The sequence below is a fragment of the Chenopodium album genome, chromosome 24, assembly GCF_948465745.1.
Source record: "Chenopodium album chromosome 24, dcCheAlbu1.1, whole genome shotgun sequence".
NCBI lineage: Eukaryota > Viridiplantae > Streptophyta > Magnoliopsida > Caryophyllales > Amaranthaceae > Chenopodium > Chenopodium album.
Window position 1 is genome coordinate 12,045,755 of NC_137857.1, and position 72,089 is coordinate 12,117,843.

General features: G+C 37.2%; 3 protein-coding genes, 1 long non-coding RNA gene and 1 pseudogene across 8 annotated transcripts; 1 reads left to right on the forward strand and 4 right to left on the reverse strand.

Moving 5' to 3' along the window:
- Window positions 1-5,685: 5,685 nt before the first annotated feature.
- LOC145610557 (receptor-like protein 14) lies at window positions 5,686-22,401 on the reverse strand. Its single transcript, XM_081665873.1, has 6 exons — window positions 22,059-22,401; window positions 21,529-21,678; window positions 21,363-21,437; window positions 20,556-20,705; window positions 20,370-20,444; window positions 5,686-7,862 (listed from the first exon to the last, which is right to left on the reverse strand). The coding sequence occupies exons 1-6, from the start codon at window positions 22,399-22,401 to the stop codon at window positions 5,686-5,688; spliced, it is 2,970 nt and encodes a 989-aa protein (XP_081521999.1).
- A 3,369-nt stretch (window positions 22,402-25,770) lies between these two features.
- Window positions 25,771-27,180, forward strand: LOC145610559 (uncharacterized). Its single transcript, XM_081665874.1, has 3 exons — window positions 25,771-26,181; window positions 26,301-26,822; window positions 27,163-27,180. Exons 1-3 carry the CDS (start codon window positions 25,771-25,773, stop codon window positions 27,178-27,180), a joined length of 951 nt encoding a protein of 316 aa, XP_081522000.1.
- Window positions 27,181-27,434: 254 nt separating this feature from the next.
- On the reverse strand, window positions 27,435-30,903 carry LOC145612632 (uncharacterized). Its single transcript, XR_014106664.1, has 4 exons — window positions 30,723-30,903; window positions 28,772-28,861; window positions 28,265-28,429; window positions 27,435-28,148 (listed from the first exon to the last, which is right to left on the reverse strand). It is a non-coding gene; the product is annotated as an uncharacterized LOC145612632 (long non-coding RNA).
- A 6,920-nt stretch (window positions 30,904-37,823) lies between these two features.
- LOC145610560 (cuscuta receptor 1 pseudogene) lies at window positions 37,824-38,459 on the reverse strand (annotated as a pseudogene).
- A 12,103-nt stretch (window positions 38,460-50,562) lies between these two features.
- LOC145611085 (phototropic-responsive NPH3 family protein NPY2-like) lies at window positions 50,563-58,068 on the reverse strand. Of its 5 annotated transcripts, none has more exons than XM_081666323.1 (5): window positions 58,011-58,068; window positions 56,859-56,893; window positions 54,578-54,647; window positions 52,727-53,905; window positions 50,563-51,407 (listed from the first exon to the last, which is right to left on the reverse strand). In XM_081666323.1, exons 4-5 carry the CDS (start codon window positions 53,765-53,767, stop codon window positions 50,850-50,852), a joined length of 1,599 nt encoding a protein of 532 aa, XP_081522449.1. In that variant the 5' UTR covers window positions 53,768-53,905; window positions 54,578-54,647; window positions 56,859-56,893; window positions 58,011-58,068; the 3' UTR covers window positions 50,563-50,849. The 5 variants fall into 5 exon arrangements, with proteins under 5 accessions (XP_081522449.1, XP_081522447.1, XP_081522448.1 ...); XM_081666321.1 differs by having other exon boundaries at window positions 56,052-56,893; XM_081666322.1 differs by lacking the exon at window positions 58,011-58,068 and adding an exon at window positions 57,584-57,660 and having other exon boundaries at window positions 56,052-56,893.
- Between the last annotated feature and the right edge of the window lie 14,021 nt (window positions 58,069-72,089).

Consider the following 72,089-nt stretch of genomic DNA (forward strand, 5'->3'; position numbering starts at 1 on the left):
CAATACAAGTTAGGAAGATGATAACATATTGCATCAAAAACATTGCAATATATACGTACCTTCTTTCTTTTTTTTTTTTTTTTTTTTTTTTATTTATTTATTATGGCTATGGTGCTGATAACGTATTAAATATGGAAGAGAAAATATAGACAGAAGATTGTTACGTTGTATTTCATATTCCATCTAGTACGAGATATATATAGATGTACATTGCCTAGGGTTCCATCAACGGATAAGATCAAATACCCAACTCTAGAGTATTCTAGATAGTACATGGGATAATAGTCATCCACAATAGATATTTTCATAACAATATATATATATATATATATATATATATATATATATATATATATATATATATATATATAATTTAATGTTCTTTAGTATGCTAATAGATGTTCTTTTTTATGCTAATAGATGTTCTTTAGTATGCTAATGGATGTTCTTTTTTATGTTAATAGATGTTCTTTAGTATGCTAATAGATGTTCTTTAGTATGCTATCAGTTACAATGTCCTCAAATATCATCATTATCTAGATCATAATTAACGAATCTTGAATCTGAATCATGGCGAAATTCGTATTGGTAGGACATTATATTGCTAAATTCTCTATAATTTGGATTGTTAATATAATTCTTTGTAAAATTCTTTATGAACTTCTCTCTAAATTCAAATTTAAAAATTGGTGGAAATTAACAAAAAATTCTCTATCTAAATTTAAAATTGAAAATCTAGTGCAATTAAAATTTGGAAGTTACAGCAAAAAGGAGCTAATCACGCCTACCATGAATTGTGGAGGTTTTTTTTTTTTTTTTTTTTTTTTTTTTTTTTTTTTTTTTTTATATATATACGTGTAAAACTGCAGAATAAATATTAATTTAATGAAAAATCCAACGTTTAAAACAGGGTGTACCATGAGCATTGTACACCCTGGTGTATTATGTAAATTTCAGTTCCTTTTTCAAATTAGTAATATGTTATCATCTTCCTAACTTGTATTGATTTTTTTTATGAGTAAATATATTGATACAATTTGCCTAACTTCGTATGAGACAAATAATAAGTTCGTTCCATGTCAATTATTCTCTCTAATCTTCTACTTGTATAGTAATATTTATGATATCGTAGATGTTTGATCATCGCAATTTTACTATTATTATCTTATGTATAGCTATGTATTATTTTAGCTTGACTATATTTTACGAATGCGTAAAAGATAAATGTTGCGAGTATAGGAGTACATGTATAATGTTGTTAATTTGGCTAATAACGTTTAATATATACTTTTGGATGCTATTTATATATACTTATCTTTTAATATTATTTTGTATAGTGAAAAATGTCGAACCTTGCGAAGCTTGAATTTGTGGCCCTTGATATTACCGGAAAAAATTATTTATCATGGGTGTTAGATGCTGAAATACACCTAGATGCTAAAGGGCTTGGTGAAACAATCAAAGAGGCTAATGAGACAACACCTCAAGATAAGGCTAAGGCCATGATATTCCTTCGCCATCACCTCCATGAAGGACTTAAAAATGAATATTTAACTGTGAAAGACCCACAAATCCTTTGGAGTAATCTAAAGGAAAGGTATGACCACCAAGGATAAGATGGTGGACCCTAAGGGATGCAAAAGCTAAGGTTTTTACAGAAAAGGTAATTGAAGAAGCGGATTGGGATGGAGAGGTGGATCCGGACATGACTTGGGTACGAATGAAGAACTGTTTCCTAAGAGTGGCCAAAGAGGTCTTAGGGGAAGTAAGGGGAAGAACTTCGGTACAGAGAGATACTTCGTGGTGGAATGAAGAGGTGAAAGCAGTAATTAAGCAAAAAAGGGAATGCTATCAAGCCTTAGGAAAATGTAGGAGTGATGAAACCTTTGCAGCGTATAAGGAGGCTAAGAGTAAGGCAAAGGCAGCTGTTCGCCAAGCAAAAGAAAAGGCATATCAGGAGGTTTATGAAAAGCTTGATTCCAAGGAGGGAGAAAGGATCATTTATAAGATGGCAAAGAGAAGACAAGAGGCAAGGAAGGATATTGGCATGGTGAAGTGTGTCAAAGATAAGAACCAAATGGTCCTAGTGCAAGAGGAGGGCATCAAGGACAGGTGGAAGGGGTACTTCGATGAATTATTTAATGGAAGTAATGGAGTTGTGATAGGAGATACCTCTATGAGTGATGAAGAAATCAACATGGAGTATGTGCGAAGGATTAGGAGAGTAGAGGTGGAGATTGCACTGAGGAAGATGAAACCTAAGAAGGCGGTTGGCCCTGATGGGGTACCGATAGAGGTGTGGAGGTGTTTGGGTAAGATTGGTATTGATTGGTTAACAAACCTTTTCAACAAGATATGGACGGCTACAAGGATCCCACAAGATTGGAGGAAGAGCACCTTGGTCCCGGTTTATAAAAACAAAGGAGACGCTCAAGATTGTTCTAACTATCGAGGAATTAAGCTTATGAGCCATACTATGAAGTTGTGGGAAAGGGTGATTGAACAAAGGTTGAGGGCATGCACAAGCATTTCAGATAACCAATTTGGTTTTATGCCTGGGAGATCTACTATGGAGGCAATCCATTTGATAAGACAAATGATGGAGTTTTATAGGGTAAAGAAGAAAGATCTTCATATGGTCTTTATTGATTTAGAGAAGGCATATGACAAGGTGCCAAGAGAGATACTTTGGTGGGCAATGTTGAAGAAAGGTATCCCACGAAGGTATGTAGACCTAGTTAAGGATATGTATCGGGATGTGTCAACAAATGTGAGGACATGCGGAGGGTTGACAAAAGATTTCCCTATTACAATCGGATTGCATCAAGGGTCTGCATTAAGCCCTTTTCTTTTTGCAACGGTTCTAGATGAATTAACTAGACCAATTCAAGATGAGGTTCCATGGTGTATGCTGTTCGCAGATGATATCGTTTTGGTGGATGAGACTAAGGATGGGGTTAATGCCAAGTTGGAGCAATGGAGGCAAAGGTTGGAATCTAGAGGGTTTAAGCTAAGTCGGAGTAAGACTGAATATTTGGTATGTCGTTTTGGCACTCAGAGGGGGACAAGCAATGAAGTGGTGAGTTTGGATGGAAAGGATTTGACCATGAGTGAATGTTTTAAGTACCTAGGGTCGATCATCCAGAAGAATGGTGACATTGATCAAGACGTGACCCACAGGATTAAGTCAGGGTGGCTTAAATGGAGAGCGGCCACGGGAGTGTTATGCGACCGCAGCATTCCCTTAAAGTTGAAGGGAAAATTCTACAGGACTGCCATAAGACCAGTGTTGCTCTATGGTACAGAATGTTGGGCTTCTAAGAAAGAGCATATTAAAAAGATGGAGGTTACGGAAATGCGCATGTTAAGGTGGATGTGTGGAAACACTTTAAGAGATAGAATCAGAAATGAGGTTATTCGCAAGAAAGTAGGTGTGGCGGGCATTGTAGATAAATTAAGGGAAAATCGTCTGCGTTGGTTTGGACATGTAAGACGGAGACCCGAGGGTGCACCGGTGCGAAGAGTGGAAGAGTGGGACCATGGAGGGATTAAACGAGGAAGAGGGAGACCAAAGATGACTTGGTTGGAAGGAGTGAGGAAGGATATGAAGTGCATGGATTTACGTGAGGATGAAGTTTTGGATCGTAAGGGATGGAGGAGAAAGATTTATGTTGATGACTACACGGAATAATCAAATTTGGTTCATGTTAGCCGACCCCACTTTTGGGATTAAGGCTTTGATTGATTGATTGATTGATTGACTTAATATTGTACAGAGTATTTCCTCAAAAAAAAGGGGAATTCCATGTTAATCTTTATGATTGACAAACTTTGTCAATCTAAGGTCATTTATGGTATTTCAACCTATTAAGTTGAGGATATGATTGTCAAATTGCCCTGTTGAGTTGGATTACTACCCTTGACTAAGCATCCACGTATGAATAGGCTTGCATAGTTGGACTTCACGGACTATACCACACGTTCAATGCCGTTAGTCAACAAACTTTCAATGCCACAACTTGATTTTATTAATGGGCACACACATGGCATAATTTGGTTTGGGAAAAGTGAGGCATAATTTGATTTGGTAAAAATGAGTTGAGGCATCTGATTTTCAAAAACCTTGGATTTTTAGTACTCTAGTATTGCTAAAGCCACTCTACTGTTGCTAATTACAAAGGAGTGTTTCATGTTAATTTTTTTATTTTTTATTTTCTATTATATAATTGCTGCATTTTTTTTCTTTATGCCACGTTTATTTGTTTTACTTTTTTTTTTTTGTTTTTTTCTTTTACTTTTCTTATAAATTGTTATATAATATTTTAAATAATAAAATATTATCAAGCTACTCACGAGCTTATTGAGTCGAGTTATAACTTGCTTGACTCGTGCTTGTTAAGGTTTCGAGTCGAGTCGAATTCGAGTCAAGCCAAATCGAGTCGAGTTTTGAGCGACTGGATATTGAGTTTCTCGCGAGTTGCTCAACTCAATTAGCACCCCTATGCTTAGCCCCTGCTCACTGAGTCACTAACGACACCGATATAGAATAAGTGCTAGGCATTCAGTTAGAGGTCCAATGACAAAGTGTATGATTTTATATACTAATAATAAACGGGAACATGAGGTGGCGAGTGTCGTCGTCAGGTAGAGTGTGCTTGTATCCACGTAATACACGTGAAATGACAAAGGAGTCCTTACTATTGGTGGGCAAAATACCGAGAATGGGTCTAGATTAACGTTTTTCGTAAATCAAATAGATGAACATGAAATTTCCGAAAAGGATGAGTGTTCAAGGTTAAACCAATGAAACATTCTTACACCAGAGCCTTAAGCACATATCTAAGCATACGGAGGAAGTAAGTTACTTAAAGGTCATGTTAAACAGAGCCTTTAGCACATATCTTAATTTACCTTTGTTCACTCCCTAAAGGACATAAAATGGGTGCTAGTACTATGTTGTATACAAGTTTTTAAAGAATAAATTTTTTGTTGATTTTTCAGCTAAACTTTTAATTCTTTCCTCTCTCTCAAAAACCAATTCAAGTTGGTGTATGAATAAATGAGTTGTTGTGAGTACTTCAATCATATACTTGGTACTTCACTCAATCTTATCGTTTAGATAGAGAACTAATGGCGTTTGAACTTTAAAGAGATCTCACTGTTCTATTGAGATTGTTGTTTGATAGGGAGTAATTGGTCAGAATCAGCACTCCTAAGCTAGGAAAAAGCATGTCATCTCTCATCTGCAATATTTCTAAGGAATTTGTTTTGTTTCTGATGTAGACACCTCATGAAAGAGAAGCTAGAAAAAAAGGAAGGAAGTTGTATTTAAAAGATGTCCTCAGGCCTATTAAAAAAAATGATTAGCTTATAAACATAATAATTTCCATCGAGAGTTTAGATTTGGCGGGTATGCTTCATTGAGTGAGTGAGTTTTTTATTGAAGGATTTGCGGCTAATATACAACAATACAAGAACAATGCATTGATGTCTTCTAAAAATCATAAGCCTCTAGGCAAGGTGGACTTTAGTTCTTGTGACTTGATTTTATTAAGGAAATAATACTTACTTTTCATAGAGAGGTCATATAAATTATACATAGTCACCAAATACAACAAGCGAGGCACCATACATTATCACATTCACAAGTGACGAAGAAACCTTCATACACGAACCTCATGATCATCAAACACGCCTTGCTCTCCTCAGTTTTCTTATGCTGTCCTCGAAGAAGTAGTAGCAGGAAAGGATGCACGCTTTAGCAAGATAAAACCATGCATTCAACCAATGAGGATTAATCAACATAATTATTACAACCGCAAGAAACATAGTCACACCAGATCCCGCGAAGGTGATATAAAAGGCTTCCATGTCAATCCAGCCACTGTCTTCATCTTGGGATTCACTTGTACTCGTGGAGGGCGTATCATCTGTAGTGCAGTTGATGAGTAAAGGAAGTCCACAAAGGGATGGATTGCCTATGTAACTGGTGTCATCAAAGGTTAATGAGTGACCTTGAAATGGGATCCTTCCTGATAAGTTGTTGTAGCTGACATTGAAGACCCCAAGAGTATCCAAATTTGTAACTTCAGCTGGAATCCTTCCATTCAAGTGATTGTAGGATAAATCCAAACTCTCGATGTTCTTCAAGTTTGAAAAAGCCGATGGAATGACACCCCACAATTGGTTATGAGATAAATTCAATGTCTGGATGTTGCTCAAATTACCAAGCTCATGTGGTATTTGGCCTGTTAATTTGTTGCAAGACAAATCTATTCCAGACATGTAACTAAGGATGTTGCCTTTGTAAGTGTGTTCCATGTTCTTTGTCACAAAATCTACCTTGCTGTAAATAATATTGTGGGCTGAATCTAATTTCATCGAAATCAATTCTCCCACTATGCCATCATTTATTAACTCAAAGTCCATACCAATCTCAATATTAAGACCACCATAGCCGTACCCACTAATAAATAATTGAGATAGGCAGGTGGGAATAGGGCCATATAAATTATTGGAGGAAAGATCCAACAATCGCAACTCAACTAAGCACAATTGAAAGGGAATTTGACCGATAAACTGATTACCACTCAAGAGTAGAACTTGTAATCCAGTGAGATTACTGATTGCAGCAGGAATTCGACCTCTCAAGTCATTATTTCTGAGATCCAAGAGTAACAACATAGTTAAATTGTTACAAAATGCATCTGTCACATGACCACTCAATTTATTATTGTTTAACATGAGATTACTGATATGGGAGCTGAAATTTTTTGGCAAAAGTCCATTCAATCTGTTATATGATAGGTCCAAGATCCATAGTTGGGAAGAATTGTATATGTCATTAGGAACAGGACCTTCTAGTGAATTATTACTTAGATTGATAACTAATAAGCTTGGACCAAACTTGTTCTTTTGGAGGCCACTTGAATATTTATTACCTTGTAAATTTAAGAACTGCAAGGACAATAAGCCATTGAAAAACGGAAGCTTGCCTTCAAAAGCATTATTTGATAGATCAAGAGATTCCAAGGTATTGGTTAGGTCATGTATCTCTCCTGATAAAAGGTTGTTCGACAAATATAAACCTTTTAGAGAATGTAAATCAATAAGGGTTATGGGAATGTTTCCCTTCAATCCGTTGTAGGACAAGTCCAATTCAACAAGATTGGGAAATATCACGCCTATGTTTGCTGGAATATGTCCTTGTATCTTATTTTTGGCAACCCATACTCGGCTTACATAGGCATGCGCGACAGAAGGCAATTGGAGTGATCCAATGAAAGAGTTATTGCTAAGGAAAAGTGTATCCAACTTAAGGTTGTTCTCGAGAAGCCATGTCGGGAATTCCCCTTGAAGTGAATTGTCAGAGAGATCAACAAACCTCAAGTGTCGTTGATGGGGAAGGAAGGGGGGGTATGTAAAGAGTGCACAGTCTGACAAACTAAGTGCTTGAAGATGTAATCCTAGAGGGAATGGAGGTTGGGTATCATGTTTGGAGAACTCATGGACAACTTGGTTGGAGTCTCCAAAAAAGTACTTTAAGTTGGTATGGTTTGAAAACGACTGGAATGAGTCAGGAATTAGCAAATGATTGTACGATAGTATGAGATATTTGAGAGAGAGGAGATGAACTAGAGGAGATGACCCAATATTTCCTATCAATTGATTATAACTGAGATCCAACGTTTCCAAACTTTTCAAGTTTCGCAACCATACCGGAATTTCCCCAGCAAGTTGATTATAACTGAGATCCAACGTTTCCAAACTTTTCAAGTTTCGCAACCATACCGGAATTTCCCCAGCAAGTTGATTTTCACTGAGATCCAACTCTTGAAGTGAGGTTAGGCCACCAAATGAAGCTGACAATAAGATACATCAAATTTTATCATGAAAGTGAATACAATCTCTTTCTACCAACAAGGAGTACTCCATAATAAGTAATTAAGTATAATACTTTGTTATTTGTCACAAAAAAAAAAAAAAAAAAAAAAAAAAAAAAAAAGTATAGTACTCGTATTTAATAATGTTTTTTAATATTCATGAACAAATACTGTACTTGTTTATGTATGTTGATAAAATATGTGCTACATGATAGTATCTTAGTGTGACACCTCTCATTCAAGTATAATGAAAATCTAATATACATATTTAAAGGGGAGTTTTTTCCCGAGATTTTAGAGCGCCACCTGGGATTTTTATTTTTTTAAAATTGTTAGAGCGCCATGTAGGATTGATATTTTTAAAGCGCTACAATTGAATCATGACACGTAATATTATCATCTTTAAAGTGCTACGTAAGATTATAATAAAAAAAACCGCCACGTAATATTAGTATTTTTAAAATGCTACAATGGGATTACGCCACATAAGATTAATTTTTTTAAAAGTCACTGCTTAAGATTATAATATAAAATAAAAAACTATCTTTTCATAAAACTGAATGAATAAAAATGAATGATTTATTTAGGTGATTAATGGTGTTTGGGGTGTTTTCGACCCTCGTGAGAGTTACAACTCGAAGACTGATCCGGTGCGGCCTGTACCTGCAAAACAAACGGAGACACCGGTTGGGTGGTGCTCCGCCTCCAAGGATCAAGTTAGTAACTTGAAGGGAGAGAAAAAGGTGCGGAAATTTAGGTGGGTACCTGCTCGGATTCCTAGCTTAGATGTCTCTATCAAAGGGACAGTTGTAATAAATGGTAAAACGTGCCCACTAAAAGGGGAATCTCCCTATTTATAGAGTCCTTGGGATTTGTGCCCCCTGTTTAGGTCAAAAAACCCTAATCATTGGTGGGCTGCGCCGCATTGCGGCTTTCTCGGGATTTGGGCCTGAAGGCCGCCTTTTTCCCCCATGTTTTCGGAGTGACACGTGTCAAGCAGGGATAGATCCTCTTTGGGACACGTGTCATCCTCTGGTTGGACCACGTGGCGGGGTAAAATTACCCTAAACATTTGCCCCTCACAGATGTGACGTGGCACGCCACGTGGCATCTGTGACACGCGTCACGCTCCGGTTGGTGTTAATTTTACCGCCAAAAAGTAACTGTTCACCTTCTGAATAAATTACAGGAATGCCCCCGAATTTACCCTCTATGTATAGCCATTTACCCCTCATAATTTTGTACGTTTACAAAAATTTTCGACAGAGAAAACTTTGAGAGAGCAGAAGTCATCCGTCTGAGTCAAGCGCAAGCCAGAAAGCTCGTTCTCGTCAACACAGCCGGTTCCATCTACCTTCAGATATCAAATGCAAAGGTACCGTCTTTGTCTCTCTCAACTCTTTTCATTTTTCACCGCTTGTACATATTTCTTCCAATAAATGGATGCATCACCAACACACATGGCACAGCTTAGGTTAGAATCAAACCGGTCACTAGAAACGGTTGAGTCTAGGACTGGGAGTGCCGTCTCAGGGTGTTGGGACCACCTTTTTGCTTGGATTCCGACCATTTACGTGTCTGTGCAGGACACAATGGCTTGGACAATGCAGACGACCCTCGATCCAGATTACAGAAGCAATGGCTCAGGCGGCCAAACGTCTGAGGGAGAAGCACCTGGTCAGGGAAACCAGACGGTTCTGGAGAGATCCCCTCCGCGTGCCCCTTCATCTTCCGCAGATTCCTTCTTGGAGGAATGCGACCAAGGCATCGATGAAGCCGTCTCAGCACCCTTCTCACAAAATGAGGAGGAGTCGGGGAGTGACAGCTCCGCCTCCACTTCTGAGAGCAATGACGACCTGTCACCGCTTGTAGACAGTGAGGAGGAAGAGAGGAAGAAGTGGAATGAGAAGGACGACCCCTTCAAAATCCACGTCTCAGCCAAGGACAAGGGGCACATGGAGGACAACTTGGAGAAGTTTAAACTCATACACCCGTTAGGAGACGGGTACAAAATCTGAGTGCCGCCTAAGGACGGCACCATCGCCTGGGAAGACGATCAACAGAATGTCAACGGCTACTTCGGCTGTTACAAGGCAGCGTTCAAGGCAGGTCTCCGCTTTAACCTTCACAAGGCGGTGAAGGCAATCTTGAGAGGCTACGGCCTCGGAGTCTGGCAACTTACCCCCAATTCTTGGGCAAGCGTTTTGGGGTACGTTGCTGCCTGCAAATTTCAGGGGCTCCATCCCGGCTGGGATGCTTTTGCTAAGATGCATTATCTTAGCCGCAACCTAGGCGGCTGGAGGGCGTGGTACACTTTAACCACGTATCCCCAATATATGATGACCTAGGACAAGGTCTCCAAATTTGACGGCTGGAAGCACAGGTTCTACCTCTGACGGCTCCTAGCAGGCGGGAGAACTATGAGCTCCGCTAACACAGTAAGAAGCCCGAGTTGATGGGCCAGAAGTGCTGTCTTCCTCGGATCCCGGATGTGGACTTCGATAAAATAATTGAGGCAGACTTTTTTGGCCTCACAGACGCAACTTTGTCAATAGGGGAGACAATAAAATTCCCAAGAACTGGATCCCTGAGAGCGCCTGGCTCAAGGATGAGTGTTTCTTAGCCTCATGCGGGCTAGGATACATATTTACCAAACGTATGCGCCTGTGTTCACATCCGTTTGTAGTGCTTTTGTATCAAAATTGTTTAATGATGTACTGATCAACTTTTTCCTTTTTGTAGAAGAATCTTTAAACATGTTGCCTGATGAGATGACACCCAGGCGGTCCTCTGCAACTATCCGCAAGGAGTTGGCGGAGAAACAGGCAGCCGAGCTCAGGGCCAAGGTAGAAAACGTCTGACTCTCTCTTAAGTTGACTTCGAAGTTTACTTTCCCCGAATGCTAACTTTAACTTTGTTATTTTCACTGGGAGGTGAAGTGGGAATGACGTTTGAGAAAAAGCTCAAACGGGCAAGGGAAGAGTCCGCCTCCACCCCTATCAAGACCAAAAAACCCAGCTCTACAATGACTCCTGGCGCCCCATTCAGGAAACATCAGATGCGGATAGGGGGGAGAAACGAGAGGGTAGGCGGCAGTCTGGGCCTCAACCTCGCCGACCCCCTATCAGCGACCAGGGGGTTCACCACGCCTGCAAGCGGCTCTCGCTTAGCCAGCTCTGAAGGTAAGAACCCATTTAAATCCCCGCCTGAGCTGGGGTGGCCTTTGCGAGTGAAATCCCACTTCCAACAGACGTCATCCTCAGACGGTCGGCAACAGATAGATGCCGCCTTAATTATTTTCGCACTCATCACCTGTTGATAACGGTGCAGCTCAATCTCCTCTCTGGCCAGACGTCTAGAGGCATGCCAGGGCCATGTAAGAGGCGGTGAGCAAGAAGGACAAGGATGCTATCCTTGGATAGAGACGTTCAACCTGGAACGAATCCTATCCCTTCTAGCTGAGGTAAGATACTCGAATAATTTTTGTAAGTGTTTTACTCTGCCTACAGTACTAACTTGATTTGCTTTTGTAGGCTCTGTTGCGGGTAGACGGGCTCAAGCGTCCTTACACCCGCAAACAGGAAAAGGTAAAAAGGGCCAAGAAGTCCGCCTCAGACGCTGATATTGTTGCTTTATACTCCACTATCATAAATGACCTTGAAACTAAAGCAACCACCATGACACAGGCGTCGAAAATCCAGAAGCTGGAGGCAGATCTGAAGACGGCCAACCACCCAGCGAGTGACGCGGAGGCGGCTCAAAAGAAGGCGGAGGAGGACCTTAAGAAGGATGAGGATGCACTCAAAAAGGCCCAGGCGGACCTTAGCAAACTCCAGGGTGTTTTTGAAGAGAACACTGATTTGAAGGCCAAGGTTCAGAAGCTTGAAGATGAGGCGGCCAAGGCTCAGACGAACTTCTTAGCAACCCTAGAGGCGGAGCAAAATCGGCTGTTTGCTGAAAGTGACGTTGAAAACGACGCCAGGATGAGGATCGCCTGGGCTGCCTTGTACCTAGACAAGGATTATGGCGTCTGGGCACTGGCTCACAAGTACGCCGAAGAAGTGGTGTATTTGAGAGAGAAGCACGAGCAAGAGCTTAAGTGCTTTTCCGTCTGGGCTAATACTGAACTTCCCGAGCGAGAGCAACCCGGTCCTGGTCAAGCACATGTAATTCTCTCAGATGATGAGGAAGAATGGCAGAAGGACTAGGAGGAGCCATCTCTTTTTATTTTTTTTTATCTGCGGTAGTATGCCAAAAAACTTGCCTTTCCGGCCTAAGTGTGGAGTATTCTTGTATTTACCGGCTGAGGAGCCGGGTTAATCAGCAATTTATCTCTCTTCTCCCGGACGGGGTCCGGTTAACATTTGCTCCACTACAACCATTTTGTTGGGTGGACTTTTAATAAATGCACCTACTGAGTCGGTTTTAATCATCTTGCGTTTGTGTTTGGATTTCAATTTTTGCATTTTCAATTTTGCGTATATGCTTGATTTTTGTCTAACTTATCAAAAGCATGCGGTGATTTCAATCCGGTTGTCCTTGCCCCTGGACGGCTGTGTAATTGATTTCAACTAGAGTTGGTTGATTGACTTGGAAACATCTGATGTTGCAAAGAGTATGATACGTTTGTAAGTCAATCAATCACAGTAGTGATTGCCCCAAACCAAGTGCACACCCGTACACAAACAGGCATTTCAGTCACTAACCAGACGGTGCTTGACCATCTAGGTAGAGATTGCATAGCCATTGCACAACTCTTTTCCCCAAACGGGAGAATGTGTGCAACTTAAAAACGAAAAAATGCTAAGTAAGAACTTCAGTCGGTCACTGACCGATGTCGCAGGAAATCTGGGTTCCGAGACTTAGTCGTTCCTTAAACTGTTCAGGTCAGACGGCTATGGATGGGCCGATATGGCCGTCTGCATTGGTACGTAGAGTAAGCAGGTTGGCTTCTCTCTACGACGATCGCACCCGGAGGGGTGTCGTCGGACGCCTTTGTCCATGTTGGGACAAACGAATTTGTGAAAAAGAAGCCATCCGGCCATTGACCTCTGGTCTACGTTGAGACCGGCTTTATAGCCACTAAGCGGTTTTGTGCTTAGCTTAATTATCTAGCCATTGGCCTCTCGTCATATAGACGTTGATTTCGCTTCCAAGTTTCAAACTCAGAAGATTTAACAAATGACCCGTCTGAGCAATGCTTCAGACGGCGTACAAAACTAAAGAAGACAAACACAACTGAAAACAAAACGCAATTTTTCATTAATGTACTTCTTGTTTACAAACATTACAAATCTCAGAAGTAGTACTTTTTCAAATTGTCTACATTCCAAGTTCTAGGCAAGCGCTTGCCGTCTGGAGTTTCCAGGTGGTAGGTGTCGTCTCTTACTTCTTCATAGATACGGTAGGGGCCTTCCCAATTTAGAGTTAGCTTTCCCAGCTCATTGGCCCTACCGGTTGCCTCCATTTTCCGTAACACTAAGTCGTCAACTTTTAAAGGACGCTAGTGTACTCTCTTAATGTAGGCTCTGGTCATTCTTAGACGGTAAATCTCATGACGCAAGGCGGCATTGCCCCTGCGTTCTGGGAGTGAGTCTAATGCCAGGCGCATTGCTTTCCATTTTGCCTCTTCATCATATAGCATGACTCTAAGAGTCGGCTCGTAATATTTAATGGGCAAGACGGCTTCAGCACCGTAAACCATGAGAAATGGGGTTTCACCGGTTCCCCCCTTTGTTGTTGTCTGGATGGCCCATAGGACATCGATTAACTCTTCTGCCCATAAGCCACCGGCTCTTTCAATTTTCTTCTTAATGCCGTCTGAGATCAGTTTGTTGAAGGCTTCAACTTGGCCGTTTGCTTGGGGTCGGCCGAATGATGCAAAATAGCTTGAGATCCCTTGATCTCCCAACCAAGTTTTGAGCTGAGGCGTCTCAAACTGAGGACCATTATCGAACACCATAGACATAGGTATCCCATACCGGGTGATGATGTTCTTCCAAATGAAGGAAATTACGTTTGATGTCTTGATATTCTTAACCGTCTCGACCTCCTTCCACTTGGTGAAATAATCTACAGCAACCAAGATGTAGCGCTTTCTGCCTGGTGCAGGCGTATAAGGACCTAAGATGTCCATGCCCTATTTTGCAAACGGGATTAGGGTGTGGATGGTCGTCAGGTCAGTAGCAGGACGGTGAATAAGTTTGCCAAAGTTTTGGCACTTGTCACATTTCATCACCAACTCCTTGGCGTCTGTCTCAAAAGTGGGCCAAAAATAATGTCGTCTATCTCTAACGGCTAGGGACCTGCCGCCTATGTGGAAGGCGTAGAATCCCGATTGCAAGTCTTCGAGAACTTCCTTCCCCTTTTCTGGGGTGACACACTTCAACAGAGGCTTCAGAAACCCCGCCTTGAAGAGTTCTCCGTTTCTCAACTCGAAGCTTGCAGCTCGTTTCTTCAGGACGGCTGCCTCTTGTGGCGAATCATGAAGTGTACCGTTTGAAAGGTATGCCAGGATGTCATCCATCCAGGTAGAGCTTCGGTCCAGAATTCCAATGGGATCTTCATAGATGCTTCTCTTTTCAAGAACTTCCCAAAAGACTAACTGAGGCGTGTCATGGTAGGCGGAAGATGCCAGCTTTGACAATGCATCCTCTTGGTTGTACTCTTCAAGTGACCCAACCTCCTCTTTGACCGCTTGAAGATACTTGATCATAGCCGGATGAGTTGCTTCAAATTTTCCCTCATACTAGCTAACGACCAACTGTGAATCAGAGTAGGCGTCAATTTTCGTTGCCCCTGCTGCCTTACACATACGGATTCCTGCTAGCAGGGCTTCATATTCCACCTCATTGTTAAAGGCCTGAAACTTGAACCGTAGTGCATACTCATATCTGTCCCCTTCAGGAGACTCGTAGATTACACCTGCACCACAGTCGTTCTTTGTAGAGCTCCCGTCTACATACACTTTCCAAACCTGGTCAAGATTATCCGGAGCCACCAGACGGGTCATTTCAACAATGAAGTCGGCAAATGCCTGACCTTTCACTGCCTTTCTTGGTTCGTAAGTGATTTCAAAACTCTACATTTCAATAGCCCATTTCAACATTCTGTCGGCTGACTCCAAGGTGGACATTGGCCGCTTGAGTGGCTGGTCGGTGTAAATCACCACCAAATGTGCCAGAAAGTAAGGCTTCAGCTTTTTGAATGCCTTATACAAAGCAAGGCCAAATTTTTCAACCATGGGGTACCGGAGTTCAGCATTTTTAAGAACATGGGTAATGAAGTAAACCGGGAGCTGAACGTCGCCTCGCTCAGCAAGGAGAACGCCATTGAGACCATTATCTGAGACGGCTAAATACATGTACAACGTCTCCCTAGGAAAAGGACTGACCAGCCTAGGTAGAGAATGCAAGTGATCTTTTAACTTCTGAAATGTCGTCTCAACATCGTCTCCGCATTCAAACCTGGTCTTCTTCCTGATTGCTTGGAAGAAGTAAAGGCATTTGTCGCCTGACCGGCTGAGGAACCTTCCCAAGGCGGCCAGGCAACCAGTGAGTCTATGATCTTCCTTGACAGAACCGAGTGACTTCATGTCAATCACCGCCTGTATCTCTTCGGGGTTAGCCTCTATCCCCTTTTAATCAATCAGGAATCCAAGAAACTTCCCAGACTCAACACTAAAGACGCATTTCTTAGGGTTTAACATGACCTTATGCCGCCTGAGGTTGGTGAACGTTTCTCGGAGATCGGCAAGGTGATCCGCCTGCTGCTTGGATTTGATTATCATGTCATCAATGTACGCCTCCACATTCCTCCCAATTTGATTAATGAAAACCGTATTAATCAGTTGGAAAGTGGTAGGCGCATTCTTCAAGCCAAACGGCATCACAGTATAACAGAATAACCCCAAATCAGTGACAAAAGCCGTCTTCTGTTGATCTTTCTTCCAGAGGGGTATCTGATGGAAGCTAGAATAGGCATCCATAAATCTCATCAAGCCGTGACCGGCTGTAGAGTCGACCAGACTGTCGACCTTTGAAAGCGGATAACTGTCCTTTGGACACACCTTGTTGAGGTCTGTGTAATCAACACACATATGCCAGGTCCCATTCGGTTTCTTAACAAGGATCACATTGGCCACCCAGTTGGGGATATTACAAGGCCGAATGAACCTGGTGTCTAGCAGCTTTTTGACTTCGGCAGCTGCCGCCTGACTTCTTTCCTCGACGTGGTTTCTTTTCTTTTGCCGGATGGGCTTCTTTTTGGGATCCATGGCGACTTTGTGGACAGCGAGATCAAGGCTGACGCCTGTAATCTTTTCCACTTCAAAGGTAAAAATGCCTTTGAATTCTTTCAGCAGAAGGTGTAAGCTTGCACCCAGAATAGCATAAGCAACCGTCCCAACCTTCACAGTACGCTCTAGACGGCTGTCATCCAGAGTGAGATCAATGTTTTCACCAGTCGGTTGGGGATGGAGCTCGCCTGACCGTTCCCCGCTCAGTGATTGCTATTTTTTCTCTTTCTTCACCTCCACCGGCAGAGGTGCTTTTCTTTTCTTTCCAACGACTAGTGGGGCGGGATTGGTACCCTTTACATTGTTAAGGTCTATTGGTTCTTGTTCTTGGCCGTCTGAGGCCACAATGTCTTTGACGGTTGAGAGGTAGCACTCTCGGGCCGTCTTGTGATCCCCGTTCAGGGAACCAACAGAGCCATCATCCCGCTCATACTTGATGAGCTTGAGAGACGGGATGATTACCGCCTTGGCTTTGTTGAGGGTTGGCCTGCAAGAATAATGTTGTAGGCGGTCAACTCCTTAACGACCAACAATCTGACGATAACATGTCAGCCCTGGCCTTTTTCTCCCAGCCGGACGGGTAAGTCAATTATTTCGGCTAGATAGACCATCCCACCCCCAAAACCAACCAAGGGGTGGGTGAGCGGATGCATGCTGCTGACATTGTATTTAAGCTTCTGCAAGCACCGGAGGCTGATAATGTCCAACGAGCTGCTGGTGTCAATAAGGATCCGCCTAACAAGTTGGTTGGCAACCTTACATTCAATGACGACCGGGTCGTCATGCGGACGGCGGACGCTGCCCCGGTCCTTCTCAGTTATTAGGACATCTGGGAAGGTGGAACTGGCAGACGCCTGCTCATCATCATCCTTGTCCATCTTTCGAAGATGGCTCTTGGTGCCCTAGATGGTAGGGCCACCACATGAAAATCTGCCTGCTATAGTGTAGACCGGATCCTTGTCGGTATCCAAACTACTAGTAGGCTGGTGGGTATTCTTGGAGGACTGACCTTTATTCTTCTTTTTTGTAGGACTTCAACAGCCCTTTGGCAGCCAGACGGTCCAACGCCCGCTGAAGACTTAAGCAGTCGTTAGTGTCATGGCCAACCTCCTCATGGAATTGACAAAATTTATTTTTGTTCCATGACTGGACGAAACTCTTCATTAGATTCGGCTTCTCAATGGACAGCCGGTCCTTTACCTCCATGAGGATGGAGTTGCAGTCTTTGTTAAACTCGTACTTAGGGACGTACGGTTTAAACTCTCTCTTTTTCTTCTGGGACGGCTGGTCAGAATCACTAACCGCCCATACTTCTTTTCTCTTTTTCCTCTCTTCTTTCTTGTTGGCCGGCTGAGCAGACCGACTTTCTTTTTGTTTGTCAGACTTCTTGGAGTCTGACTGACTACTAGGCGTGCAGAGGTCGGTAGCTTGAATATAGCTCTCCGCCTCCCTTAGGACCTCCTGTAGCGTGAATGCCCCTTTTCTGACGAGGCCAAACTTGAAGTTTGACCCGTCTCTTAGACCTTTGAAAAAGTCTGTAAATGCTACCTCGTCAGACAGTCCCTGGATCTAGATTCTGACCAGATTGAACCGCCTGACATATGAGCGTAGCCCTTCTCTCTCACCCTGCTTAACGGTGCTCAAATCAAGGCTCGTTTTTTTGGCAGAGATGTTCATGGAGAAGTTGGTGGAAAACAAGAAGGCTAGCTTCTTTAAGCAGTCAATTGAACCGGCTGGCAAGTTGTCAAACATTGTTGGGCAATGCCCTTCAATGTAGCCAGGAAACATCGACACCAGGTTGCATCGTCCCAACCCTGTAAACACATGAGGTTAGTGTACGCCATCAGGTGGTCTTCTGGGTTGGTGGTACCATCATAGGTGCCTACCAACACATTCTTAACCTTGAACGGCCGAACCGCCTCGGTTATATTCTTGGCGAACGCAGAAGGTTGTTCACCAAGCTTGAGCAGCCGGAGCTGCCAGTCCAAAGGTTGGACACTGTTAAATGCCGCCTAACCCCCAAAAGGAGGCGGATGCATGAACTGTAGGCCATATTGCCGATACTGGGCCTGAGGTGCATATGGGACTGACCCAATCATCAGCTGAGGTTTGGTGTTGACGGTCTTGCCGCCTGTCTGACTCTCAAGTAAGGATTGTGAGTTCTTTAGAGATGTTTCTTTGAATCTGTCTGGAAAGCTCGAAATGGAGGCTAACTCAGACAGCGACTGATTTCTCCTCCGCTCAATGATGTGCCGAGCGTCAGAGGCTGTTTTCTTGTTGGTCCCCGGCTGTTCATGCCGAGGCTGCCTCTGAGGACTAGTAGGCAGTAGAATTTTCGACTAGCCAAGTCTTGAGGCTAACTTCTCCTTCTCCTTTTCTTTGTCTTTGGGATGGGGAGTTGGTCGCCTGTCCTTGATTGGCTTCTTCTTCCCTAGAGTGGGAGTCTTTTTAGCCGGCGGACTCTTGGTAGAGCCTGCCTTGTTTTTGTTGATCATAGTCTTAATTTCACCCTTGAAAGAGTTGATGAATTTCATGAGCTCATCCCGGGTGACTAGGGCTTGACCTTTGGCCTTTCGGGTTTCCCATTCTGGCCTTCCAGTGGGCCGCCTGCTTGGGCCCGCCTGGTCAGAGTTGCACTCCAATTGATCTTTGGAGCGCTTGTATTTGGACATGAAAGACCCATCCTTGGTTATATAGGTCTCCACATCATCATCATCTTCGTCATCAGCTTCATCCTCAGTGACGACCTCAGGCGGAGGTCGATTGAACAACTGAGGGATTCCAAAACCTCCCGGCTGAGACACCGGTTGAGGGTTTTCTTGGTTTTTTTGTTGTATAACTGGTTATAGGATCAGGAAAGGGTACAGACTCTCCAACCATCTTTGAGGTACTCTCCCCACAGACGGCGCCAAATGTTTTGGGTGTTTTTGTCCCTCGGGAAAGTTACAACTAGAAGATTGGTCTAGTGCGGCCTATACCTGCAAAACAAATGGAGACACACCGGTTGGGTGGTGCTCCGCCTCCAATGATCAAGTTAGTAACTTGAAGGGAGAGAAAAAGGTGCGGAAATTTAGGTAGGTATCTGCTCGGATTCCAAGCTCAGATGTCTCTATCAAAGGGACAGTTTGTAATAAATGGTAAAACGTGCCCTCTAAAAGATGAGAATCTCCTTATTTATAGGGTCTTTGGGATTTGTGCCCCTGATTAGGTCAGTGAACTCTAATCATTGGTGGGCTGCGCCGCATTGCGGCTTTCCCGGGATTTGGGGTTGAAGGCCGCCTTTTTCCACCATGTTTCCGTAGTGACGTGTCAAGCGGGGATAGGTCCTCTTTGGGCCATCCTGGGGGCTGACACGTGTCATCCTCTGGTTGGACCACGTGGCGGGTAAAAATTACCCTAAACAAATGGAACCAACATTATGATAAATTTTTACAAATTACATAAAAGAGTTTTTTTTTTTTAAATATTTTAGAGCGTACATAGGAAAATGTTATATTTTAACCAATGAAAAAAAGAATTGCAATTTATTTTAGATCAAAATTTTATATTAATTATAAAAGTAAAATCAGTGTGTTGTTTAGTGTGGCTGGCTATATCGTGTGGCCGGCTGAGACACACCAAAACACTGATCAATTAATCCTCAACCATCCGAGTATGAAACCCTTATCGAGCAAGTAACCCTTTGACCAAGTAATACTGACCACAAAGTGTGGTCAGCCACACATGAAACTATGAAAAAAAATATTATCTTTCTATATCGGGAATTTTATCTAAATATGAGAAACAAAATGTATAATTCATTTTCTAATAATAAAAAAAAAAAATTCAAGTAGTAAGCAAGCGAATGTCACAAAGTTTATCAAATAAAAAAAAAATTAGTAATCATCTAGTGTTTTATATAGAGATTAGTTTAAAAAATTTAAATAAAAAATCTGTTATCTTTTATCTACTTATCTTTTATTCAAGATATTATCGACACCTCAAATATGTCTAATTTATATGTGGATTTATAGTTTATGAAAATCTATAAGTTGTTTTTTTTTTTTTTTGTTTGCGGGTTTCATTATGTATTTTAATTTTTTGGAACTCATTATTTATGTTTTGTATTTATTTGGGATTATTACCTAAGTAATGATAAAAAAAAAATATATATATATATATACTTAGAAAAAGAGTTGAAGTCACCATACCATTGTAATTGGTAAATCCAGTGATATAATTGGAACTTAAATCCAGCATTTCCAAATTTCTTAGTTGATGCAAAACTGTCATCATGCAAATCTTTAGTCAACAATACAGGTTTTTTTTTTTTTTTTTTTTTTTTTTTTTTTTTTTTTTTTTTAACAAAACAGTTAATTAACTACTTGGATGCTTACCATTAATTGGAACATTTCCTCTCAAATGATTTCCTTCCAAGTTTAGAGTGTGGAGTGATTGGAACTCAGATAGTTGGCTATATATGTTATTATCCAAGTTATTCCAAGCCAGATATAGTACCTTAATGCTTGATGACAAGTTTGTAGAACCTGCATATTATTATATCATCATGAGTATGCATATTACTATTATTTGACAATTACCACCTGCAATTGTTGTTGTTTTAGCCATTACCACCTATAATTTTTTTTTTTTAATTTTACCACCAATATTTTTACAAACATCAAAACTTCCCATATACTTGGCTCTGAACTGAAGTGTGGTGTGATGTAGGGTCCACGAACTACCTTCTCACCTTATTTCCCTCCTTTTCTTTCTTTCTCTTTCACTTTCTCATTGCCCTAAATTGTGCACCTCTCAAAATTGGAGAAAATCTTCAAATTAAATTACATAGTCATGTTAATTATTTCACGAATTGAAGTTTTTCCCCAATTTTGAGAGGAGAACAATACATGGGAATGAGAAATCGAGTGAGGAGGAACGAAAGGGAGAGAAAAGGTAGTTAGTAGGCTTCACATAACGTCACATTTGAGTTGAGAGTCAAGTAGGTGGGAAGTTTTGATGTTTTAAAAAATAGTTGGTGGTAAAATTCAAAAAATAAAACTGTAGGTGGTGCGTAATTGGTAAAACAACAACAATTGTAGGTGGTAATTGCTATAACTATATAAAAGTATATATATAGTAATATATAGTTACATAAGACCAAAATATATACACGAGTAATATCAGAAGTGTGTCAATCGTACCATTACAATTAGTGATGCCAGTAATCGAATTTTCATCTAAATATAGCTCTTCCAAATTCTTTAGTTGATGCAAAGCTGTCACACATATATAGCTTTAATCAAATAATTAAGTAAATAAATTATTTCATAAATTAACAGTTAGCTGAACTAGTAATTCCATGCTTACCTTTTAATGGAACAACTCCTCTCAATTGGTTGCTTCTCAAATTTAGAGTGTGGAGTGATTGGAATCCAGATAGTTGGTTAATGATATTATTTTCCAACGTATTAGATGACAGATCCAACACCTTAAGACTTGATGACGACTTTGTAGAGCCTATATTATTATAATAATATCATTATTAGTGTATAAATGTAGTTACAGCAGATCAAATATAATGCATGCAGTAGTAATTGTGAAATTATTGACTCTACTCTTTGTAGCCAATGAAAATTAATTAAAATAAAAAAATTCATTATAATATCAAGTATGCCAAGTAGGAAATTACTTCTTTTGCATAGGCTACTGAAATCAAAATTATTGCCTGTCGTGAATTAAGTAACTCAAGACTGTTAAGACATGATGACAACTTTGGTGCACCTATTTGAAATTGAAACAGATATAGCATTGCAGTTTAGTGAAGAATCAAGTCACCCACAATTGACAATACATACAAGTAATGATAATATAAATTGTGTTGAAGTCTAATGCATTACCTTCATCTTCATCCCAACTTTTAATGTTCATGACAGTGAGATTAAGCACTCGAAGTTCCTCGAAAGGATGCAATACAGATGCATTAAAATGCACTTCAACCTCATTTAGGTTTAAATGATTCGAGAGAGAGAGAGAAACTACTCGAGAATTGAGTCCACAAGTAACACCTTTCCAATCATCACAACAATTGCTTGTTTTACCTTCTTTCCAAGTATCAAACAACTCTGAATGAAGTGGCAAGGGAAGTTGGTTGCTCAAGTGTTGTTTAAGTTGCAAAAGAGCAGCTTTTTCTTGTTCCAAACACCCATTTACTTCAACCCAAGTAGCCAATACCGTCACCATCCATAACCCCTTACCTACTACACCTCTCATTTTTTTTTTTTTTTTTTGATTGCTAACTGCCTAACTTTATACGAGTACTTTATACGAGTACTTAGTAATAAACAAAAAGTTATAGGTTTTCTATTTTTGAAAAAATTATAGGTTTTGTACTCAGTATGCTCTGATTTAGTGGTAAGAGAACAATAGTTTCCCTGATTTTTTGTTAATTATATGTATAAATATACTCAAAATTATATTCATATAAAATTCCGGAATTTCTTAAATGCCATTCTTAATACACATACATGGTTCCATTAAATTAGCCGAATACTTTGAATTTTGAGTCAACTGTGATACACACCAAGAGATTAATAAATCAATCGAATTGTAAATCCCCACCCAGGAATACTAAAAAGATATGACCGTTGACCGATCTGATGTGTACGTGATTGGTGTATTATTCTAAAACATGTGTTACGACTTACGACTTTTAATCATTTTAGGCTTTTTTTTTTTTTTTTTTTTTTTGAAACCCAAATCATTTTAGGCTTTGTCATCTTGAGGGAGTTGGAATATTACTTCCTACATTTCTTAATACAAAGTACATGTACTCCTTCCGTGTTTTTTTAAGTGATACACTTTAACCGGCACATACTTTTAGGCAATTTAATTTACTTAAATAAAATAAGAGGTATGTGAGGTAGTGGAGTATTAAAAAATGGAAATTTTGAAAATTAACACCTTCTGTTATGTCCATTTTAGCAATTACCACCTTCAATTTTTTTTTTTGTTTTTTTTGAAAATTACCACCTTCTATTTTCAAAAACATCAAAAGTTACCACCTTGTTGCCCCTCAACTATCACGTGACGTCATTTTGGGTTCATTCTTTCCCTTTCCTCCCTATTTCCCTCACATTTCTCATTTCTAACTCGATTCTCATCCCCCATTTCACTTCTTTTCCCCCAAACTGGGTTCGTGGGTTGCTGGGTTGGTGAGTACGTGAGGTGGTGGTGGGCTGGTGGGTTGCTGGGTGCGTGGGGTGGTGGTGGTGCGTCAACGGTGCTGGGTTGGTACTGCGTGGTGGTGGGTGGTTTGGGTGATGATTGTGGTGTTGGTGGTGGTGGGTTTCTTAATATAATTAAGGTTATTTATTTTTTTTTTTTGGGTTGAATTAATAGTTAAGCATATTTTTGGGTTGAATTAAGAGCAAGCCCCAGTTACTCATCCTGAGTAACGAAATTTGTTACTCAAGTGGCATATATTGTGATTTTACACAAATTTTTTTTTTATTAATTTTTTTTTTTAAAAAAAAAAACCTTATGTGGACGTTTTTACCCCCAACTTAAAAGCACGAAATTACATCCGTGCCCCTTGAGTTACATTTGTTGTTACTCAGGATGAGTAACTTGTATTTCCTCTTGAATTAATAGTTAAGCATATACCCTTATTTGCCCATAAACAAGTTTTCAATCTTTTGTTTTGGTTTCCGCAAACATGTCCTTTGTTGCGACTAAAATAAACCGGAGGTAATATTTATTTACATGGAGTTGTGGATGGTATTGCTTGAGAATTTGCATTAAACCAGAGCTACCAACCATGTCGTGTCGTTGATAGGTTTGTGCTCAAAGTTAAACAGGTATAAGAATTTCAACACTAACTAACCTATCGACTCATTTAAAAAAGGTTTCGTGTAGTGTTGTTGACCCTTATAAACGTGTTAAAAACCTTTAATTTTTTATTTGTTTTTCATAGTCGATTCATATCATGTTGTCTTGTTATATGAAAAGATGTAAGCTTCATTGGACATATATATTTATCATTAATTAATTTCATTAATGATAAACTGAGTAAGCCTCTTGTTTAATTTAATGTCATGTTTTGTTAATTTGTCGTTTACTTAAACATGTCGAAAGTCTTTAAGAGCTATGCGATCTCTTCGTGTTAGATTTATGTAATGTTAGCTAGTTTTTGTTTTTGTTTTTGTTTTTGTTTTTGTTTTTGTTTTGTTTTGTTTTTTTTTTTTTTTTTTTTTCAGCTCTAATTAATACCCATGTATTTGAGAAATTATGTCTCCTTATAAATTAAATTTTATAGGTCGTAGAATTCATTCATTAAACTAAGGAGATTAAGTGTAAAATAATGATTCTTAGTTACTCTTAAAATTAGAACAACATCCAGAAATCATAATGTACAAATCTCAAACTTGGAAACATATAGTAATAAATGATAAATGACTTGATGACTTCTAAGACACCGTCCACATGCATGGTTGACTTGCAAGTCTTCCCTCCGCTCCGCTAATCACGCTAGAAAATTATGAACCTGAACTTCATTTAAAGTCTGATAATTGAACAACCAAAGTGATACTTTGTTGAGAGTGAGGGATAGCTCAAGTGGTTAGAGCTTCCCTCCCGATTCCAGGAGATCATGGGATCGATTCTCATCCCCGTCCTTGTGGCTCTCTAAACACCAAAAAAAAAGTGATACTTTGTTTCCTTGGATCTTTTTTGATGGTAATGTACACCGGAGATTAAACACTATTTACACATTCATTTGAGGTCTTTTGTAATTTATACATTAGAAAACATAATCTATCATCGAATATAATCACATCAATCTGTGACTTTGGTTGCAAAAACATTTGTACATGTGTTGATTATATTAGTATAGCTGACCCACCATATACTGTATAGTAGCTTGTAACAGAACTAGTTAGAAAGTATTGCTGACTCAGCATTATTTATCATAGCTGAAGTTAGTTAGTTGGTTAGAAATAAATACTCTCCTCCTCTGTAATATTCATTCATTCAGAAATACAAACACATTTTTCCTTTCTTCATTTTCTCTCTCTATAATTTTCTCTCTCTTCTGTTGAAGATTAACATGGTATCAGAGCTATTTTAACTTGTTTTTCCGCAAATTCGTATTCGATTCTGGTGATTGTTGTCCTGCTGCTATGGTGCTTGTTCGTTGATGGTTCTTTTGCTGAAGGTCGTTTTTGGTATGAGCTCTTTGTTCGTTTTTCCTCGATTGTTTTTGGATAAGATCTGTTGATTTTGTGATATTTTTCATTTGCGATTTGTTCTGGCGATCTGTTGTTGTGGTTGTTTTTGATTGCGTTTTTTATTGGAGTTTTGATTGTAATTGCGATTTGAGGTCGTAATTCTTGATGAATACTGCGATTGTAATTGCGATTTGAGGTCGTAATTCTTGAGGTTGTTTCTTGATTGTGATTTGTTGATTGTCACATTCTTCTGATTGTTGATTGCTGCAATTGTTTGTTTGAGGATTTGATTGATTGAAGTTGAATTTGAGGTTTGAGGTTGTTGATTGTGGTTGAGGTTTTTCGTTTCGAGTTTCTTGAAATTCTTCTGAGAATATTGGATATTATGGCTGGTTCTGATATGGATCCTACTGCTATACCTGGTAGTGTGTATTATATACATCCGTCTGATGCAAGTAACAAAACACTAGTTTCTGATGTTTTTGATGGAAATGGTTTTAGTGATTGGAAGAGGTCTATTTTGCTGAGTTTATCTTCCAGAAATAAACTAGGTTTCATTGATGGTAGTGTTGTGAAACCACCTGCAACTGATTCAAACAACAAGGCATGGTGTAGATGCAATGATTTGGTCTTAGGATGGCTTTTGTTTGCTTTAGAAAAGAGCATTGCTAAGAGTGTCTGGTTTTGTAAAACTGCTAAAGAACTTTGGGATGATCTTGAGGAGAGGTTTGGACACACATCTGCTACACAGCAATATGCTTTATATCAGCAGTTATCAGAATTGCAACAAGCTAAGGTGTGAATGAGTCTATTTCAGTCTTCTTTACTAAGATCAAGTCGATTTGGGATGAGATGGATAGTAATGAACCTCTGCCTATTTGTTCTTGTGCTAACTGTACTTGTTTGATAACCAAGAAGATTCTCAAGGTTCAGCAAGATCAGAGACTCATGATGTTTCTAATGAAGCTTAATGACAAGTTTGGCATGGTCAGAACTAATATTCTTATGATGCAGCCTTTGCCTATAATTACTATAGCTTATCGTTTATGTATGCAAGAAGAAAAACATAAGGAGATGAGTGTTTCATCTGTGGTTGGTGTTGAATCTATGGCTTTTGCTGCTGGAAAGAGGTTCCCAGACAAGCCTTATGATAGGAACTTTAAGCAAAATTCTGCAGGGTCTTACTGTACATTCAAGAATCAGAATGTAGTAACTGCAGGAACCAAGAGGCAATGGTTTTGTGATCATTGTAAAATGCCAGGACATGGGATTGAGAGGTGTTTTAAGCTGCGTGGTTATCCACCAGGCTGGAATGTTTGGAACAATGCTAAGGATTCTCCTCCTGTTTTCAATCAGAACAACAAAAGAGCAGCTCATCTTGCTCAGACAACTGGTTCTGAACCTGATCATTTTGTGAATCACTACTACAAAAAGCGTGTTTTTCGGACGCTTTTTAGACCTTTTTTCGACGCTAAAAAGCGTCGCAAAAATATTTCTCGACGCTGTTAAAAAGCGTCGAGAATACGTGAGTCGAGAATTTTGGAGGACACAAAAAAGCGTCGAGAATATCGACGCTTTTATGTGTCCCAACTTATATACGAAGTGTCAGAAAATACTTATTTCGCGCATTATCCCAAATTTGTGTAGTTTTTTAGCGACGCTTTTACATGTCCACATACTCAAATTTAGCGACGCTTTTTGTTGTCTAAAGTTTATTCGTGTCAGCCTATGGTATGGCGGGAAACTCTTGAAATATGAAAATGTGCAAAATATGTAGACATTAAAAGGCATCTAGAATTTTTATCATAAGTTTTTTTTTTACTTTTTTTCCCCTTTTATTAAATTATTACCATCATACATACATTACAGTTATTTAAATTGATCATAAATTAAATTAATAACATTAAAATAAACAAATATTCTATATAACTAGATTATAAAAAAACAATAATGAGCAATAATAAGAGTGCGTAGTTAATTACCAAATTTATAAAAGAAAACATCAACATAATTAATGAAAATAAAAATAAAACGTCGTATATTTTTTTTTGAGGGCAAGTAGTGGGAAAAATATATTAAAGAAGATCAATTTTCGTCAAAGTCAATAAACTTTAATTGAGGAAAAGGACCTAAAGATACAAATTCGTCACAATCTCTAGTCTCCCCTAGAGTATTACCTAACCGCTTTACATGAGAAATTAAAAACGAACTAAAACTGGAAGAAAGCCTACAAATATCATCATATAGGAGAAACACAAGGGAAAATCCTTTGGCATTGTTTTGGACAGCATTCACCACATTCAAGGCATCACTTTCAAGCTGAACATCAGAGTATCCCAACCTCTTCGCCACAAGCAGACCATATTTGACAGGCAGCAGCTTTTGCACACCCTACATCCCACCCAGCACCCTCCTGCCTCACTGCAGCAACAACAATAGTCCCTTGATCATTTCTAATCAGAGCCCCCAAGTCAGTTTTAACACCCAAATGGGCATCACAATTTACCTTGACCCTTCCATGACTTGGGCAGCTCCACGAACTGATTGGTGGGCAGATTTGGCTGGTCTGCTAGCAACCCTTACAGCATACTTATCCAGAATTTAAATTTGCCAGAATAATCATCCAGGCTATGCACATACCTGCGAACACTTGATTCTTCTGTTTCAAACAGCATCCGAAATCGCATGCCGACAGAGACACGGGTATGGTAGACAGCTTTGACATAATTTGCTAACAGAACCACAAATTCAGTAGGGCTAGCCCTGGAGAAATTACAAGAAAGAATTTATTTTTAATGCTTGCTTTTATTTAATAGAGGAAAAAAAAGTCAAGAGCACCAATAGTCCTATGTGATGTTTGTAAAAGTACAAATTTATACCTGGGATTAAAAAACACTGTGAAACGGCTATTTGTAGAAGCTGCGTGAGCTGCTGCAGCAAGAAGACCTATATGCATGCTATCACTTGATAATACTAATGAAGGCATCACAGTTTGTGGACGATTAGCACGCCAAATGCCAAGGAGTAACTGATTCTTCTCATTCCTGATGGAGAATACCATATGATTATCAACAATTATGTATTATAGCTTGCATATGTGGCAATTGAAAGCTTCATTTAGAAGCAGTTCATGAATATATGTTTCTCAAAGAAAAATTCCAAGGCACCAGCTTTACTGGGACTAAAAAAACGAGCCACGCAAACTGCAAAGTATTTCTTGAACCTTAACATATTGTTTTCTTTTTGGTAATATTTTTATCAATTTTGATGAAAGCTTTGATTGATTGATTGATTGATTTTATCAATTTTGAATGCCAAAAGATAACTGAACAATGTGCACATAAAATCCATCAATGGGCCAATGGCAAATAAGAAGAAGCACTTACCAAATGAAGATGACAGAATCCCCAGCAACTAATTTTTTAGCACTTACAAGACACTCCACCCAGTGGTAAGAAGGTGCCTCTTAGGCTGCCCTGCATTGACAAGCCAACATTCAAAGATGAAATCAGGCCATGTTTGATGTATTAGTGTTTACCAGACATCGAAAGGAATCCACTTGCTTCAATGATTAGATTTTTTGCAAATCTGGTCCACAAGTACAATCCATTATTCATACTTGATGAGTTGATGTCAACCAAATATACTGCAATTCTACAAGACTGCAACACATGACAACACATGTATGTTACTCTAACTTCAATCTAATGTTGGACATGAATACTTGTAACTTGTAAGAGTCTAATTAGGCTATATCATAAAATTTTTCTTGATTTTGGGCCAATTGATGGAAATGAAGGGTCCAAATATCATAGACATTAGGATATAACAATGCCATCTCCATAGGATTACTGAAAGAAAAAACCAATATCAAGTAGATGAGTGAAGCATAGTGGTCAAGTCAATCCAGCAAATATACATGAATAGCAAATCACGAGATCATGTTCCAGGTATAAAATTATAACTGAGATAGGAACAACAAGATAGAATCATACTACCTAAAAATATAAATCAGCCAGCTTACTAAATCAGGTAAATCTGCCATCATTTTCACAAAGATACTGTTTCACGTTCTTTCACCACTTGGTTCTGTACAGACAATTTAGAGAGAGAACCAAAGTCATTATGCTGGTGATTGCAACTGAAATCACAGTGTGACATTAAACTTAACCATTTTAGTAACTGCATAACTTTATAGTTATGCAAATATGACAACAAGCAGTGCCAGACCACTAAACCATTTTCTGCAATTTTTAAGCAGTCCAACATAATATATTTGCCCAAATCATAGCAATACACATGTATACATGTTTAAGCTATATCATGAAGAACTCTTTTACACAACTCGGAAGTGCATGAGGAAAACAATTCAATCACAAAATTGATGCAGAATAGAAAGTGGCCAAGGTCTAGATAAGAACCTCCAGTAAACAAAAACAGAGATCATTCTCTTATCAAATAGGAAGAAAGTAAAAATTGAGCATCACCTTATATGCAAGGTCTTTGAGAGTATCAAGAACTTTGGCACGATCAGCTAATTTGGCAATCATTTCATTAGATTTTGCCTCATTCTCACTAGCAATCTCAATGATTCTCTTAATATTATTAAACTAGGACCAACAACATTGTTGTACCAGTATTGTAGTCATGTCATCTTGCCAAAGGGAAGAAAGAACTTATTCAATCAAGCAAGTAAATCAATTAAAAAAATATAGACAAATTGTACAGAGTGTTTAGTATGGATAAATATAATTCTAAGAGGTGTGAGAGCTGTCAAGAGCATGACCTAATAAATCAATCAAATTTATACAAAGAACTTCCTACAGAGGAACTGTAATAATGTGAAATCATCACATAGAGTATTCAAATGCAGAGGAAGCAAAATATGGCACTAAAGGGTATAGGAATGATAAAAGTCAAATTACACCATAGTATAATTAATAGTTCAGAGCGTCAAAAGATGGATCCCATCTATCCACTCCTCAATATCATAGAAATAACTAGGAAAATAAAACCTCAAAAAAATTTAACACGATAAAAAAAAATAAAAAAAATCAAAGAGTGTTCCTAATAGCAGGTCAGCAGCCAACTCAAAATGGTGCTTCATTCAAACACAGATTAAGAAGGCTAGATTTTAAGAATTTTATTTGAATTGTAGCAGAAAATCGAACATAATAATATATATAACGAAACCCTAAAATATCTGTTCCTCATGAATCAAATACATTTCAGATCATAATTTCGTGAAATTCTTGTTAATTGTTAAAAAAAAACTCTACAAACAATCTATAGGACTCAATTAAAAGAAAATTTGATGCCCAAAAGGAAAAATTGTACCTCAATTAAATCGGCAAAGAGAAGACGAAATTAAACACCATTGAAGGCCGGTGAGTAGAGAAAATTAAGCAAGCAAAATTATTTATGAGCAATGCACGGGGAACGAATTGAAGATTTGACATTGAAATCCATGATTTTCTGAATCACTTCATAGAATTTAGTAAGATGAAGGAGAGATGAATAGTTAGGGTTAAGATGTGAGAAGTGAAAGGTTTTCAAGTTTAGAAACTAAGGCGGTTTTATTATTTCTGAAATTCAGAAACCGTGGGTTAAACAAATTGCACTCACGAGCCCTGCACGTGTTGCTCTCGACGCTTATTTATGCCAAATCAATCTCGACGCTTTTAGGCGTCGAAAAAACACGCATATCGTATTTACCACCTAACGCTCATACCAAAGCGTCGAGGCTTAAGCGTCGAGAAAAGACTCATTTTGTAGTAGTGAATGATAATGATGAAGTTTTAACTCCTCAGATGGCTGTGGAACAGTGTAACAAGATTATGAGCAGGCTTGTTCAGCAACAGCAGATTCAGGACAACACTGAGAAGAGAGACAGTTCTAAAGAGCAAACTTATGCTGGAAATGCTTTATTTGCAGGTAAATTCTGCCTCATGTCTTTTGTTCCAACTATGTGGGTGATAGATAGTGGTGCAACTGACCACATTTGTCATAGTCTTGATGTTTTTCACACATACAGAGCTGTGACTGATCCTAATAACACTATCACTATTCCTGATGGTACCACAGTATCAGTTACTCATATTGGAGAGGTCAAACTTGATGATCATATTTTTCTAAAAGATGTGCATTATGTGCCGGATTTTCAGTTTAATCTGATATCAGTACACAAATTGTGTGCAGACCTAAACTGTTCTGTTTCTTTTACTCATAATTCATGTGTGATCCAGGGGCTTCACATGACCCAAACTCTGCATCTTGGTGATTTGAGGCATGGTTTATATTGTCTGGATGCTAAACAAGGACAAGGAGATTCTAGTGCAAACTTGATTAGTGAGAATAAACATGTTGCTTTAGTTTCTTGTAATGCTCTAGCTGATTTGTCTAAGGTTGATGAAGCCAAGATGTGGCACCTTAGATTAGGGCATTTACCTGTAGATAAATTGAAGTTAGTCAAGAATAATGTGGATGTAAAGGCACTTGACAGTTGTATTTGTCAAATTTGCCCTGCTGCTAGACAGTCTAGGTTGCCCTTTCCCACTAGTCATTCTGTGTCTGAGCATCCTTTTCAGCTCATTCACATTGATATTTGGGGTCCTTTGACCACTCCTAACCATAATGGTTGTAAAATGTTTCTCACCATAGTGGATGATTACACAAGAAACACTTGGATTCATTTGTTGAAATTCAAATCAGATGCTGTCAATGTCTTACAAAATTTTGTTGCTTATGTTGAAACTCAGTTTCATACTTCTATACTCTCTGTTAGAAGTGATAATGCTAGGGAGCTTACTGAGGGTGACATGTTGCATTTCTATAATTCTAAAGGTATAATTGTTCAGAAAAGTTGTGTGGATACACCACAACAAAATGGGATAGTTGAAAGGAAGCACAAACATATTCTTGAGGTGGCTAGGAGTTTGTATTTTCAATCTAAGATTCCTGTTCAATATTGGGGGGAATGTGTCTTGTGTGCTGTTCATATTATTAACAGAACACCTCTTAGAGTCTTAGGTTCAGTTTCTCCTTATGAAAAATTATTTGGAAAGCCACCAGATATTGATAATCTGAGAGTTTTTGGCTGTCTTTGTTTTGTTTCTACTTTGAAACAACATAGAGGCAAGTTTGATCCTAGGGCTGAGGCATTATTCACCTTCCCAAAAAGGTTATAAGGTTCTTAACCTTAAGTCTAGAAAAATTACTGTCTCTAGAGACATTATTTTTCATGAAATTTTTTTTCCTTTTCATCAATCTACACCTGCTGATCCTTCTTCTTACACTTCTCCTTCTTTTTCTATTTTTCTTCCATCTTCAACCTCTCTAGATGATTTTTCTTTTGATTATTTCTTTTGAGATGAATGGGCAAAGGAGTTAAATGCAAAGGAGTGACAGCTGTTTTTTCTTCCATCTTCAACCTCTCTAGATGATTTTTCTTTTGATTATTTTTATTCATCAGTCATCCCTTGTAACAGAATCAAAGGAGTGTAGAGCTTGCAGTTCCTTATTCATTGCAAAACAGCTGTCACTCCTTTGCCCATTCATCTCAAGTTAAATGCATCAGATGGGAATTTGTTTAGTGACCCTGAGTTCTACAGAAGTATGGTGGGGAAACTGAATTTTCTTTCTCATACTCGACCTGATATATCTTATACTATGCAAACCTTGAGTCAGTATATGCAGACACCTAGGGAACCACACTATCAGGCATTACTTCATACCTTGAGATACATTGCTGGGACTTCAGGTCAGGGCATTCTTTTACATGCTGATGATCAGATTTCCTTGACAACATTTTCAGATAGTGATTGGGGTTCCTGTACAGATACAAGAAGATCTGTTTCTGGCTATATTCTTCTTCTTGGCAAATCTCCTATTAGCTGGAAAAGTAAGAAACAAAGTACTGTTTCAACATCTAGTTCAGAGGCTGAATATCATGCTATGGCTTCAGCATCTTCTGAAGTTGCTTGGATAGTCAGATTACTAGAGGAGCTTGGTGTGCAGGGTTTGAAGCCTGTTACTTTGCATTGTGATAATCAAAGTGCTTTACACACAGCTAAGAACCCTGTTTTTCATGCCAGAACTAAGCATATCGAAATAGATTGTCACTTTACTCGTGACAAGGTTCTTGAAGGATTGTTGCAGCTTGTTTATTTGCCAACTACAGAGCAGCTTGCTGATGTATTTACCAAGGTTTTGCCTTCTGCTCAGTTTAATCGTTTATTGTCCAAGCTTGGAATGGTTTCACCCCTCCCAAGCTTGGGGGGGGGGGGATGTTGATTATATTAGTATAGCTGACCCACCATATACTGTATAGTAGCTTGTAACAGAATTAGTTAGAAAGTATTGCTGACTCAGCATTATTTATCATAGCTGAAGTTAGTTAGTGGGTTAGTGTAGGCGTCGTTTGAAGTGCGCCTACGTAAAAAGCATGGTGTGAATATGCTTGGCACTCATAGGAAGTGGGAATTGACATATACGATCAGGGACGCGATTAGGGACAAGGAAAGCAGGGAGCCGCCAACAAGTTTTTAAGGAACTTGTAAACCGTTCACGGATCATTTAAGGCAACCACGATTAAGGACAACGAAAGGCAACAACGATTGACCCGTGAAGGTTACACCCCATTCATAATCCATGAGATTACTAACTCCATATGGTTCGGAACCACGAAAGGAGGATCGGTGATGATGGTACGAAGTGAGTCATGGAGTCACATTCGCCCGTATTGGCCTCTACTCGATTCTTGTTGTGAACAACATTCCTGTGATCTCAAGGCATACAAACAAAATTCAAATTCGCTCCAAACTATTATTATGCTAAATTGGTTTAACATTAATGCACACATAATTCTAAAAATATTGGTGATCACTTCGATTTATAAGTAAGATTAAAAGGAATCTAAACCGGTTGTCCAAATTATCTTATTAGTCGTTATATTCAATTACATATTCCCTTTAAACATGCAATATGGTGATCAAAAATATAGAATAAACAAACATTAATATTGGAAGCAATATAGCAATAATTCTAACAATATAAAATCGTGAGAAAAATAATAGGAATAGAAGGAACATGATTCCTTACTTTGATTTTGTTTCCTTGCTACTATAAAAAGAATAAACGCGTTAGTAACTTCAAGGAAAATAATTAAACAATAATTAAAATGGAATTAAATTAAATTAAATGAGAATTGATTTGGGGCCAAACCCTCAAACAGTTCTACCTTTCACGCCGTGGTTTAAGGACATAACCCCGGGTAAAGTACGGACTCCTTGGAGTGCTTAAGGAAGGTATTTTGAAAGAGAGAAGGGCAGGCTAGTGTTTAGGCTAGAGCATAGAAGAGAAATTGAGAGAATTATTTGATGCCCCGTACATCAGAAATGAGGGGTTATTTATAGGAAAAATGTGTTGAGGGAACACACGGAACCCTAAAATGACAGAAACCCTAAAACAGTATCCCGTGACACGGTAAACTCCACCGTCAGACGGGAGAGAATCCCGTGACACGGTACTTTTTTGAGTGACACGGGAGACTTTTAAGCAAACGGGGGAAGAAAACGCGTTAGGGTTTACGCGGAAGGGACACAAACTGTACCGTGTCACATCAGGTCTCCCGTTACACGGGATACTTTGCCGTCAAATGGGAAAGTTTCCCGTGGTGCGGGATTCCTTGCCGTGACACGGGACAGTTTTGTCCTAAATTCATTTTTAACCCTAATTTCATTCAGCATTTTAGGTGCCGATTGATAATTTCTGGCCATTTTTCTGATATATTAAAATCGGGCTAAAATAAGAAAATAAATAAAAGGAAACAAATAAAAGGTTTGGGCCAATAAAAAATAATAAAACAATAAAAAAAAAGGTTTAGGCAGAAATAAAAACTATGCTTTTACCAAACACCAAGACTGATCTACGGACTATTCAGAAATACGAATTTAATTAAATATGGTTTTTAAGCACTCTCGGGATTAAATACTAAACCCGACCAATAGTGACGGTGAAAGGTTGTTCATCATCGGGTTTGGTTTTGGGGAGACTTTTTTAGGTGTCTACAGTTAGAAATAAATACTCTCCTCCTCTGTAATATTCATTCATTCAGAAATACAAACACATTTTTCCTTTCTTCATTTTCTCTCTCTATAATTTTCTCTCTCTTCAGATGAAGATTAACAACATGCATAATCATTTTAAGCATAAGTAACTAAGGACAAGTAAAAGAAGAATATTATGCATTCCTGATAACGTCAGTGACCTTAAAGACCTCCAGAGTAATCAAATTTGAGGTGATTGTAAGATGAATCAACTCTCGACACTACTAGAAAACTGCTGTTTTACGACGGAAAAAATCCCTCGAAAACACCTTGTTTTCCGTCGGAAAACCTGTTTCCGACAGAATTTCGTCGGAAACCGTTGTCGGCAAAACCCTTCGTAGGAAAATCGACCTTTTTCGACGAAATTTCCGTCGGAAACACTTTTCCGACGGTAATTCCAACGGAATCCTTTTGTCGAAAGTGATTTTCAGGCACTAGAAAAGTCCGTCGGAAAATCCGACGGAATTTCCGTCAGAAACTGATTTATAGAAGTTAGAAAAAACGCCGCGCCACCACCGGCGCGGCGCATCACCACCTCAAAACACCACAAGACCTTAACTAAACCTAAGCCCAGACCGTCACTCCCCAAACTAACCAAGATCCAGCCACCACCAGTCCACCTCCACCGAACCCTAACCCAGAACCATCCAAATTAGCCACCATCACCGAACCCTAGCCCAGAACCACCCAAATTAGCCACTATCACCGAACCCTTACCTAGAACCACCCAAATTAGCCACTATCACCGAACCCTAACACAGAACCACCCAAATCACCCATCACCTTAACCGACCCCTTAACCCGAAAAAAAAAACTGAAAAATTAAGATAAAATACATAACCAAAAAAAAGCTAAAAACAAAAGATTAAAACTTTGTAGATCTACTACATTTACCATAACAATTCGACCACAATCAACCAAATTTAGTCTTGAATTTGGGTATATAAGGTCAAGTTCGACCATGAAAACGCTAGATCTAGCATTTTCATGGTCGAACTTGACCTTAAAACCATGAATTTCCTCCTTAAACAATGAATTTGCTCCTTAAAACCACGAATTTGTTCCTTAAAACCATTAATTTGCTCAGAGAAGAGGAGGACGAATCGAGAAGAGAGGACTGAGAAAAGAGGATCAGAGTAGAAAGAGAAGACGAGGAGAAGAGGAGATAGAGAACACCGAGAAAAGAGGAGAGAGAAAGAGAAAAAGATGAGGAGAGGAGAGAGAATGAAAAGGAGTAGGGTAAAGATAAGGGGGCGGAACGCTTAAATGAAGTGGGGTGTTTTAGGGTTTTGTTTTTTTTTTTTTTTTAATTAGACTCCGACGGAATTTCCGTCGTTAATCACCGACATAAATTAATTCCATAGGAAACTTAAAGTTCCGACGGAAATTAAGTTCCGACGGAATATTTTCGTCGGAAAGTACATATTTTCCGACGAAAGTTTTATTCGTCGGAGATTTCCGACGGATCTGACGGAATTAGGTGTCCGTCGGAACAATTTCGTCGGAAATGGCCCTATTTTGAGATTATACACTATTTCCACATTCATTTGAGGTCTTTGTAATTTATACATTAGAAAACATAATCTATCATCGAATATAATCACATCAATCTGTGACTTTGATTGCAAAACATTTGTACATGCATAATCATTTTAAGCATAAGTAACTAAGGACAAGTAAAAGGAAGAATATTATGCATTCCTGATAACGTCAGTGACCTTAAAGACCTCCAGAGTAATCAAATTTGAGGTGATTGTAAGATGAATCAACTCTTGATATTCTTCAAGTTTGAAAGAATGATGGAATAACTCCCCATAATAGGTTAAAAGATAAATTCAATGCATTGCTCAACTTACCAAGCTCAAGTACGTATTATCTGTTAATTTGTCTCTTCTAAGAAGATTCTATTAGGTGGAAGTGAGGTTAACCTTGCCAACTGCCAACTGTTTTCTTGCAATGTGAAGTCGAATTTTGGTTAAGTAATATGCTTAGAGTTAGCAATTAATTGCCTCTATTAAGAACAATTCAATGTTGTCTTCTGAAAGTGATAAGGTTCTAGGCATGCAAGCTGGACTTTTAATTTAGTTTTAGTGACTTGTTTTTATAAAGGAAATAATACCAACTTTTTATAGTTAATTTCCTCAAAAAAAAAAAAAAAAAAAACAAAAAAAACAAAAAAAAAAACAAAAACTTTTTATAGATAATTGCTACGAGGGAGAACAGGTATCCATTGGATTTAAATTATACATAGTCATCGAATACAACAAGAGGCACCATACATTATCACATTCACAAGTGACGAAGAAACCTTCATACACGAACCTCATGATCATCAAACACGCCTTGCTCTCCTCAGTTTTCTTATGCTGTCCTCGAAGAAGTAGTAGCAGGAAAGGATGCACGCTTTAGCAAGATAAAACCATGCATTCAACCAATGAGGATTAATCAACATAATTATTACAACCGCAAGAAACATAGTCACACCAGATCCCGCGAAGGTGATATAAAAGGCTTCCATGTCAATCCAGCCACTGTCTTCATCTTGGGATTCACTTGTACTCGTGGAGGGCGTATCATCTGTAGTGCAGTTGATGAGTAAAGGAAGTCCACAAAGGGATGGATTGCCTATGTAACTGGTGTCATCAAAGGTTAATGAGTGACCTTGAAATGGGATCCTTCCTGATAAGTTGTTGTAGCTGACATTGAAGACCCCAAGAGTATCCAAATTTGTAACTTCAGCTGGAATCCTTCCATTCAAGTGATTGTAGGATAAATCCAAACTCTCGATGTTCTTCAAGTTTGAAAAAGCCGATGGAATGACACCCCACAATTGGTTATGAGATAAATTCAATGTCTGGATGTTGCTCAAATTACCAAGCTCATGTGGTATGTGGTCTGTTAATTTGTTGCAAGACAAATCTATTCCAGACATGTAACTAAGGATGCTACCTTCGTACTTGTAAGCCATGTTTTTTGTCACAAACTCTACACTGTTCTCAATTTGATGTTGAGCTAAAGATTTCGCGAAAATCAACACTTCCACTCCGACATTATTTAATACCCCAGAGCCAATAAAAGTATGACTACCAAATTAAAATATCTTCAGAGATCCCCCCCCTAGTAGGTATTTGAGATAAGCAAGTTGGAATAGGGCCATATAAATTATTGGAGGAAATATCCAATATTTATTCAACTTAACTAAGTTGCACAATTGATGGGGAATTTGACCGTGAAACCGGTTACCTCTCAACAATAGAACTTCTAGGTCAGTGAGATTACCAATTGCATTGGGAATATGACCTTTCAATTCATTGTTACTTAGATCCAACACATACACTACAGAGATACTATTACAAAATACATCTGTCATATGACCACTCAATTTATTATTATTTAATTTGAGAGTTAAGATATAGGAGCTGAAAGAATTTGGAAATGGCACCTTAAATCTGTTAAATGATAAGTCCAATAAAGTTAATAGGGAAGAATTGTACTTCATGTCTGTAGGAATAGGACCTTCTACTGAATTATTACTTATATTGAGAATTTTTAACTTTGGACCAAACTTGTTCATTTGTAGGCCACTTGAATAATTATGGGTAATTCCAAGTTTCTCTTCATGATAAACAAGAAGCGTTTCTCATCAGGGTAAATTTGGAATTATTAGTTGACGGAGTGAACCTAACATTACCCCCTTTTCAACTTACCCCCTTTTGCAATTCACCCCCTTTTGCAATTCACCTCTCTCGTGACCAAGTACCCAGAATCTAGTTCCCACCTCCGGCGATAAATTGTCGAAAGTGGGAGCTAGACCAATTAGAGGTGTCGATCAATTAAAAGAACGGCCAACAGTAGGAGTAAGCTTCAATGGAGGAAATTGAGTTTAAAAGGAGGAATTCGAACTCGATGACGGCTTCAATGGAGGAATTCAAGCTCAACAATAGCTTCAATGGAGGACGGTCACCCTTACCCTTTGGGGTTGACCATGCCATAAATTTTACCCTTTCTTATTGGGTTTTTTCGTTTGATTTTGGCGGCGAAGCCGCCTATGTTTGCCACCGATAATGGTGGTTGTCCCCGGTGTAGACGAAAGAGGAAGATGACAGTGTCGGTGTGGACGAAAGAGGGAGGTGATGGTGGAGGTGGAGGTGCTTGTTGTCGGTGGAGGTGAAGACAAAGCTGTAATGGAACGCCGCTAACGTTACCGTCTAATGTCCTCTTCAGCAGTCCACGTGACTTGCTTCAATGGAAGTCACATTCAGCATTTATTCAGCTTTAAAACCATTTGTTTACAATTCCCTAGGCGTTTTTATTACACATTTGCCACTAGAGAACACTTCTTGTTTATCAAGAAGAGAAACTGGGGCACCCCCAATAATTATTACCTTGTAAAAATAGGTTATTCAAGGATAATAAGATGGAAGTTCACCTTCAAAAGCGTTATTTGATAGATCAAGAGATTCTAAGCTATTGGGTAAGTGATTAATCTCTCCTGATAAATGGTTGTTTGACAACCATAAACCTTTTAGAGAATGTAAATCACCAAGGCTTATGGGAATGTTTCCCTCGAATCTTTTGTAGGACAAGTCCAGATCAACAAGATTAGGAAATGTCATGCCTATGTTTGCTGGAATTCGTCCTTGAATCATATTTTTGGCAACCCTTACTAGGCTTATATAGGCATGCACAACAGAAGGTAATTGGAGTGATCCAATGATGGAGTTATTACTAAGGAAAAGTGTATTCAACTTAAGGTTGTTCTCCAGAAGCCAAGTTGGGAATTCTTCTTGCAATGAATTATCGGAAAGATCAACAAACCTCAAGTCTCGTTGATGAGGAAGGAAGGTGGGGTGTGTGTAAGGAGTGCACAATTTGATAAACTAAGTACTTGAAGTTGTAGTCCTAGAGGACAAGGTGGCTGGACATCTTGTTTTGAGACATCATGGACAACTTGGTTGTAGTCTCCTACAAAATATTTTAACTTGGTGTGGTTCGCAAATGATTGGAATGAATCTGGGATTAGCAAATAATTATATGATAATGTATTAATTGTTGAAGCTAATACATAGAAAGAGAAAACAATAATATGAAGCAAATAAGATAAGGAAAACACATACACACATATTAATATCATACACTCTCTAATTCTCACGTACATATGGTTGAATATATAGCTAGAACGGATAACAATAAAACTTAAAAATAGGACCCATTAAACCCATGATCTATCATGATCAATAAATCAAGGACCACTAATACAATCCCACTAAAAAAACTCTACTTACTGAAATCACCGTACTTTGACCCACAAATAATTCTAATAAGAAGATAAATATTAAAATCAACTAATCCTAGCTAAAACTTAGCCACTAAGTGTGCCATACATTAACTAACAAACTAGCGTTTGAATCAATATCCCAACACACTCCCTTGATTCAAACTCACACGCAAATGCTTAAAATACAACGACCATACTGCAACAACGGACTTTGACTTGAACACGGCCTTGAACTAGACACAAACATTCATAGCCCCACGGCAAACATGGCTTTAACCACGACATTTGACTTCTTCCTCACGACCACGACTTGGACATCGACTTGGATATTGCTATTACCACGAACGGAAACTAAGACCACAACCACACAACTACATACACTCGACTTTTCCATATCACCATGGACTTCATTACTGCCAACACTAAGCAACCACGACCCAAACATGAACACAAATAAGAACACAATACTTGGATTTGAAGATGGTTTGCATCATGACCACCCGCTTCTCTACATCCGTAGCCACCACAACCTCCACCTTTTTCATAACCATAACCACCTCGACGATAACTACGATCACTTGCATACCCACGACCGCGACAACTAATACGAAAAGAACCCATCAACACATTAAACGCACCCATTTCTACAATGACTAAACACACAAAAAATAAAATTCATTCTGAAAAGAAAAAAATCACTGTGTCTTACACTCAAACCTCACGACTCTTTTACTCACAACAAACACGATTGATAATTTTAATTTGTTTCACTCACGACCTTTTTTTTTCAACATTTCTCTCCCTTCCCAGATCTAACCTGAAGCTCTTGATCCCGAATAAGAGAGAATAAAAAAAAGAAGGGAAAGAGATGAAGAAGAAGAAAAAATAGAGAGAGAGAGAGAGAAAGAGAGAGAGAGAGAGAGATAGAGAGATAGATAGAGCATAGAAAAAATTGAGCAAAAAAAAAAAGCAACGCAGCTTGATTTCATTGTCAATAAATTCTTTTAATAAGTATTTTTTTTATGTTTAACCATGAAATTAAGTAATGGTTAATGTGTATTGATGGGTTCCCCTTTAGCCCATAACGTTGGATTTAATATAATCCTGTGAAAAAGAGGGCAAAAATTATTTGAGGTAAAGATCGCGTAATCTTTACAGGTGTGAAAGTCGTAATCAACGCAGAGACAGTTTCCAAGATAATACCAAAGATTTTGGTATGATGCAAGGTGACATGGTCAATTGGAGGACAATGTCAAACAGACTTAATGAAGAGATGTGCTCCATTGAATGTAAGTTGATGATAATGTGCATCAACAAGATCGAGAAATTAATGAGAAGTGCATCAATAAAAAAAATGTCGAGGTTTGGTTGTGAGGAGAGAAGTGATCCGACGATATCGTGTTGGTGATAATGTGCATCAACAAATTATGTGTAGGTGATGAGATGTGCATCAAAAATTAAAACGTCTAGCAAGATGTTATGAAATTTGCAAAGGAAGATTGCAACCTCTTCCAAAGTTGAGTGTGCGGCTAAGTGTTCGTGTTGAGATAAAAGTCAGCAAGTTCAAGTTGAAGTCCATTGCAATATGGAATGTTGAAGACAATTACAAAGTTTAGTGGAGTGTATGAGACTTTGAATCAAGGGGGAATGTTGGATTGATTCAAGTAACTAGCTATTCTTTAGGTGAATTTGTTAAATGTCGTAGATAAGTTAGAGTCTTTAAGGAATAAATGGTTCGTGGCTAATTACGTGGGAGTTAGTCATTATTACTGTTAGTGGAATCATGCATAGTCGGTTAGTTGGATAAGATTATGCTCCTAATTATTAGCTTTAGGTTGTTATTCCATATGCTATTTATATTCATGCATCTTTGTATTGTCGTTGAGTAGAGCAGTGAGTGCAAGTTAATAAAATCACTGTGTCTTACACTCAAACCTCACGACTCTTTTACTCACAACAAACACGACTAATAATTTTAATTTGTTTCACTCAAGACCTTTTTTTCATCATTTTTCTCCCTTCCCGAATCTAATTTGAAGCTCTGATACCATGTTGAAGCTAATACATAGATGAGAAAACAATAATATGAAGCAAATAAGATAAGGAAAACACATACACACTGTTATTAATATCATACACTCTCTAATTCTCACGTACATATGGTTGAATATATAGCTAGAAAGGATAACAATAAACCTTAAAAATAGGACCCATTAAACCCATGGTCTATCATGATCAATAAATCAATGACCACTAATACAATCCCACTAACAAACTCTACTAACTGAAATCACGGTACTTTGACGAACGATTTGCCCAATTGGTGTTAAAAAATAAATAAATTACAAAAATAGTGTTCACTTAAAAATAATTCTCAAAGTAGTGTTCATGTAGGTTTGGAAATTACAAAGCTAGGAATTAAAAAATAATGGCTAGTATAATCCAAATATATATATGTATACCATTAAATTCTTTATGGTAATGTATATGAGTTTATCTTTACGGAGTAGTACTTAATCCTATCCCTGACAAAGACTATTGGACACATTATAATGGACCAAAAGTTGTTGCTGATGCTAGTCTCAAGCGTAGTCCCGGACGACCTCCTTCCCAAAGATTACGAAATGAGATGGATGAAGGTAATCGAGCAAAGGTGACATGTAGTGTTTGTCGACAAAGGGACACAATAAAAAAAAAAAAAAATTGTTCGTCAAGGTTAGCTAATTTTTTAAGATTATTAAATTTCTTATATGTATATATAGTTGTTCAAATGGAATTACTTTTCTTACTAATAATGTTGCATGTCTACTTTTTAACGGATCAAATGGAGCTTCCAATTCTACTTCTTGGCCAACATGACTCTTCAAATTTTCATTTGAAGCATGAGCACACATGTGTACTTTGAAGGTTGTTCGATCATCATCTCCAAATTCATAAAAAACGGTGCTAAATTGATTTTTTTATTTAGCTAATATGACATGTTTTGAGCTATTTTGTAATAAAGTAATACCATCTCCGATCCAAATTGATATTGCATTGTAGAACTAGCAGTTGGTTTCAAGAATGGTGATTGAGTTCCCTTTGATAATTTAAATCCGTCTAAATAATGCATTATATATCATGTTATATATACATTTTTTGATAGGGTTATGTCCGTAACAAAAATGCTAGAAATTTTTAAACATTTATATTACTTCGAAATTCATAATCCATACTCTGGTCAAGATACCGTAGGCGTTAAAAATAAAGAATTTAATGGTATACATATATATATTTGGATTGTATTAGCCATTAATTTTTAATTCCTAACTTTGTAATTTCCGAACCTACATAAACACTACTTTGAAAAATATTTTTAAGTGAACACTATTTTAGTAATTTATTTATTTTTTAACACCAATTTGACAAATCGTTCGTACTTTGACCCACAAATAATTCTAATAAGAAGATAAATATTAAAATCAACTAATCCTAAAACTTAGCCACTAAGTGTGCCATACATCGAACTAACAAACTAGCGTTTGAATCAATATCCCAACATTAATGTGAGCTCTTTGAAAGAATGGAGATGAACCAATATTTCCTATCAGTTGATTATGCCCGAGATCCAATGTTTCCAAGCTTGTGAAGTTTCGCTACCATACCGGAATTTCCCCCAGCAAGTTGATTATCACTGAGATCCAACTCTTGAAGTGAGGTTAGGCCATCATAAAATGAAGCTAACAAGATATATAAAATTTCATCATGAAAGTGAATACAATCTCTAACCAATAAGGAGTAATACGTATAATACTTTTATTATTCGTAGTGAAAAAAAAAACGTATAATACTCTTATGCAATAATGTCTTTGATCATAATAATTCCTCTATATTTTATCACTTGCTTTATATCATACATGGGGAGTATTTAGAAAATTAGTTAAAAGTAAAAAAATATAAATGAAGTGAGGTTGGTGGAAGAATAAAGAATGATGTTTGTTAGGAAGTGAAGAGAAAAACTTACTCCCTCCGTTTTTTTATATGCATCACTTTGACAATTACACTATTCACATATCATGGTTGACTTAATTTTTTCACCTCTAAAAATGAATAAATGCTATTTATTATATATCATTAGATTCGTCAAAATGTCTAGTTTCAAAATATAATTTTGTTACAATTTTTACTAATACACAATTAAAGATAATTATGGTTATAGTAGCGTCTCGGCAAATGTACCGGTCAAACTGATGCAGATAAAAAAAACAGAGGGGGTATTAAATTTTGTGTCAGGTTTCGAAAAAAGAAAATTAAGTAGGTAATAAAGTACTCGTATGATTGTAAAAAGAAGATGGAGCAATTAATAAAATACGGAGGGAGTACTTATTTTATGCATGTAAATAAAACATGTGCTACATGATAGTATATTGATATGACACCTCTGACTCAAGTAAGAATATTTTTTATTATTAATAAAAATGTTATACGTAGTATATAGAGTTTGAACTCAAAACTAATCTTAGCTAAAAAGAAATGAATTAAAAATATAACCATCTTATTTATTTTTCTTTTATTTCAGATTTTATAGACACCTCAAATATGCCTAATTTATAGGGATTTATAGTTTGTGAAAATCTATACGTTGTTCTTTTGTTTGCTGGTTTCATTGTATAGTTTAATTTTGGAACTCATTATTTATGTTTGGTATTTGTTTGAGATTATTATCAAGTAACAAGTAATGAATAAACTTAAAAGGAGTTGAGGTCACTGTACCATTATAGTTGGTGAATCCGGTGATTTCGTTGTAACTTAAATACTCCCTCCGTTACTTTTTACTCGCAACTTTTACTATTTTTAGCCGTTACACATTACTTGCAACATTTTTTTTCCTTTTATAGTAGGTTTTTATTGACAAAATTACCAATTTGCCCTTATTTATTTTTTTAACCCTTTCTAATTTACACAAACCTACTTTTAATTAACTCCTAATCTAATTAACTTAGATTAATCTAATCTAACCATTCCCACCAAACCCCCCCCAAACTGATTTCTTTAGAAATCATCAACCCCTCAACTACCAGAATTGAATGATATCTTCATTCAATTCTCCTCGTTCATGGTGCCCAGAACTCCTTCTTCTGGAGAATTCTCCAGAAGAACCCTAGATCTACTCCTTTCTTGCCCTTTCTCTCTCATCTGCGACCTTTCTTCTCTCATCCTCCTTCTTTGTGAAACCCTAACTGCGCTCTCATCCTCTCTCTACTCTCTTCCCCCTCTTGTAACCTAACAAAATGAGTTCCAAAAAACGTGAATTGAAGTCCCTTGAACTCCCTGAGGAAGCTTCCAACGTCGTTACTCAGTATCGCCCTCAAAAGGGTACTGGAATCATGAAACCAGTACGGCGGTGTTCTTCTTCGTTTTCCCGGTACAAGAGGGGGAAGATTGGTGCAAAACTGGTGGAGTATATCTCCAGCGACGATGAGAAGGAGGAAGTGGTGGCAGATCCACCAGTGGTGGCTCTGGATCCGGTGGTTGTGGTTGTTGAAGTCCCTGCTCCTGGTGGCGAAGTGGTTGATGCTGAAGAGGGGAAGCAAGACAGCCCTAAAAAGTTGATTCTAGGAAGAAGGAAGTCGCTGCTGGTGGTTCTGGTGGTGGTGGGTCACCTCGTGGGCAAAAAAGGGTCGGATCTGTGTGGAAGGATGATTATAGTGACTGGGATCCGTGCTACATGGCTTATTTGAGGGACAAGTACCCTCATGACTTCCCACCAGATCTTTGATCTTGCAGCGTAACTATTACTAAACCCTAATTCCTTGATTTTCCTTTTAATTATGAGTCCTTTTTTGCTTAAATATGCATGTGAGTCCCTAATGATGTTTCTGGGTTGATTTGGTGTTTGATGTTGCCCTGTTTGTTTCTTGTTTGTAGCTTTTCATGTTGTATCTGTTATTTGATGGTTGTGGTAGGCAGATCTGCTCATGATTTCACTTTTGTAAGCTGTTTGGAGTTATGGTTTTGATGGTGGTGTGTGTGAATCTGTTTGCTCTGTATTTTACAGTATTTTCCACCCTATGAGTCCCCTACTGGTGGTTGATATGATTTGATGGTGATGTGTTTGATGCTTGTTGTTTGGCTTCTGTATGGTTATGGATGAGGCTGTTGATATGACTTGTTGGTTGCTTGTGTTCATGGCATTGTGTTGGTGTGTTGTTGATCCATTGAGTCCCATTTGGTTGCTGTAGTGTTGATGCATTGAGCCCCCCCCTGTACTATGCATCAAACTTTAAAAAAAGTTCCAAATGATGAAGGGACTCTAATGACTTGAGCCCATAAGTCAAGGATGCTCCTACATTCTCCCTTTGGGAGATGTTGGTGAGGTGCCTTGCTGTGGTTTCTAATCTGGTTAATCAATTCTCATCTGATGGAACTAAGTAAGACTGACCAGGCCATACATGATCATTGACAAATCATATCCTAATAGTTCCATTTAAACTTGAGCAAAAAATTGTTGGTTATACAAAAGCCCTACTACATAAACTTTACCATGTCATGACTGCCTAGTCAATCTATTAAACAATTAACACCTAACCATAACAAAACATACAAAAAACATAGTTTTAGTCTAAGTGATTATGTGTGGCAGTCTCTGATCTTGTGTATGTTGTCACTTGTGTCTTCATGTCCAAAAAGTTGTTGATACTTACAAAAAGTTATGTCTTTACTCCTCCTCTGTCTTCATCACCTCCTTGCATCATCATTAATCTGCATCAACTTCCATGTCTTCTTGATTTGGTTGAGGGCCTGTAGTTGGGACAAATAGTGTGTTGAGGTGCTCCACTGTGTCCGCTACCAGTTTCTTGTCCACCTTCAGAATATCCTCCAAAGCCCCCTGCCTGTCTAGCCTAGCCTTTCCCATGTGTGGTGGGTTGAAATTGTTCCCACCTTACTTTTCCAACACTTTAATCATACAAGATTGAAGTGTGATCCAAGTGTATCTATTTAGTGTTGGATCAAACATTTCAAAAGCTTCAACAACCTTCTCAATTAACTCATCCAAATTAGTTGGAAATGATTGGTATCGAATTGATTATTGTATGGCCTTGAATAACCCCAAATCAAGCACAATAAGGTCAGGGGATTGGGCAGGTTGAAACACAAACTGAATGTTGAACCCATTAGCTTTTGTTGCAGCAATAAATTCTTCATTTTTTGGAATTTGGTGAGGCCTAGCATTGTCCCATTGTATGATGATGTATTTTGATAGTTCTAATGGCCATTTTGCATGTATTGTTGGAATGATTTTGTCCAAAATCATCTCCCTAAGCTAATTGCATCCTTGTTAACACTTTGAATGGCTTTTGTTTCTATTGTCCCTGCCTCTCTGTTCTTGCTTTTCTTCCTAGCCCTTTCATGTTTCACAAATGGGAACAACCCATACTTCCCAGAGTGTAACTTAGTCCCATGTTCTGCTTATAATGGTTTGCCTACCATTCCCATGAACATTGCTTTCAATTTAAATCTTTTTTACTGTTGTGCTCTGTAAGGCACCTCCTCATTTGGTGTGAGGTAGAATGTCCTAGTCTCTGGGTTCAAGTAGAACCATTTCTCATCAATATGAATGTGATGTTTCATATCCATGAATGATGGGTCCCCCTCACTTGGAACTGGAAGTATGTGTTGTAGAACCCACTTCAGCCTTGCAATCTTGTGATTATCAGTTAGTGCAGGGTGATTACTTGCTGAAACTGCCCTCAGTTTGCCTCTTTTTTTTAATCTGTGAATTAGAACATGGCTGACATTCAAAGCTGCCCCATAGCTTCTGTTTATTGTCCTCTTGTATAGTGGCACTGACATCAGCCACTCATCAGAATATTCAATGGCCTTTCTGCCTATTTTGCCTAGCTTTTTGGTTCTGACATCAACAACTTCTCCCTGTTGCATGTGTTGTTTGATTACTTGAAACCATCTGGTTGTTGTTGATTTGTGTACTTGATGTTTCCTTGCCAAAGAGGACAGCATACCTCTTGGGAGTGAGCTACCTTCCATGTTTAGTAGAATATCATCTACTATCTGTCTAAACTGTTGAATGTTGAGTTCCCTGCTTTGCCTCCCATTGTTTGCTGCATTGTTGCCTTGCTCTTCATCTGACTCTGAGTCCCCAGTCTGAGTGCCTTCACTTTGTTCCTGTTGTGATGATTGTGTTGAATCTGTCCCTGACCCTGATGCTGAATGCATGGAATTTTCTTCCATCTCTGTCATATGCTCCATGAGCAACTGGTTGATGTTGAAAAAAATCATCCTCTATCTCTGCCATGAGTCCCTTTTTTTTATTTTTGCAGATTTGATGGTAGGTGATGAAGTGGAGGTGACTTGCCTTTTTTTGAGAGCTTTCAATGGAGCCTAATTCTGTAGAAATTCACTAATGCTGCTACTACTAACTCAGCAATTAGGAATTAGGGCTAATGTTAGATGATGATGATTTTTGTAATTTTCAAACAATGGTTTTTAGCTTCTGTGGTCTGTAATTAAACAAACAGTTCGTATTTCCCTCCCCCCCCCCCCAAATACCCTTTTGAACTTGTTATGGTGTTGTGGGTGTGGAATGAATCAATTTGCCCTTATAAAGGGTGTTTATGCTTCAGTTTTTGCTGTTTAAATTTTCATTTTCAAAATTTTCAAATTTTCATGAAAATTTTGGAGCCAAAAAAAAATTTGGAGGCTAAGTCATTTAGCCTCCAAAAACTCTGTCAGGAAAGAGAGTGCAAAAGGAGAGGGAAAGGAGAGAGAAAAGGAGAGAGAAAATAAGAAAGGGTCACATGTACCACTTGCTCCTCTTTTCCCTCCCTTTTTAATTCTCTAATCACATGCCCCTCCTTTTAATCTTTCCCCTTAAGATCTTTTGCCTAGGAGTCCGCAACTCCCTCCAAAGTTGCGAGTAAAAAGTAACGGAGGGAGTACAACACTTCCAAATTCCTTAGCTGATTAAGAAATATGGAGAACTAACTTTTCCTACAATTATTTGAATATTTTCACTTTGCACCCAGAATTAATCAACTCTTCCCTTGTACCTTGTTGCATCATAACCTTTTGAAACTTTGTTAGTTTCCGAAAGAATGTAGTATTATCTTAGGAAATGGCACACTGCTATGAACCATTAGGAAATTATGGTAGTGTAGTATTGTCATCAGAAAATTTTCCTTTGTTTATTTAGTTACAAATGGCAATTATGTCACTATTGGTTACTAGAGTGTAGTATTATCATCAGGAAATGGCAATATGGTTACTAAATTGAACCAAAATTTGGCATTATGGTTACCAAATGGCACCAAAATTATACTCCCAGTGTGTTTTTTTAAACGGGTTATATTCCCTTAATCCCTTTATTTAGTTACACATGCAACACTTTCATTATTTTCAAGTTTGCCAATAAGTAATTTTTGTCACATACATATCTCTAATCATCAACAAGTTATAATCATAAAAAGGTGAAATTGTGAATATATAAATAAAGAATAATCTAATAACATATAGTCAAAGTGTAATACATGAAACGTTTTAACTTAAAAAAATTTAGAAGAAAAATATGTTCATAAATGAACACATTATTTCAACATTAATATATTATCAATCTTCTAATATTCAAATATTTCATACATTAGTACAAATACAATATAGAATTAGATTATTTTGATATATTAATCCCACCTCTAGATTAACTCTACTAAACTAAACATCTAGCTACGACTATGCTTAATTGTTAAATATCAATCATAAGAAAAGAATACTGCTCTCATATTCAGGATTGTTAAACGGATCGAAGATAACAAATTTGATTGATCAATCATCAATGTCAATCAGTTATATTTTTAAGTTATATTATAGACATTTTGTCCATATATAATTATTAATATATCATTCCTGTATCTCCAATACTCCCCATACTACAGCAGTACAGCTTACCTTTTTACTCAAAAGCGAAGATAATCACTAATCCTAGACATCTAATGTGTTCAAGAGAAAATCGAAAGTGTTACAACAAAAGAAGAGGGGGGATCAGAACTCAGGAGACTTACAATGAGACGACTATAATTCAATAATGTACTAAGAAACTGAAATCCTCCTGTTAGCAGAAGTCGTAGATTTTGCATATTCAGGATTTGCAGTACTGGGAGTTTCTGATGAATCTGAGCCGCTTGTATCAGCATTAGCATGTTTGTTTGACAAAAGCTTTGAAAAAATCTTCTTCGTCATGAGCAATCCCTTCACTTTATGAAGGGCAGTCTTGTCAATGCTAGGTCTACCTTCTATGAATTTCTCACTTCTCTTCCTCTCCAACTTCAAAGCAGCTAATTCACCCTTTAAGGCCTTCAATTCCTCAGCTGTAGCCACTGCGTCCCAATCTTCATCTGCGTTAGGTGTTGACCTTGAGCTCCTCATGGACCCACTGTTCAAGTCTCTGATGCTCTTTGGCAGGTCAGGTGTGCTGGTTCCAGATGTAGCTGCAGCACGAACCTGCTCAAAGAAAAGCACCTGAACAATCACCCTCATTGGGAGCCTTTCATTTTGCACTGCGTGCATGCATGCATCGACTGATAACTTCTTGCAGTCCATGTACCTACATATCTTTTTCCTCTCACTCTTGTTGATCTCAGGATGTTCCTGCATTTACAGACACGATAAGATAATTCTAACTTACAGCAGAGAAAAAGAAAACAAAAAAAAATGGGTCTCAAATTTTCTTTTCTCTACTCACAACTCACCCCCAAATTCTATTATGATACTACTCCGTAGTATAAAGTTTTACTTCTGAATTCTTTTATATATCCAGTTAAAGAAACCATTATCATTTTCTGATAAATTAAGAATTATCCCAACATAAATTTCTATTTTGATCAATATAGGAGGAAAGGACGTATGAGCTCAACAGAAAACTTTAAAAAAATAACCCGAAGTACAAATGAAGCCTATGTCAAGGATTAAGTCCAATTTACATTGTTGTAAATTTAAATCAAGAGTTGTAAGTCTTGTAACATGAGACAATTCTTGAATCCTAGTACAGCAATTGCAACAGCAATGTGCCAAAATACACTCCCTTCTTGACTTCATCCCGTTTTTTTTTTTTTTCTTTATACAGATTTAATTGGTTGTCTCAAATTATATGCACGGTAACATTTCAATCAAACTTTGGTTTATCTTCTCATTTTATAATTCACTCATACTTTTCCTTTATCCAATTTTTCTTAATCTTTTTTTTTTTTTTTTTTTTTTTTTTTTTGAAAGACAATCTTCTTAATCTTTGCACCAAATAATTATACTTCTTTCCTTTATATATATATATATATATATATATATATATATATATATATATATATATATATATATATATATAGGGTCAAATGAGAAGAATCTTAAAATGAGAAGGATTTTATGTGCATAAAATTTTTACTGAATGCGCATATTTTTTAAATAAAATATGCAAAAAAAAAAAGACCGAAATTGAATGTGCATATTTTTTGCACATAATGTGCACAAGTTCTCATTTTTTCCAGAAATTGCAAAAAAAGTATCAGGTCCAAAATCAAATATGCACATTTAGTAGAAAATATATGCACATTTAGTTTATATATATATATATGTATAAGTATATATATGTATATGTATATATATATATATATATATATGTATATGTATATGTATATGTATATATATATATATATATATATATATATATATATGTATGTACATGTATGTATGTACGTATGTATGTACGTACGTATGTATGTATGTATAATTATATGATTACAGAGCAATTGTAGTTTATATTTCTTATTTTATGCCACTATAGCATTAATGGAATGATCTATTGCATAAGGTTTCGCACACCAATATACTTTGAGTACTCAGGCAGAGACAAGAAATGCATTGACCAATAATTCTTGACAATGATGCAGTATAAAGATACGTAGTAGATTAATTACCTTGAGATACATGTCAATTGCACGATATAGCCCATCATGTCCAGGCCTGGAAATCGTAGATACCATCTCTGTGAGTTCAACAAACTTTGACACGGGCAGATTCTGATCCCTTGCTATTTCAGTAAGGTATCCATCAATCAACTTGGCCACCATTAGCTTTGATGCTTCAGACAATATTCCAGGTTTTTTAAATTCCTGAGACTCATCTGCCTCTAGTGCTTCAATTTCAGAATTTTGATCTCGGATGAAAAACTCATGTACTATGTTCAGTACAATATCAACATCATACATCAAAGAATCACCTTCTGGCGCTCTGATTAAAAGGTCACTGACAGAGGCCTGCTCTAGTTGGTGTCCGATCTTCTTAATCAACTCTTTTTTCAACACTTCACTAGAGTCTACTAGTATGGCTGCTTTTAGTAATTTCAGCAAAAAGCTACATGACACACAGCCTTTCTCATCAGGTAGGAGAAAAATGATCGTATCAACAGTGGATCGATAATTTGTCAAATCACTAGACCTAGTCACACCCTTGACGAGACCAGGCAACTGTCGATACACATAAGCTTTTAGAGCTTCTCCAATCACTTCACCACAAACAATGCCTTTGCTATTGATACTAACTAGAACTCTTTGATATAACTCAACCTCAAGCTCGCACAAGTCCTCAACCCACCAATCCTTTGGCACTACTTTATAGTTCATTGCACCATTCCAATTTGATTCACTTCCATTTTCCTCTGGAAGCTTTTTCCGGTTGTATGTGTACGACCAATCCACCTTGGAAGTGTCAATAACTGCTCTGGAAGCGATAGCCTCAACACAATGACTAATCAACTTCAAATCCTCAGACCATGGGAGCAAATACATAGTTGTCTGTAGAACTATGATTGAATCCTTCCAGCTCCGAAAGATGACAGAGTTCAGGAAGGCATCAATTTTGTATGCAAGGTTGCCTTTCTCCATAGTTTCATGCATACCCAAGTACTCAGCTGCACAACGAGCAGCAACAACATTGTGAGCATTTAAGGTAACCACCATTCCATAACAGAACTTGGCACAAATTTCAAACGCAGCAGGCCCTCCTGGAATGTCTGTTATAGTTACTTCATCATTTCTCTGTTCATTTGCCGTTGAAACCAACTTTTGCAACTGAGAACTCTTGGAGAGGAGAGGGAACTGTAAAAAGTAATACAAGGAAGCTTTCAGTATTTGTGGGTAAATTATGTCATTGTCTACTAAGCTGATGACATAAATTCAATGGAAGAAAATCTTCGTTCTTTTCTTAACACTTACATTATTTTTTTCTATTTGGAGAATAGAGACACTGGGCAAATTATAAGTACTAAGTTCTTTTAGCATCCGATTAAATAGTTTATTACAGGATTTTACTGGGTTGGTGATTGAATAAGTTTACCGAACCAGAGTACTCTTTTGAGTTTTCGAAACCCTCAGGCACTGAAGACAACCACTTTGGTATAGCTGAAGTGTTATGTACAGAATATGCTCATTCCACTTCGGTATAGCACAATTTTGTTTCTTTATTCAAACATAAGACTAAGAAAACAATCCTGTCATGGTCATGCTTTATTAAATGAGTAAGGTGAAGCCCAAACATCCTAGGTGTATAGTAGGTTCAGGTTAGTCCATGTAATACTGTAATTGTTGATGCCATCTAGCAATGGGAAATGAAAAGAAAGAAAAAAAAAAAAAAACAAAAAACTATCGCAAATGCAAAGATAAAAATAAAAACAGAACAATAACATGATCGCCTTCATGGGCTTCATCTGACAAACAACTAAGAGCTGAAATTCTTAGAGAAAAGCACCATTATCTTGATAATTGTCGTACCTTGTGCAAATAAAACTTCACATCTCCAACATTGACAACAATGTCAGTAGACAGCTCTGTGGCTACATACCTACACATGCCATAGAACATGTATTAATATAAATAACCAAGTCAACTCCATAAATATTTAAAAAAAAAAAAATTATGCAGAGAATTTATAGCTAAAATCAAATAGGTTAACACTGCTACATTAAATTTCCCATCTAACAAATTAGACTGCTGCTAATAAACCTAAAAGAAACCATGAACACATTAACCTTATTTCACTATATGAATCAATGGATTTAATATACCAAAGCCTTTGCACATGTGTGCTAATGATTCGATTTTGTATATGAAGTAGACAATATTAAAATTCAAAGCAGACACATTAAATTTTCTATTATTCAGAAATTATTCAACTAATTGACTGACCCATAACAACAATTTGAGAGATCGGAGTGGGTGCCTGACAAAGAATGGCATGCCCATAGATCACCTGTTTTGGAATGATATTAGTCCAATAAATTTCAAAAGAAGTGATAACAAATTTTGGATCAGAAACCAGTATATATAATTCTTGTAGGGCTGATGTGAAATTATGATAGTTTGAAGGATGATTTTAATTTATAGAATAAGCAATTTAGGTGTGAAGGCCAATAAAGCTTAGGGATCTTCAAATAATGACAGTAACCTATGTTGAAGTAATTATCATAGGTTATCTCGTTATTAAATTTATAAGCTGAAAGTAAAGAAAGATTGAAACACAAATAATATATAAACATTTAATTGCAAGTAGCCAACAGATTCATGTGCAAGAATGCAGGATATCTATTACTTGCCTATGCAATCATATATTGCTTATTATAAATTAAAATGATGATTGATTCAAGCAATTTTTTCTTGCTTCCCTCCATCCAAAACAAATTCTATTCTTATTTCCGATCCAAACTCGAGAAAGTTTCTAATAAACTGTTGACAATCCTCTCTGAAGATGCCACATGCTCCTAATCTCTTTCTTTAAAGATCCAATCAGATTTAAGGGATGAACTTAGTACAGAACCTTAAAGCTTTGTTTAGTCCAAATAGGTGAACCAGAAATGACCCTAAAATCGCCAAAAACCAAAATCTCTCTCTCTCAAGTCTCAACAGAAGATGAATAACAGACCTTAATAGCTTAATCTGTATGGATCAGTGGAAAGGCAGAGCACAAATCACTGTCAATATGATGAAATAAAAATACCTGACTTTTGACTTAAGATGTTTTCTAGTGGATATATAACCCCCTAAAATTGATCAAATTGCCCAAAAAGGCGGGAAGTCCTCACTCCTCAGCATAAGAATTAATCTAAACTTGGCAAGATAGACGAATTGCACGCACACCGATTAAGGAAATCGAACATCAATTACCCCAAAAACAGCAAAAAATAAAAACTAAAAGCAGCACCAATACAACTATCAAGACTACTATCACTACTGGGCTGTAAGATCTAACCTGACATGCTTATCTTCACTTTGAAATGTATCTGGCTTTGATCCAAGTTTCATAAACTTCATCTTGGTCGGTAAAGATCTGGACTATCGTTACTTTTACACAAAGGTGCTGTATCTTCTATAGAAAACTAATCGATCGAGGACATCAATTCCTAGACTATACAAATGTGTATGCAATCATGCAACATATACACGAATCAAGAAAAATTTCCTGAAAATGGAACATTTAATCCCCCCAGGGAGTGGGACCAAATAACTAGATTTAACAGAAAGGTTTAGTTTCAAGATAATTTGGAAAGATCTCAAGGGAGAGGACATATGCAGCCAGCAAGAACGAATCTTGGCGGAAACTAAGCCAGAATGGTGAATGGGAAAGAGAGAGAACGAAATGGGATCGAGTAACTTTTAATAAAGGACTCTCTTGTATGACAAGAGAACCTAAGAAGTGCCTGTTTCCCTGGGCGGCGGCAAACCCCATGAACCCCGGGCAAACAAAGTTAAGTAAGGAGACATAAACAACAGATTCATAACACTAAAATAATTCTTATAGTCAGTGACACCCACAAGCATCTGACTCCCTAACTCACACCACCTTCTCTGCTCAATTTCTTAATAATTCTTTCCTTTGTTGTCTCACTTTTCGCTCTTGTTCTCCTTATTTTAAACCATTTTAAAGATCCACACAACCAAGACATTCAACATACTCATCAATAATCTAAATACTTCAAGTTCCAACTCCATTAATCAAATGCAATTTAATCAAAACCTATGATTTCGCCACGTATTATTAAACAATAACTAAGTTTACCGTTACTACACCAACGAAGCCGCGAAAATCTGCAACTGAAAAACAGCATCTGGGTATCAGTTCAGGATAACACCAAAATAATACAAGTACTAGACACAAAGCATCTATTGTACTTTTAAATAATACAGTCTGACTAAGAAGATTACAGCAATGCAATAACTTATTTTATATGGGATTTTTACAATCAACATTAACTGCCAACAAAGAACTTCAATTAAGGGAAATCTGAAGAATCCCATGAGAATCTACTCAGATGAATCACAAACAAATCTGCTTTGATTAACCAAATTTCCATTAAAGCATATGGGTTGAATCAAAATCAAATAATTTGGGTAAAATGTTTGAATATTTTTATTACAAATAAAACTAATTCATTATAATTCATGATCTAACAAATATTTATCAAATGGGGTCAAATAAAATTATCTTCTAAAAAAGCTACAGTACAATTTTTGTAGATTATAACTTAAATTAAAAACTTTTGACCAATAAAATAAGATAGAACAAAACCCAAAAGCAACTCTCCATGTAAACCCCAACAAAACCCAAGAAAATTGAATATAATGTCAAAATTTTAATTAATTTGGCAATTGGAAACCGGAGAATTTGGCAAAAGAACTACATTTAAATAAAATAAATAAATAAATAAAAAGATGCATTCATGTAAATTAATTTGAAGCTACGAACAAAAAATGGTAAAATGTAAATTCAAAGAAGAAACGTACGTATGCTATATGTTGAAGAAATTGCGGAAATTTATTAGGAAACACATATAAAGACATGAGGAGTTCCTTTCACAAAATTTGAAAGACAATCGAATTAAACTCGAGATCGTTATCTACTAATCTATATTGAATAAGGTCTTGTTCATTCTGACTTATATTCGAGTTAGTTTAGCTCATATTATTATTCAAGTTTGGTTTAGTTTAGCTCATTTCAGTTTAAAAGAACAAGATCTTTGACTTTGTAAGGAAAACCAGACAATCGATTCATTTTGATTCGAATCGTACAATAATTATTTAAGTAGTGGTGTTAAGTAATCATAAACTTTACCAACTAAATATCTCAAATCAAACAAAATAGTAAAATTAACGTAAACCTCAAATAATAAGGAAAATGAGCATGAATGATCAAGTTAAATGCTTTACTCACCATTACAAATCCTATATTGGCAGGGTGGTCACATATCAGTGAACTAGGTAGTTGTATAGGAGGAGCACGACGGATCATAAATATTGTTCATTGCTAAGGGTGTTCAAAAACCGGTCAAACTAGACCGGACTTCGGACCGAAAAGATAGGTCAATTTGAGGGTTAATTGACGGGAAAATACAAGAATATTATCCTAATATACAAAAAACAAATAGGAAAATTTGATTCTAATAATCCAACATTTGCGTGATCTTTTTTTAATAATCCGACCTTTTGATTATTCTACAATAATCCCACCTTTACACCCCATTCTATTCTATTAGGCCAAGTTGACCTACTACCTATTGTTCAGGTAATTTTTTTTTAATTTTCATTTTTTGTAACAATTATGGATTTTTTTTTTTTTAAAAAAAATAATAAGTAATTCTTCTCCAGCCACCCACTTTCCCCTTCCCCGACCACCCCCACCTTCTTGCCTCCCCTTCCCATTTATTTCCATTCCGACCACCCCCTTAGCCACCTTCCTCCTACCACCATTAAAATCAATAATCGACAAAAATACCAACAACAACCACCATGAAATCTCGATTCCATCATCATCTTCATTCTCACTCCCTCCATTACCACCATCACCCCTCAACTCAACCTCTGATTTCAATTTCAAAACCACTTTCTCTCTCCTAATTGTTGTCCTCATTTCCCCTAAAACTCAAAAATCTGCCATTAACAGCAATGTCTCTCTTTCCTGATTCCTCTCAACCTCCATTTCTATGGAACTCAAGCTCCAAAACCCATCATCCAATTCTATAATTCTGCAAAAACCCACCTCAAATTCTTCCTAAAAGACATTTATATATTTGAATGAATGTTTATCAGAGCGGGTGCCGGAGGATCTACCATTTTTGGCTGGATTTTGAGGAAAGGTAGGTTGGTTTATGGGTTTCGAGCTTTCGAAGAATGTTGGTGGTTTTTTTCCTGGGTTTTGAGCTTTCGACGGAGCTTTGACAGAGGTGGGTGGTTGTTTTTTTTTCTGGGTTTTAAGTTGTGGATTGAGGTGGGGATTTCAGGGGGTGGGTGACATCAAGAAATGAGGGAAAATGGTGAGGGGTACGGGGAAGGGAGGTGGGTAGTGGACTAGTGGTGGGGTGGCCGGAAAGAGAAGAGGATGGGAAGGAAAAGGAGGTTGGGTGGTTGCTGGCTGGAAATTATGGAGGAAGTAAGGAATGAGGGAAAAAAAAAAAATTTCAAAAATGTTTTTTTTTAAAATGTAAAATTAAATTTGGACTAATCAAATTTTGACACATGGCAAGGTGACTTGCTATTGTAAGTTGATAACCCGTTTGGCCTAATAGAATAGAATGGGGTGTAAAGGTGGGATTATTGTAGAATAATCAAAAGGTCGGATTATTAAAAAAAGATCGCGCAAAGGTTGGATTACTAGAATCAAATTTTCCAAACAAATATCTAGTGTTATTTCAGTATTTCACTAAATAAATGAATAATCTAATCTAATCTAACTTTAACTATTACTAAAACAAAAGTTGTTAACATTATCATTGCACACGTATTGCTCTCTCAATAAAAATTTGGATATTTTGATTTTTACCACCTTCCAATAACGACTTTGTCGAATTTACCACCTCCATAAAAAAAGGATTTACTTTACCACCTCATAAAAAAATGAAACATCAGTTTTACCACCAATCACCTCCAACCAACCGATTCCGTCCATAAATCTGTTAGTGGGGCCTACTTTGCACACGTGTCGCTATATTATTGGGTAAGTTTTAAAAAAAATTAAAAAAAAAACAAAAAAAAAATTAAATCCGGCAACCCCACCTCCCCTACCCAATTCCGGCAGCCCCACCTCCCCTACCCAATTCCGGCCACCATCTCCGATTCCGACCACCCCCTCCCTCTCCCTCCCCATTTCCGACCAGCCCTTCCCTCTCCCTCCCCGATTCGGACCACCCCATCCCTCTCCCTCCCCGATTCGGACCACCCCATCCCTCACCCTCCCCGATTCCGACCACCCCCTCCCTCTCCCTCCCCGTTTCCGACCAGCCCTTCCCTCTCCCTCCCCGATTCGGACCACCCCATCCCTCTCCCTCCCCGTTTCCGACCAGCCCCTCCCTTCCCCTGCCCGTTTACGACCAGCCCCTCCCTTCCCCTGCCCGTTTACGACCAGCCCCTCCCTTCCCCTAGCCACCACCTAATAGCTACGACCAACCCCACCACCATCCAAACCCAGACGCGAAACCACCACCACCCAGACGCGAAACCCACACGAAATTCCGACCAACCGAGGTAGTTGATTTCTTTGCTGGTTGGTTGACATGGAAGATCGGGGAAGATGAAGAAGAAACGTTTAAAATGTGGGCCCTACTAACGGATTCATGGATGGAATCCGTTAGTTGGTGGTAAAATCGATTTTTTGGAAATTTTGGTGGTGGTAAAGTAAATCTTTTTTTTATGGAGGTGGTAAATTCGACAAAGTCGTTATTGGAAGGTGGTAAAAATCAAAATGGCGTTCTCTAGCTTGTAGAAGGTCGTCAAAATGAAATGCAACAAAATGGTTACTTTCAGATACGTGTGCTCGACGGTGCAAGATATGCGTTTCTTAACTCTTTTATCTGTTTAACTAATGATTGTTTTACAGGTATCGGCGTTATAAGAATGATTTGGAATCGCAGAACGTTTTGAATCATTCTCCGTCCCTATCGATACTATGACTTTTGTTTTTCGAAACATAAGTTTCTTCAAACTCAGTCAAAGTGAGGGCTTCTGTAGACACCCATTTGTGTCTCCCCAAAACCAAACCCAGTGAAGAATACCTTTCACGTCGAACCATTATCAAATGAGGTGAAAGTGGTTGAAAGTCGAGTGTTGCGGTTTAGTTTTATTTAAAATTCTCTTCTCTCTGTTTTCAAAAACCCACTCTATTTTATGAAAATGTCCAATCCAGTTTATTTTGGTCCATGATAAGGGTCCAATAATGGTGTAGTTGGATGGGGCTTGAAAAGACCTTTCCAACGATATATTATAAGCCCAATTCCGATGAATAATGAGGAAGTTATGGCCAAAATACTAAACTAGGCTCAAACCGGATTTTACCTACGACCCAATGATCATGTGGAGGGTCCAAAGGTTTAATCCTATTCCTAAACTAATTAGGATTGATTAGAATCTTCTATAAGTTTCTAAAATATCTTAATTATCCTTTTTTGAAAAGATAAGATCATGGAATTTGATTTGAATATAAACTTTTCTTTTTTAAAACTTTCCTAATTCTATTTGATTTTAAACATGTCCAAAGATAGTCAGATATTATTTTCGTGCCTCATATTTTTTATCCAAATTTTATATGGTTGAATAGATCTTGAAATAATCTTTCCAATGATATATTATAATATTAAATCCGAGCTATAACGAAAAAGATATGAAAAGAATACGAAACTCTATCCAAAACTGACACCGTCCTACTATTTCGTCCATATCTTTTTATCTACAAAAGATTTTAATCTGATTCTAATTGAATTAGAAAGTAGACTTCAAGATCTTTCCAACGACATATTATATGACTTATTTGGACTTCTAGATCAAAAGATATGATAAAAACAAAATCCGCAAAAACTGTTTCTGTCGCCAAACGACAGGCTTGTCGCCTCGCGACAGACTCTGTCGCCTGGCGACAAGATAAATCTTTGGCGACATGTCTAGTTTTCTGGCGACAGAGTGGAGTTTTATTCCTTATCAAATTCTATGATTTTCCGTACTGTTTTCTTATAAATAGGGTCCTCGACCTTTGTTTTTAATCATCAACTCTCATCATTAATTCTCTCTATTCATTCTCTAAGCAATATAGCTTTATAATTTCTCTCTCTCTCTTTTTCTAAACCAACCTTTTTACAAAATACAATATTCCGCATTCACAAGACTTAGAATCTCTTAGCCAAGTTCGAAGTTGCCTTCGCCCTAGACGTGAAAGGTTGATATTTTCTGAGGGTTTGGTCCCCAATCCAGTCTAAACTTTTTAACTCTTTATTTCAATTTATTTAATTTAATTCTTTTATTTGATTCTTTAATTGTTCTTTATTATTTTCATTGAAGTTTACTAACTTGTGTATTTTGTTATTAGAAAGAGGTACGAGGCTTCAAAGTAAGTAGATTAGCTTACTCTCTATTTCTTTCACAATGTAGAAAGCATGATTATTATTGTTTAATATTCCTAGTATTATGTTAGGATATGTTTAATTCCTAGTATCATGTTAGGATATTATTTTATGCTTTCTAGTATCATGTTTAGGGTGCCTTTATTATTTCTAATATCATGTTAGTACCATGTTAGGTTAAAGCTTTGATCTTTATTGTTTAGTGACATGCTAGGATTGGTTATTAATCTTGTTAGTATCATGCCTAGGATCTTGCTATTATTATTTAAGCTTTATTATGCCTTATCATTGTCATTATTATTATTTAATATTGTTTATCCTTATGTTGCTTGATATATATTTTATTGTTATTGCTTGATCACACCTTTTATGATTGTTAAAGGGAATTTGTACTTGAAATCACGCTTAATGAGATAATTATTAATTTGGTTTAGGCTAATGTGATTTTAACTCAAGTGATCGCCAATAATAGTTTTATTTGTGCATTAATATTCAACCAACATAGATTAGACAGGGTAGGTTCAATATAATGTTTGTATGTTATTCGAAAAGCGCGCATGAATACGAGCAGAACAAAGTAGAGGCCTATTTAATAGGGCGGGTCCTTTCTTTTGTAGATTGGATTCGTACCCTCATCCCCGGACCCTGTTTGGTTCAAGACCTTATGGAGTAGTTGATGGTCCTTTAGGATTGTCTTTTGGGTTTACAAGTTCCTAAAACTTGTTGGCGACTCTTTTGCTCTCTTTTTCTTTCCCTTTGGAACGCCACCGTACTTTAGTGTATGATCACAGTGGGGTTCAAGTTTGGGGTCATAATGCTTGAAATATTCCCTACAATATGTATATATATATATATATGTATACATATATATATATATGTATACATATATATATATATGTATACATATATATACATATATACACATATATATATGTATATATACGTATATATGTATATATATGTATATATGTATATATATGTATATATATATATATATATGTATATGTATACATATATATATATGTATACATATATATACATATGTATATATACATATATATATATATATGTATACATATATATATATAAATTTTAGTTGTATCCAATTAGATTTTTTTTATTTTTTTTATTTTTTTTTTGGAAGGAAAATAGCCAATTAGATAAGAGATTATTAATTTATATAGAATTAATTAATTCAAATGCCACACAAGCAAAATTGGCGAATGGTATTTTTATGTTTGAATTAAAGGAATTATGTCTTTGATGAGTGCAATTACTAGATATCAAGGACCACTATTATGGAGATAATAAGGGCCTGTTCTCTTACGTTAAAATTCAGTTCAGTTCAGTTCAGCTCCTAATTTCCTTCTCTTATAAAATATTCAGTTCAGTTGAGTTCAGTTTAGTTCAGCTCAGCTCAGCTCAGTTCAGCTGAGTTCAGTCAATGAGAACAGGCCCTAAGTTCATTCTTTTTGGTCGTCATTGTTTGTTGCTAGATGTGACAAATGATCTTTGGGCAATTTATATAATCCAAAGCCCAATAGAATGGAACCTATGAGGTCACACAACAAGGGTATTAGGTTAAAAAAATAAGAGGTCCATTAATGGGCCTCATGAGATTATGACATACCATGTAGAGTGTTGGGCTAGAGTAGTATGTTTAGGATAAGGTGTTTGGGCTTGATATGGACTCTTATTTAGAGATGTGATCTATATATAAGATCCATGCCTAGGGTTGAATATAACAATGAACATTCAGTGAATTGTGAAACAAGCGACCAAGTCCCAAAAACCCTAAACACTCTCCTCACCTCACGACCCTCCCCTCTCCCCTCACGTCCGTCAGTCCAGCGCCCCCTCGTGGTGGCTCGTGGTGTTCATTGTGGTGGTTCGTGGTTAGCCTGTGTCTCTCTTCTCCGTAGAAGGTTGATTGAATCGTTCAATCACGACAAACTAGCATTAGTGGAGGTTTAACTTGTGCCCGTGGACCAAGTAGAGGAATCACACTTGGGGTTTTTTTATCTCCCATTGTTCTTGCTCGATCGCACGTGGAATCACACTTCAAAGGTACAATTATATGTTCTTTATGTGTTATGCAATGATCCTTGGTTTAGGTGCTTTATGAATATGATTCATGTTTATTCCGCAATTAGTACCTATAAACTCCTACAGTGGTATCAGTTATCCTATTGCATTTACGCATATTGACAATAATTTTTTGATGATCCATAATTTTAATTCAATTAGAAAGGAGAATAATTTAATTATGGGTCAACTATTATATTAAATGTGATTTAACTCTTGGAATTGATTAAATGTGATTTAATAATGATCAAAATAGCCATGAAAAGATCCGAATTTTGCCCTAGATTACTCGAAAATTTCGACCCCCCAAACCGTAGTTTTAAAAATTTCGAAACCTTAATCCTAAATTATGAATTTTGTGTTTTTGTCTTAAATTAAGTCGTTTACTATGTAATTAATGATTTTAATCATTTGATTTCATGATAAATTATGACCTTTTCATAATCAAATTATTTAATTTAAGAGTCAAATTGAATTGGGGATTAAAATTCATGAAGAACCCTAATTTTGAAATTGAATATGATTTAATTTTGAAATTAAAAGGACCACATTAAGTTAATTTAATTTTGACAAAAATGTTTTGTTTTAATTAAAAACAATCAAAAAAGGGGGGGGGGGGTTTAGCAGCAACCACGGCGGCTGCCGCTGCAGGTGGTCCAAAGGGAGGGGCGGGGCAGGGCAGCAGCTCGGGTCAGGGATACAGCAACAGCAGCACCATGCAAGATGTTGCGCAGCACTACTGCCGCTGCTATTGCATCGCTGCTTTGGCAGTGTACACCGTCAGGTGTACGGCCACCATGGTCGGCTTAGGCTAGCCACACTACGGTGGCTGTGCACGGTTTTTCAAAAAAAAAAATTACTGTTTTTGAAAAATATTTCAAGATAAGTACAAAATTATTTTAGGATAAAATCAGTTTTATTTTGGATAAATATTGTTTATCATGGGATAAAATCAAATCTTTCAAAAGTTGTTAAATTTGATATTATCCATATTTAAAGTGTTAATTTTGATAATTATCCATAATTAAAGTGGTTAATTTTGGATAAGATTTGTTAGGATATTCTGAGCATATTCCCAAAGGATAATAATTGATTTAAATAATGTGATTAACCCATTATTATTTTTGGATATAATTAATTTAAAATTTTGTGATTGGCTAGGGATAAAGGACAGGTGTCATTTACAACACCACACTTGTTTTGCTTTTGACCTCTTGACTACTTACTTTAACCAAAATTGTCTTTACTCTTTTTGTGTTACTGTTGTTAATATTTACCCGTAGTAGTTACAATTTCCTTTAGAGGAAATGTACCAATAATTAATACTATATTCTAATTTCCTAAGTATTAGACAAAGAATATTAATGAAATATTCAAATACTATGTAATATATATTTTTTACAAAAAAGTGAAAGTGTCGTGTCTTCGCACCCGTGTCCAAATATAGGACAGAGTCCCCGTGTCCTAAAATTTTGGAAATTGGCAAATCGGACACTTGGACACGTGTCCGTGTCCGACACACGTACCCGAGTCCATGTAACATAACCTAAAGAGTTTAGAACCTTGGAGAAAAGAGTAATAATTAAACATGTGATGGTTAATTATTCAACGAAGAATTATAAGAGTTGTAATCAGTAAAGAGTTTACTCACCTTAAAAATGTAATACTTGGTGGTAGGGCCAAAGTCCGTTCAATTATTGCACGAATAAAGGGTCATGGAATCACTTAATTCAAGATTGAGATCACTTAAATTGAATAGAGTGTTTTGAAGTTGTCAATTTAATTCGCTTATGGCACTTTAAATTTCTATTAAACATAATTGAATTTTGCGTTTACTTGTAAGTAACATGTCGTTCTAATTTTATTATTGTATATAATCTCCTCAGTTGAAAATAAAGTTGTGAAACGTTCTCAAAAAGGTTAAAAGATAATCCATAAACCTATATTCCAATTTTGCTAAGATGCTTCTAGAAACCTATGTCACATGTCTAAGGTTGGTTTTGTTCAAAATGTTTGAGAAAATTGCCAACACATCTTCATTTTGAAAAGTGTTTCAAGGGATATAATAAGATGAGAGGTACAAACCCTCTAAAAGACAAGTATAGAAACCAATAAAATCTCTTATCTTCAATATGATGGAATTTAAGAAAGTGATTGGAAATCTCTATGATCAAAAGTTGATCAAATGACGTTATTCTTCATCCACTTTATATAAGAGTTAAATAATTGATTAGACTCTCATATAAATAATGATTGAATAGACTTAGCAAAATCATGAAAAGTGCTTAAAGAAGTTAAGCAAATTAAAGTATCATTTTAAACCTGAGAGAAATGTTCTAAGTGGCTCAAATGGGAAAGGTTTAAGAATATGTGAGGATTGCATTAAGAAGTTATAGGCCAAGAAATACAAACAAGTTACTACTTCTGAAACCTAGAACTACTTACATGCTAAAAGTTGTTATGAACAACAAATATTTCAAATTAAATGGACCAAATCCAATTGATTAGAAACTACCTCATAACAGTTGGAAGGTAAAAGAATGGAAATGTTCCAATTTAAGAAATATATTATATAAATTGATTTAGCATATTGCTGCTTCTTGGACATACGATGTCTTGTTTAGTTAACTCATTAACAATGTGGCTGAACAAAAAGAAGAAGTTGTAGGAGTTTATAGGTACTACGCAGCGGAAATAACATATATGAATCATATTCAATAAAGTACCTAATCCAAGGATCGCATGCATAACACACAAGACACATAATCATACCTTTGAAGCGTGAATTCCACGAAGCTATTCGACAGGCAAATCAGGGAGAGAATAGAGCCCCAAGTGTTGCTCCTCTACTTAGTCCACGAGATTCGAACGAGCCGTCCACCAATACTAGATTGGTCGAGTGATTGAGGAAAACCGCGATCACCACCTTTTTGGACAACCGACCACCGCACAAACCACCACCACCACGAGACACGACCGGCGCCGGGAGGAGGAGAGTGACGTGAGAGGGAGTATGAGAGGGGGTTGGTTTCGTGTTTGCTAATTAGGGTTTGATCTAAATGATTAGTAAACTTCTTACATGCAAACCTAGGCACCTAGTCTATTTATAATCTTATTATAATTAGACTAGGGCACGAAGCTCAATAGCCTCTAGAGTGATGAGGCCTACGATGGGCCTCGTCCTCTAATGCTCGATCTAGCCCCTTTGTGTGACCTTATAGGATCCGTCCAATTGGGCTTTGGCCTATTTTACTAGTCCAAAGATCTTAAGTACCTCTAGCTATGGCAAAACGACGACCCAAATGTCCGGACTTAATTATCTCCATAATTTGATCCAACTATATATCTAGTAATTGCACACGACGAAGACATAACTCCTTTAATCTCCCACTTGTCTGATACAAGGGTGCAATATTCAAATTCCTTAAGTCAATGTATATGTCGATTTGATAATATGATTGCATCACATGTCGAGATCATATTAATCTACAAATCGTTCCTTGAAATCTGAGTTAGAATTACAAAACCAAATGATTACTGAGTAATGCATTTGAACGCGGCCACGAATTTTCTGAATTCTCCCTCTTCAAGCGGCCATGACACATTTCCTAATTTAATAGGTAGACTCTATCCAATCTTGTGGCAACAAGCCTCCCACTCAACTTCTGAAATGACCGGGAAACACCCTTTATAATCTCCAGTTACGGGCAGACGTTTGAGTGTACCACAACCATAACATCCATTGAATGAAATTAATGTTTCACTCATGTCAAAGAAATCCACTAATATATACGGAAGCTCTATACTTGAACTTCAAAGTAGGTCAATAGTTCGATCATGCATCATTCATGCATATCCAAGTGATTGACCGAGCATCACTATGCCCCTATAGCCCATGAAACTGCGCTATCCAATCAATCTTACATGCTAGTCCATTCATTGAAATCATTTATGTCCATTTTAATGATTTCGAACTAGGAACTTAAATAATATATGAATTTTGTTCACCTGTGGGGTTTCATTCAAAAGGTCATCAACCTAGTGAGCCCATCAATTCATAATTATTTTGGACATTTTATTTAATTTCAAACCATAATTAAATAAGAGAAATAATAATTTCTATTTTAAACATAATTCTGCAAATTGATGTATTTTCTTATGTAATATGTTTTCTCAAACATATACAACTTAAATTACATAATTTGCTTCAATCCAAGACTTTAACATGACTTTCATACCTTAGTCTAAGGAAGGGGTTTAGTGATATCTCACTCATAATAAAACATTGCAGAACGTGACCTTCCGCTGGTCAATGATCTCATAACTGAGGCGATATCTCATATCCATTTGTTTGGATTTGTGATGTGACCCTGTCTCCTTTGTTCTTGGGCAAAGGTGACCCTTTAGTCATATGACATTTTAATCCAAACTTCCTCTAAAACTATCCGACTATAGCTTAATACACATATTCTGACATTGAGCATGCAATAGTGCTTTGCTTTGAACTTTTCAAGCTCACTGTATTTCTCCATACTGACAAAATTATCTTGTCTGTTTGGAAATACTTGCATCCGTAAAACTTTTGACAACTTGTTTATATTAACATCATAAACTTGAAAAATTCCTTTAGCGCTTCTCAAGTACTCAAGGATTTGTTCTTGGTAACTTTCGTATGCTTATTCTGTATTTGCTTAAAACTTGCTACACATGCATAAGTCATATGTAACAACTTGCTTTGTACATTTCATGGCACATGTAATGGCCCCTTTTGCAAAAGCATAAGGTACATTACCTTTACAACTCAACTCCACTAGCTTTTAAAGCACCGAGTTTTACTGAGTGTAAAACCATGAGACATGGGAAGAGATCCTTTCTTAGAGTCTTGCATCTTGAACTTGTCAAGAACCTTATCAATATAAGTCTCTTGATTAGGTCCAGTCATCCTTCAAGATTCACTTTGTGGATTTTGATTCCCAATATGTACTCAACATCTCCTAAGTCTCCCATATAGAAACAATCTTTCTAATCACTGCTTGACTTATTCAAGCATTGATATATCATTTCATATGAACTGTATGTCAACTACACACTAGACTAAGAAGACCATTTTCTCCCACTAAACTTCTTGTCTCTACAAGATTCCTTTTCATTCTTCCAAGGTAATCAAACTGTTTGATTTCCTAATGAATATTCCAACTCCCTAATGCTTACTTCAATCCATAAATGAATTTCTGAAGTTTGCAAAACTTTCTAGGAATTCATGGATTTCAAAACTCTTAGGTTGTATCATGTACATGCCATCCATCAAGAACATTTCATGAAGGTGATTTTGATTTCCATAACTAGAAATAATCCGAATAGGCTTACATGACTAATATGTTTGACCTCATTTGCAAGACTATCATGGACTAGCACATCTTTACAGACATGGAGTCCATTCTGGATTTCTTGGCTTTAAGCCATTTCCAGAGTTGGCACTTGTTCAAAGCTTGCTTGTAGGTATGGATTCCAACCATTCCAATAGGAAAATTTTAGAATCCACCTTTTACTAGAATTCCAACAAGCTGTTTGTTTTAATCCTAAGTAACCTACGATGGTATGAGCGACAATAGAATTATTCTCTTCAACTCTTTGAAGCCTTTCATTCTAGTAGGACGATAGAAGTCTCGCTACTTGAATTAGCTTGCTTCGACACATGTTTTATCAAATTAGCTGATTTCATGCGCATTTGTCTCTAATGTAGTGTTATCTACATCCATTTGTTGCTCGTCTCGAATCTCATCGAGATCTAAATTTACTCCCACTTGGCTTTGTAGGAAGACAATTCTTTCTATAAAGACACTATCGCGAGCAACAAACATTTTGTTTCTACGCGATTGTAGGAATAACACCTATGATTCAGGGTTTATTATGTCATCTTTGTAAACATTTTACATAGATTTCATATTCCTTTAATCCTGTTTAGAAAAGATAACTTTGGAACATTTCCAGTCTATAACATTTATGACATCTTTCTACTGCTTTGGTTAGGTTTCTGTTTAGTATATTCGCAATTGTTGTTGTTCTAATGCATATCCTCAAAATGATATTTGTAAATCATTAAATCTTGGATCGAACCATGGCAAGAAAAGTTTGATTCCTGCTTTTAACATACATTTTAATTGTAATGTTCCTGGATTGTGGACTAATTCAACAATTCCTTTAGATGATCATTTGTTTTGAGTTAAATATTTATCACAACAATCATATTGTAGTGCTAAATTGCTTATCTCAAACTTGATTTTACATTTCAATTTGGAACTTTGAATATTTCAATGATTCCAGCCTTTACTTCATTAAGTAATTATCGACGTATTTACTTAAATCGTTAATAAAAGCAATGAAAAAGTTAAATCCTTTTTGCTAAATCTTAAACTTATGGTACACACACATCATATGTTTGTGTTCCAAAAGGTCATTTTTAGCTCTTTCACCCTTTCAACTAAAAGGTGACTTAGTCATTTTACCTTATCAAGCATGACTTCTAATTCTCAAGTGATTCATAATCATATAAGAGTAAGAGTCCATCCATAACCTTGGATGTGCAAATGGTTTGTGTGACCTAATCTTACTTTGTTGTAAGTAAATTTGCTTTGAATCATCTAAATTTACTTTTGTGATCTACTTATATAAATGTCATAAATAAAATTAACTCATATCTAGCAAAATGAAAACAATTTATTACCCTGGTCATTGATCAACATTTGTCCAAGCCAAGTAAAAAACAAATCAGTATTCAAAACAAGAAACTGAAATATTGTCTCATCAAAAACTGGAAATTGTTCTAAATGTCATGATAAACTAATCAGAAATTAAAACTATGAAGCTATTTCTGGCCACTTAAATACTCCTAGTGCACCTTCAAGCTCCATCTCCAAGCTAGCTTCACTTGTTTGCAGTTCCTGCGCAACATCATGATGTTAAGCTCTACAACTTGGTATTATATACCTTAGTGAAAGTTAAAATGTTTATAACATAATACCTGAGGTTGATGCTCCATTCTTCTTCTTGAGGAAATCAAGGTATTTCTGGCAATCGCGTTTCCAATGCCCCTTCTTCTTGCAGTAAAAACATTCACTCTCACTTGCAGCTTTGGGTTTTGGATTCGCCTTAGGCTTTTCAGGAGCCTTGGCAACTTGCTTGCCCTTGCTCTTGGCACTAGCCTTTTGCCCCTTCTTCTTGAACCCCTTTCCCTTTTGAATCATAAGAACTTCCTTCTTAGGTTCCTTAGGAATTTGTTTCTCAGCACTAACCAGCATTGCATGCAATTGATTCATAGTCTTTGGATTCGCAGTCATGTTAAAGTTCATGATAAACTGGTTGAAACTTTCTGGAAGTGAGTGGAGAATGATGTATGTTGCCAAATCATCACTAATTAGGTACCCCAGTTTTTCCATACTTTGAATTAGGCCGATCATTTTGAAAACATGATCATGAACTGTGGCACCTTTCTCCATTCTACAATCTTGAATCTCACGATGGCCGATCATTATGAAAACATGATCATGAACTGTGGCACCTTTCTCCATTCTACAATCTTGAATCTCACGATGAAGCTCATACCTTTCAACTCTAGCTAGCTTGTTTCTTAAACAAGGCTTTGAGTTCTTCCATGATTGAGTAGGCATCCTGGTCCTCAAAACTCTTTTGAAGACTAGGTTCCATGGTAGCAATCATTAAGCAAGTGATAGGCATAGCTCTATCATGAGCTTCCTTGTTCTTCTTGAGCTCTGCCGCAGTTGGATTTTCTGGCAGAGGTCCTGGTAATGGGGTATCAATGACAT

Excerpts from the sequence above, each read along its gene's own strand:
- LOC145611085 (XM_081666321.1), bottom strand. The coding sequence starts at position 56,113 with ATGAAGTTTATGAAACTTGGATCAAAGCCAGATACATTTCAAAGTGAA. Across the intron at positions 54,648-56,051 it reads AGTGAAGATAAGCATGTCAG|GTATGTAGCCACAGAGCTGT; the intron begins GTTAGATCTTAC and ends TGGCATGTGTAG. Across the intron at positions 53,906-54,577 it reads TGAAGTTTTATTTGCACAAG|TTCCCTCTCCTCTCCAAGAG; the intron begins GTACGACAATTA and ends TACTTTTTACAG.
- LOC145610559 (XM_081665874.1), top strand. The coding sequence starts at position 25,771 with ATGGCTGGTTCTGATATGGATCCTACTGCTATACCTGGTAGTGTGTAT. Across the intron at positions 26,182-26,300 it reads CAGAATTGCAACAAGCTAAG|AAGATTCTCAAGGTTCAGCA; the intron begins GTGTGAATGAGT and ends TTGATAACCAAG.
- LOC145610557 (XM_081665873.1), bottom strand. The coding sequence starts at position 22,401 with ATGGTGACGGTATTGGCTACTTGGGTTGAAGTAAATGGGTGTTTGGAA. Across the intron at positions 21,438-21,528 it reads AGGAGTTGTTCCATTAAAAG|CTTTGCATCAACTAAAGAAT; the intron begins GTAAGCATGGAA and ends TATGTGTGACAG. Across the intron at positions 20,445-20,555 it reads AGGAAATGTTCCAATTAATG|TTTTGCATCAACTAAGAAAT; the intron begins GTAAGCATCCAA and ends GCATGATGACAG.